Raw genomic sequence first — 72,089 nt, 5'->3', positions numbered from 1 at the left:
CTCATACTGCTTATATCTAGCCCTCTTGTTACCCCTCACTCGATCTCTCTCCCTAACCTAATCCCCCTTTATCTGTTAGGCATGTGTCATCATCCTAGCCAGATCTATATCCCTATAGAGCATCACAGTCCTACACTTTTTCAGCACCAAACCAGAAACACTTGTCATGAACTTACTCATATTAGCTTAGGTGTCAGAAATCAAAGCAGGAGCATACTTGACCAACTGGTTGAACTTCAAGCACTACTCCTTAACAGTCATGGAGCCCTGCCTCAAGTTCATAAACTCCTCAATATTTGTTTCCCTCATCTCAAATAGAAAGAACTTTTCCAAGAATGCATCTTGGAACACCTACCAAGTCCTAGGAATAGCATCCTCACCTCTACCCTTCTTCCACGATACAACCTAGTCATAAGCTAGGTCCTTCAACCTGTAAGACGCCAACTCAACACTTTCTTTCTCAAAAACACGTGTCACCTACGTGATTTTTATCACCTCCTCAAGGTACAACTGTTGTTCCTTATCTGCCTTAGACCCATAAAACTCTGGCGGATTCATTCGCATAAAATCACAAATTCTAGCCACACTACATCACCTCCCTGCTAATTAGAAATTGTGGCCTGGTTATTAGACCGAACATTAGGGGTGACTGCTTGGGATAATGCCTGAAGTCCACCTAAACTCGGCATGAGATATACTCTCATTCAAAGGATCAACAAGTGAGGGTTGCTTATCATTGTATCCATGGACATTCACTCTTTGGAGAGGCATTTTCTGAAATAGAAGAGCACGAATTATTTGATAAGAGGGACAACTGTAGGAACGATATAATCTGAAACAAAGAAACAACTTTTCCTTAAACATCTTGCAGTCTCTTGCTCATAAATGTGGTGCGCTACACACCGATGATCAAGACTCTACTAAACATGGCTTGTCAGACTCCCTAGGACGTCTTAAAAACCTTAGGCTCTAATACCAACTTTTTAACAATCCAAAATCACCTCTCGAGATGTGACACGGTGCTTAAGACTACAAGTAGCCCCAAGCTATCCCTTTGAGCCTGTTTCTACTAATAACACTCATTTTAAGATAAAATAATTCCAACCCTAGCATAGTTATATCATATGAAAGGAAATACGAAGAAAATGCTCGATCTAAATAACCAAGTAATATCAGAAAACCTCAACACAATCATAATCTAATAACTAGTTTGACAAAGCCTCTACTAATCCATGAACTAGGGAGCCATTAGGACAGGTCCCCAACTAACTCAAAATGAATGAAAAGTAATAGCACAGTCTCTCAAATACTGAAATATATAATGATAGGTCCTCAAACCATGAGGACTCACCACTGTAGGGATGTAGATAGAGGTACTCGAAAGTCACTGACGAGGCTGGGACTAAGCACCTAAACTTACATTATAAGATAATGTAGCACATAGACGTATATGTGGATTAGCACTTAGGAATGTACTGAGTATGTGGGGGTGCATGCAATTATATAAATCAACATCAATACTCTTTAATCAAATCATACATGCAATAGGTAACGACTCATATGGCTTGTATAAGTATAAAATGTAAAGCTCATGAATCATGTAGAATGGAGCATGTAACACAAATCTTGTGAGTCATTATAGTATAACTTTGAAATCAGTAATCTTCTCTTATTCTAATTACCCATAGACTAAAAGAGACTTTAAACAATGCTTTTAACTCATTCATATGACTCATGGAGAGTAAAACTTCATTAATGCTCAAGAACTAATAACTCTTTTGAATTCAAATACTTGGAATACGGAATTATATAACTCTAAAACATACTTTAAGGCATATTATTCACGTTAGTAAAATATCTCATTTCAAGCTTTAGGGAAAAATACTCATATCAGGGGAAAGTATTATAGTTTTAAAGAAAAATATCTTATCTCACTGAAAAATACTTTAGCTTAGAGAGTTTCTCTTAACCGACATAAACCATGCTAGCTACATGGATTCCAATATTTTTTCCTCCTAAGAAAGAGACCTCACATTGGGGAGGCGTCATACTCTTGCCAGGGAGTATAACCTAGGTCCAATGATCACTAAACAAACTCAGCCTTGGGTCCAATATCAACTCGGCCTTAGGCCCAATAATAATCATAAACTTGGCCTCAGGCCTAACGTACGATGGCACGTAGTTATGAGGTAAAATATCGTAGTAACTTACCCGTTCAGTGCTAAATACTACTTTATTTAGTTTATCTCGTTCATATCATGAAAATCCACTTTAGAATAATCTCATGCTTCAATAAGAACCCAATAATCAAATTTGTAATCTCATGTAGTCAAAACTCAATGACCATTAGGTCAAAACATTTCTCAACAATCTTAGAATGCTCAAATCATAGGTCTTATAGCATAAGAGTTCATAAAATTACAAATATCAAGTAGGGCTCAATAACCCATAATACATTCTCAAGTTAAAACTTATCAAAAGCATAATAGATAGCATATAGATTCATAACTCATGTAGAAATATGAAAATTTTAGCAATATGTCTCAAAATCTCAACATACTCATATACTTTAATATCTTAAACATTTCACCTATTAACTTCTCAAGGGTTAAAATTATGGGGTATAGACCCAGCTGTAATTTCTCAAGAAAACATGTAAAAATCATGCCATTAGACTCTCAATTCAAGGGAAACATCAAAACCTGCAACCAATAACAATGGGTGAAAAACCCTAATTAAATTTCAGGTAAAATCTCATAAATTGCAGAGAATTGTAGTTTAAATAATCTTTTGGGCACAAGGGTAAAAGGATTACCCTTGTTCAAAACCCCACATACCTTAGATTATGAAATTGGATGAACAATCTTTATCTAAACTCTTCATCTTACTCTTGAGAGAGGGTTCTTGCAACCTTTGAACTTAGGGAACTCAAATTTCAACTCAATTTGTAGAACCCATGTGAGTACTTGGATTTCTTGGAGAAGGGTTTCAGATTTACTCTGGAGCGAGAAATGCTAGTCTTTGGATGTTTTGGGAGATAATAAGGCTACCAAGTTTGTTTGGAATATATATGACAGTTAAAAGGGAAAAGATCCAAAAACCCTTTTTAAAAAGGACTTAAATATACTGAACGGGGTCTGCGACGGTCCATCGCAAGTCCAACGATCCATCGGGTCGTCCGTCGCACAATGACCAGACAATGGACATACTGCCTTGATGTGATGGTCAGATCGATGGTTGGTCGCAGGTCCGATGGTCCATCGGATCATCCATCGCTCGATGACCAGAATGAGACCACACTGCCTTAGTGGTGATGGTCCGTCGCAGCCTTGATGGTCCGTCATCCTGGCCATCTCACTTGCGCTAGAAAAGGGAGTTTCTACCTTTGTCGCGATGGTTCATCGCGCAGACTCGACGGTCCATCAGATCGTCCATCGCACCTGGGTGTTTCCGAGAACTCTCAATAAAACGGTTATAACTTCTCATCCCGATGTCGAATTTGGATGAAATTGGTGTTGATGGAAAGCTAATTCAATTCTCTACATGAAAAAAGTCAAATTTAAGAAAATTCTATATGGTTTAAATACCAATCACATGGGAAGTCACTTCTTAATCCTTTTAGGGCCGAAATTACACTTCAGTTGACACGCTCTAAGGCCCAGACTACAAGGGAACTTTGTAGGGTCTTACACCCTCCATCCTTAGAGTCCAAAAGACGAACTCTCAAGTTAGATAGCCGATGAATATCCCTCACCATTCCTTTCTTCTCCTCATCCACATGAGATAAACACCCCATGGACAAACTGGTAAGAGCATCAACAACTATATTAGCTTTGACTGGATGATAGTGAAGACTCATATCATAGTCCTTTAGCAACTCAAGCCATCGCCTCTATTGAAGATTCAACTCCTTCTTAGTAAACACATACAACAAGCTCCTATGATCCGAATAGATGCCTACATGAACCCCACACAAATAATGGCACTAAATCTTCAAAGAAAAAACCACAACTGCCAACTTTAAATCATTTTTCAGATAATTCTAATTATGAACGTTTAGCTGCCTAGAAGCATAGACCATAAAATTACCATGTTGTATCAAGACGCAATCCATTCCCATGCAGTATGCACTACAATATACCATAAATCTATCAGTACCTTTAGGCAGGGCCAATACTGGCACAGAAGTCAACTTATCATTTAACTTCTTGAAGCTACCCTCACAAGTATCTAATCATAAAAACTTTACATTTTTTAGACAACTTCATCAATGGAGCAACAATAGAAGAGAAACTCTCTATAAACCTCCTATAATACCCAACCAAGACCAAGAAGCTTTAAATGTTGGTTGGAATCATGGGTCTAGGACACCTCTTAACTGCCTCAACATTTTGTGGATATATCTTGATCCCCTCGCTAGAAACTACATGCCCAAGGAAAGACACATCATTCATCCAAAACTCACACTAAAAAAATTTAGCATACAACTTCTAATCCTTAAGAGTCTGCAACACAATTTGTAGGTGATTGGCATAATCCTTCTAGCACTTAGAATACATCAAATTATCATCAATTAAGACAATAACAAACCAGTCTAAAAATTGCCTGAAGACCTGATTCATAAGATCCATCAAAGCAGCTGGAGCATTAGTCAATCTAAATGACATAACCAACAAGCATCGTGACCATACTAGGTTCAAAAAGCAGTCTTGGGATATCATCCTCCTTAATTATTAATAGATGATACCCCGAGTAACGGTCAATCTTAGAAAATCATCTATCACCCAGGAGCTCTTGAAATAGAATTGAGGATACTAATTCTTCACTGTAACCTTATTCAACTATCGAGAATCTACACACTCCAAAGAGACCCATTTTTTTATGCACAAAAACCACAGGAGCACCCCACAGAGAAATACTAGGACGAATGAAGCCCTTATCTATGAAATTCTTTAACTGCTCCTTTAGCTATTTTAACTCATCCAAAGACATGTTCTATGGAGGAATAGAGTTAAGATGGTTATTCAGTAAAAGATTAATCCCAAAATCTATTTCCCTATTGGGAGGGAAAATTGAAAGATCCTCGAGAAATACTTTAGGAAACTCATTGACAACAGGGATAGATTGTAAATAGGGTCCCTTAGAATTAGAATCTTTAACCCAAATCAAATAATATAGACATCCCTTGGATATCAACTTCCAGGATCTAAGATAAGAAATAAACTTCCCTTTAGGCACTAAGAAACTTCCTTCCCATTCGATTACTAACTCATTAGGGAATTGGAAACAAACATTTTGGGTCATACAATCCAAAGAACCATAGACAAAATACACCAGTGTCTCCATACGAAAGATAAACACCACACAACCCCAATACATCCTCCTAGCTACGGTAGAATCACCCAGTGGAGTAGACATAGAGAAGGGATCAAAAATACTTTTAGGACAAAATCCAAAGTGCACAGTCACATAAGAGGTTACATAAGAGAGGGTAGACCCCAAATCAAGCAAGCAATACACATTATGAAAGAAGAGTTGTATTGTACCAGTAATAACATCAGGAGATGCCTCAGATTTCTAATGGGTGGTAAGAGCATAATGATAATTTCAGACAGTGATAGTTAAAGCACTGATTTCTCCTCTCATTATAATTACCCTGGTGAAGCTGACCACAAAATGTACAAGGAGGATATGATGGGGATGACTGAGCTCTACTAGCCTGAGACTGGGCACCTTATGCTTTAGGACTACTACAAACCTAAAAATTAATGATTACCGAACTACTTTGGATAAGGAGTACTAGTCAAAGAATATGAATCAGAATTTTCCCAAGTCTTATTTTTGCTCCACTGTCTACCATTTCTCCCACTAGCTTGCTAACCTCCACCCTGCTCTGAATACCTAAATTTCTTATTCTGTCTCTTTCCCATCTCTGCCTACTTCTTCTGTTTGTCCTCTACTTACAGCATATAAGAAACTAGCCTAGAGATATCCATATCATTGTTCAACATTGGAGCCTTGCACTCCAATACCAAATCAGGAGACAAACCAAAAGTAAACTTTCTCATTTTGGCTCTCATGCTAAATACTAACTGCGGAGCATAGAGAGACAACTGATTGAATTTCAAGGCATACTTTTTCACATTTATCTTGCCCTACTTCAGATTCATGAACTTCTCTGCCTTCATTTCCCACAACTCCTAAGGAAAGAAATAATCAAGAAAGGCACTAGAGAACTTATTCCATATAGTTGGTTCAGGATCATGACCTCTCAACTTCTCCTATTCTTTATGCCGCTGATATGACACTATCTTTCAACTGATATGCAGCAAACTCTACATCCTAAGAATTAGAAGCATTCATCACCCTAAAAAGTTTCTTTATCTCATCAATAAATCCTTAAAGATCCTCCTCAACCTTAGAACCAGTGAAGGTTAGGGGATTTAATCTTATGAACTGACCAACTCAAGTAACCACTAAAGAAAGAGCAATAAAACTATGCTGACCTGATTGGTGAGACTGGGAGGTCACCAACTGAGTCATAGATGAATAGAATGATGGAACTCCGCATTAGAGATGTCACCTTAAGGTGACTAAGCATGAGTGTCACTAACCGAAGAAGGAATAGTAGGTACTGATGAAACCCCAGGTGGAGCAGCATAATTGGGAGCAGGGACCCTAGACTAGGTCTGTACTCCATAAATGAGGCGAGTCCCCTCCATATTGACCATAGGAGGGCAGAGGTACGGGCAAAGTTTCTACGAACATCATATCTTTGAGGATGCATGATTTGAAATACGAGCAAACAAGGAGTTAAAGAAATACCGTGACACTGGACTCTATATCTCAAAATAGAACACAAGAAAGGGAACATTCCTAAATGCCATGTAGCCTCTCCCTTATAAGTATGGCATGCTACACACCCATAAAAAGGACTCTATTCAACATGGCTTTGTGGACACCCAACGACCCTAAACCTATGCTCTGATATGAAGCTTTTCATGACCCAACCTCGAGCTTAACCGTGATGAGCATCTCAAGCCCACCGATAGCTAGAGACCACCCCTATATCCTATCCACTCCAAGCATAATCCAAAGAATAACAAAGTAGAAGACAACCAGTGAATAAAGATAAAATAGTTAATATAACTCAAAAATAAGCTCTAAGAGTCAGCAACACCTTCCAACCCATATATGTCCACAAAAGCCTCTATGCTAATTCGAATGTCAAGCTAGGTAGGGACATGCCCCGACCATAAAAGTGATAATGATAATGTTAATGTAAACTGTTCAATTTTAAAATAAGGAAAGAAACTAGTGCAATGAATAATCTTTCTGGAGTATGGAAGCTCACCACTTCACCACAAAGACGATAGACGATTATACCACCTAACACTGAACAAACCAACATAAGAAACCCCTAGGACCTTAGATTATAAAAGAATGTAGCATTCGGGGACAGTTAGCAAGGTGAGGGCTATCATGTAACTCATGGTAGGGATAAAATAATGTCATTTAAAAATCAAGTTCAAACTCAATATACATGTTCACATATATGCATATTTACATATATTTAAGATGATAGGATAGAGGACATGGTTTATCATGACATTTAAAATCATTAACCTACACTGAGTAATTCTAATCGTCCTAAAAACACCCACAAGCTATATGGGTCAGGCTCCCACGATTGAAAGGGCCCCAATACATGTTAGTCGCATAAATCGAAGAAATTCAAGGGCCAAATATATCGAGGCTCCAACTATTCCAAAAGGTACATGTATAAAGTATGAACTATACACACAGACACCAAAGACCCATACTAGCAAATATGGTTTATATTATTGGTCCCTAGGACCTCCACTTTTCACGATGAGCTACAAAACCCACTTTAAGCCCAAATTAAAACCATTTACACTTATTCCTATCCATTTATCAGGGAACCATTTATTAAGGCATTCACCATTGGCATCGTCAAACCAATATGTTTGCAATCTTATAAAATCAGTCATTCCTATAATCCACCAACTTAGGGGAATCTACGACCCCTAAGCTCCAATTTAAAAACAAATCATGGTAACTAAGGCCTTTCAAAACCATTTATATTCCATTAACCTTTTATGCAATGCAATAGTTTCAAAAGTAGTTAAATTATGCATATAGCCATGTTTCAAAGCCAATTTCATAAGGTGGGTTGAGGTTATTACTATTCTAATACCAACATCCATAAGTTTGGGGTAATCCACGATCCTCATTCCATTATCCATACCCATGAAACAAATGAGTTCCAAAATCTACTAATAAAGCATAATAAATACATATAACCCATGAGAATACCATTTAAAAAATAATCATCCTAAATCCTCAACCCAAATTTAAAAATTAAACATTAAAACCATATGAATACAAATCTAGTGCATGCCAAGATAAAATAAAAGTTTAGGGAAGAGATACATGCCTGAGACACTAAGAATTTTAGAGAAGAAACCACACTTTGAGCCCTAGATGACCAACCCTTTGAAACCCTAGCTTTGTTATTGAATTAGGAATTTGAGAGAGAAGAGAATGTTTATGTTATATTTAATAGGTGGAAATAGGGCTAAGGAAATATATTATGTCGTGGGAATTGTGTAAAGAAAGGGAAGAGACCAAATTACCCTTAATGAAAAACATGTAGGAAAATAACTCCCAGTCATTGGGGGGCATGGTGATGACTCATAATATCTGGCTATGTATCATTGCCTGGACTCGTAGTCTAGGCATTAACTCAAGGTAACCTCACTGGTTCGGTCATGAGTCCTACCCTATGACTCGTGACTTCACCATATGACTCGTGGAGTCCATCCGTGACCAAGATAGTAACCAAAGCTATCTCACTGGTGGGACTACAAGTCCATCCTTGCGGATCATATTGAGTGACCATGACTCATGAGGATCTAGTCATAATCCTAATAGAAAATTAGGGAAATCTTGTTAGTTAGACTACTATAGGCACTATTTGACTTGTGGGATGTCTTCACGACTCGTCACCTGAGTCGTAACCTGAAAAATAAGCACAATCACTGAGAAAATTCATAGTCCAAAAACCTGGGGTATTAAACTGATCCTCAAAGGCCAAAGGCCTCTCCTAGGTCAAAAAAAGTTCCAAGCTACCCATACTTGTCGTTATTTGGCTTAAAGCATTCATAACCACATTAGTCTTTCCTATTTGATAGAGAATGTTAAGGTCATAATCCTTAGGTAACTGAAGCAAATGATGCTCCCTTAAATTAAGATCTTACTGGGTGAAGAAATACTGAAGGATACAATGATCCGAGAAGATCTCACAATAGACTCTATACAAATAGTGCCTCTGCTACTTTAAAGTAAATACAACTGCACAAACCTCTAAATCATGGGTAGCGTAATTCTTTTTATGTGCTTTAACCGACAAGAAACATATACAATTACCTAACCCTCCTACATCAATACGGCACCTAACCCAATACCAGAAGCATCACAGAAGATGGTAAAACTCACCCCTTCATTAGCCAAAGTCAAGATAGGAGATAAGGTTAAAAAATTCTTGAGCTTTTGAAAGATCACCTCAAAAGCATCAGACCACAAAAATAAATCTTCTTCAAAGTTAACTTAGTCAAAGAAGACACAATAAATGAACAATCCTCAACAAAGCATCAATAGTAGCCTGCCAAGCCAATAAAACTCTAAATCTCTATTGGGGAAGTAGGCCTAGACCAATCACAAATAGTTGTAATCTTGGTTGAATTAAGCATGATACCATCCTTGGTCACCACATAACCCAAGAAAGAGGCAGACTCCAATCGAAACTCACACTTGGAGAACTTATACAATTTATCAGCTCTCAATCTCTGAAGTACAATCTACAAAAAATTTTTATGATCGGCCTCACTAGTTAAGTAAACCAACAAATCATCAATAAATACAATAATAAAATATTTGAGATACAGTCAAAACACCCGGTTCATCAACTTCATGAATGCAGCTAGGGAATTAGTCAACCAGAGGACATGACCAAGAACTCATAATGACCATATCGAGTTTGTAATGCTATTTTCAAAATATCTGAAGCTCTAATCCTCAACTGGTGATATCGAACCTCAAGTCAATCTTAAAAAACACTAAAGCACCCTGAAGGTGATAGTACAAGTCACCAATATAAGGACGAGGATACCTATTCTTAACTAACACCTTATTCAACAACCAATAATCAATACACATATAAATAGACACATTCCTTCACTTTACAAACAAGACAGGCGCACCCCAAGGTGATACACTAGGTTAGATAATTGCCTATCCAAAAATTTTGCAATAGATCCTTTAATTCCTTCAACTCTACTGGAGTCATCCTATAGGGTGGAAAGATGGTCCGACTCAATATCAATAGCAAAGTGAATATCACAATCCAAATGCATACTAGGTACATTTGTAGGAAAAACATTCATGAAATCACAAACAATACAAACAGGATCCAAAAAAGGCAGTGTAGAAAACTAGTATCACGAATATGGGCCAAATATGCAAACATCTCTTCTCAATCAAGCGATGAGCATGTAGAAAGGAAATAACTCTCTTAGGACCCGAATAAAGTGCACCCTTATAAGCTATCCTTGACACACTTGGCTAATATAAATTCACGATTTTAGCATAACAACCTAGAATAGAATTATAAGGAATTAAACAATCCATACCCAAGATAGCATCAAAATCTACCACATCTAGGATAATCAGATATACCCAAGTCTCATGCCCAACAAAGAGCGCAACACGGGATCAGTACACCCAATCCACCACTACAGAGTCTCCAACAAGGTTAGATATACAAATAAGCATAGACAAAGGCTCATTAGTAAAACAAAAACTCAAAGTAAAATATACAAACACATAGGAGAAAGTCAATCCCACATCAAATAACACAAATATAGATTTAAATCAAATAGCAATAATATCAGTGATAGCGGCATCAAAGGCCTCTACCTTATGTTTGGAGGTATAGCATAACACTGTCCACATCCACCATCAGCCTTAATAGCCCTTTGACCACCACAGTACTAGTGTCTCTACCTTATGCACCTCTAGTAGTACCTTCATCTCTCTGAGGGTCACCTCTCACTATTGATATAAGAGTAGGTTTGAAAATATGATGGGAATAATCCTAGGACAAATAGCCAAACACCTCACACAAATAGCAAACTATAGCCCGACTCAATAAGATGAGGTAGAGCTAATCTAGAATGACCATTGTAGAACAATGCCTAACCACTTGAAGATGTTAGACCTACTACCTATACCCTGTATGGTTGCCTGTATTGGTCTACCATGAAAACCATGGGAACCTCTAAAATCTATACCTCAAAGAGTGTGACTACTAAACTCTCCCTAACGATGCACCCTCTTGGCGCCTCTATGAGAAGCTTAAGGAGTAGACTCAGTCATCTTCGTATGATCCACTATATTTTAAAATGATACCCCTGACACTACCATCTGGGAAGTAGACAACTAAAATTTAATGACCATGCCCTTTATGAACTTTTGAGTCTTCTCAAATTCAATGGAAATACTAGTTATAATATCTTGATAAACATGGAAATGTGCCTAATACATTATAATAGTAATGCAACCCTGCTCTAAGTGATCAAACTTGTCTCTTATTTGATCCCTCAAACTGTATCGCACAAGCCTATCCAAAAAAAGCCTCAGAAAATTAATCCCAAGTTCATATCTAGCGAATCTAAAGGTCTACAACTGACCTCTACCAATCCCTGGCTATATCTCTCAACTGATAGGTAGTGTAAGCAACCCTATACAACTCAAGTAATCCAAGTTTATGCAATTTTTTCCTGCAATCAGTCAGGAACTCATAGGCATCCTTGCCTATAACTCCACTAAACTTGGGTGGACCTAAGTGAGTGAATCTCTCAAACCTCTTCCAATCCTTAAAAGACATAACCATACCCATACTAATAGGAAGCATATTGAATCTGGATAGCTGACACCCCACCTAAGGGGGTAACATAGATGAAGGATAAACTCTTAATATCAAAGTATCATACTCAAATATTAGAACAAAATAAGGAATGACACTTGAGGTCAGAGTAATACCATAAGCAGATATTGGAACCACTAGAGGAACCATACTTGGAGTTGAAGGAACAACATAGGTAGACTCTAGCACAGATGGAGGTTTAATACTTAGAGCTGGAGGAACACCAGGCACACTCAGCGGAACACCCTCCAAGCGAGTCAGCAAATAAATCAATAACCCCTCTAAGACTAGGGTAGACAAACTCTGTGGAACCTAAGTAGGTCCTATATCTATTACATGCTCAACCTGAGGCTCAGGGGAGATCCTTCTAGTAATACCTCTGAAAAAGGAAGATCCTCGTGCCTTTCCTCTACCTCATTCTCATCCATAACCCATAACTCACCCTTTCGATCAGTCTCTCTCCTCAGATGATGCCTCAACATCCTTAGCCTCATGGGATCTAGTCCTCACCATCTATGCAGAAAAGTGTAAAACATGATTTAGAACACAAGGTATGTAAGATCCACACAATAAGGAACAAAACAAGAAAGTTTACTAAAGATATCTTAGAAAGATCCCATACAGACCACACATAGAAATTATTATCTTAAACCATCAATAACAATAATATAAGACCCCACACGGGCACACAGCAATACTAACACTATTTTAATAATACATTTCCATACCCATAGCCTGTTTTTATACAAGATATTAACTACTCAGCCCAGTCAAAAAAAAGTTAAGCCATAACCTACCACGAATGATGAAATCCTAGCCTCAAGCCTTCAATCATGGAGCCTTCCCCTCTTAAATGACCTTGAAAGAAACTAAAACATATAAATACTGAATCTGTCTGTTAAAAGAAAGCCAATGATACTCATATTTTTTATTTTTGAGTCAGTGTCAAAATTGACCCCCAAAATAGATTTTCAAAAAACAAAAGTGAAATCAAAATTTTTGTTTATGAAAACATTACCCATGATTAAGAAAGCTATACAAGAAAACCTAAGCAAAAATGGGCTGAAATTGGGATTTAAATTAAAGAAATACTAATTTAGTTCTTTCGTACAAAATCCCCAAATTTTACTTTAAAAATTATGAAATTACATATTTTAGATGACAAGAATCAAAGTAAAATTGTTGAAATAGTGATTTCAAGCATTCCCAAGCTTGAAAATGGAAGATCTTACCTAAAACTCAAAACCTCAAAAATGGGAGAAAAATTGAGAAAAGTTCTTTTTATACCACCTAAGCATGACCTCTTAAGTGGACACATGAACGCTTAAGCGGTCACCATTAAAGATGTCAAGTGTCGCTTTAGAAGCACGCGTGTGCAGCACAAAAAGCTTTAGCAGCCTCCTCTTAAGCAAAAAAGGCTCCACTTTAGTGGCCCCCAACTGGTGAGTCGGGTTACTAAAGCTACCGGCTGGCCACTTTAGCGGTTGCACCAACTAGGTAGTGCACTGACTGGGACTTGGAAAATTTTCAATTCTCCACCGACCATTTTGGATTCATCTAGAATCTCGATATCACAAACGAACTATTATACCCTACTAAATTTGATTCTCCTGACTCAATGGAGACATCAGATTTATGAAAAGAGGTTGTTTTAATAAAATTGACCTTCGAGATTCAATTTCACAATCTTTCAAAATGAGGGTCAAAATGCAATATAAAATTCATAAAATCAAACCAATCATGCTACTTATCCAAAATCGATGTTCTAGATCTACTGGTACAGTCCTTTTTGTCATTCGACACATAGAATAATAAATATTGATTGAAGTCAACTATAAAGTCTTTTTAACATCCAAAAACTACAAACTCACATGAAATATATCAAAATGCATTGAGAATCATGCCAATCATTCCCATACCCTAGAAGCATAACGTAGCAGCCATAAACAGGTATAAAATGGTAAAATTATATAAAAATAAATAATTCACAAAATCATGCCCTTACAGTTTATTCTAAATATCCAACTTAACTTTGATTTTACCATTAATGTGTTTTACTTCGGAAATATTTTCTTGGTGATCAAAGTTTTCTTTTAGAAAAAGATCTCTTTCATAATTAGTTAATTCTTTCTTGGAGGAGAAGTTTTGGACTTGTATAAATAAAATATCTTTCTTCTCAAAATATAATACAATAAAATTCATAATGTAGTCATCCAATAGCTTGGTTTAGGGATAGATTTCTCCCATAATAATTTAGGTTTTATATTTATTTATTATATGTATGTTGTTTGACCAAACCATATTAATAATTTACTTTTTTAGTATGCTTCATCTGAATTATCATCTCTATGGTATGCAAATTATAAGCTTCTGCATGATGCCGTGATAATTTCGATCCCAACATTTATCTATTTAAAAATGCCATGATTTTTCATCAATCGTTTGATGACTCAAACTCAAAATTTATCTCATATATTATCGTTTATATTTCTTTCTAAAGATTTGTCTGCTGGAAATTGAATGATAACTTGGTTCATTGATTTGTTATATTTTTGAATGATAACTTGGTTCATTGATTTGTTATATTTTTATCTTTCTTATTCAAATATGATATTTAAATTTCTATTAATTATGTATACCTATAATAACTCTTAGGAGGATTTAATTCGACAAGTGAAAAATCAAAATATTTTAGTTATTAAAAACATAAAATACCAAGGAAAAACTTCTCATTCTCACACAAGATGATCAAGATGAAAATGAAGTTGGTGTAGGAACATTTTTATATCTAAATTCTCAAGAACATAGAGCCAAATTACCTTTTAATCATGCATTTACATTGGATGCATTTTTATTTTCTCCTTTCTTATTTATTTTCATAAATCTGTTAAGTTTTTAACTTCTTCTGGTTTGAGGGATCAAAATCACACATTTATATAAATTGAAGGTTAATTGTTCTTAGTTGAATTTTATAGGACCAAAATTAGAATAAACTTATAACACAGGAACCAAAATTGTCATTTTTCCTGTGATGTACTATTAATTAGTGTCACAATTATAATTGGATTGATTTTTCTATATAATGCAACGTTTCTTTTGTCATTATTTGATATTCATGTTTTACGTTTAGCTTTGATACAATCCCAAATGCCTCTGGATCTTTGGATGGGATGATTATGAAGTTAGAGGTCCTTGACAACTCCATAGTGCTACCAAAAAGATGTCAAAGGATGAAGATTTCCTTCAAGGAGGGTCAAGGGGCCTTGTCAAGGTTAAACGGAAGCAAAGAAGATCTTGGAAAAGCATTAAGGGACATTTATTTCCACATGCGCACATCGGAGATCACCTGCAGCCGCATGTGACCTTAGCAGGTTATTCCAGTATAACCTGCATTGCCACATGAATAAGTTGGTCGGTGAGGTTTCTTGGGCATGTGCCTAATTTTCTAATATGTGTCACTTTTGGTCTCAATATTTTAATAAGTAGCCCTATTCTATAAATAGGAGTTTTTCTTTAATCTTTAGGTTAACTTTAATGCTAATGAACTATTACTCTCTTGTGAGTGTATGTGAGCTTAGATTAGCTTTCGCTGGATTATCATTTAGAAGCCTTGGTTGCATGGAAATCGATTCCTTTATGGTCAATGTATGAGTTAGATGCTCTATTTGGTTTATTGATTAGAGGATTAAGGGTTTAACACACCCTTTATTTTATTTCAATTTTATTCTTTGTGTCTATCTTTACTTGCCTTCACCTGTCCCTTTATCTTTCATTTCATGAATCATAGTTAGTATTTCATCTCCATAGTTTGTTCTATATCATTTAGTAGCAAATAATATTTATTCCTACAAGTTTAGTTTTGGGTTAGTTATCTAGAAAAATCACCAAAAGAAAAAAAATCCAAAGAAAATATTTGTAAAGAAAACCCCAAAAAGTTTTGTGTTTCTTCAGTCATTATTGTTTACACTAGATTTGTTCCATCTAGTGATATTTAGGTGAGAACTTAATTATTTAGTCTGTTTGGAAGAGTGTAGAAGGAATCCTCCATTGTTGAGCTTGTTCTTGAAGAAATAGTGAAATAGGTTCTTACATCTTGCTCATTTGGTGTTGATTTGTGGATTGAAAAGTGTTGAAAAATGTTTCCCACACCAAAAGAACCCTAGAACAAAGTTGTGGTATTATTAGGAGAATTTCAAATTTCATTATTTTTGGATTTTTGAAGCTTGAAGAAACTAGAAAGAGGGGTCTAAGATTGAAGATATTAGTTAAAAATTAAGGCTTAAGATTTTTAGGAACGTGTTTGGGAGGTTGAAAGGAGCTTGGGTTCTAAATTTCATCGCATTTTGGTCAAGGATAAATTAGTTGGAAAATTTGGTGTTCATTGTGTTCTCGTAGACTATCATATCTTCAAGTGGGTTCTTCAATCAAAATTTTTTGTTTGATCTAAGAAAGAGAAGGGAGAATGAAGAAAATTTGTTGGTCCAAAGAAATATCCAACCAAAAAAGGGAATATTCTGAAAAAGGAGTACACTAGGGCCTACGGAAGGACAAAACTCGAATTTGAAATTATGCTGGAGCTGGCCATCTGCGCTAGGCACTTGCTCATAAAGTTCATGACCTACACATGAATGTGACCCAACACAGGTCATTAGATGAAAATGGTGTCCTTAACTCTTTTATTTGGTGTCCTTAACTCTTTTATTTAGTGGCCTTAACTCTTTTATTTTCTATCTCTTTGCCAACGATGATGGCAATGTTCGTATTGAAAATGCATTTTATGTAAACATGAGTTGTCTTGAAAAGAAGGATGATGTGCATCCTAATGATTTGACTCCTTCCTTAGTTACTTCAACTTATAGTGACTTGATTACTAGCTTTCTTGAGTACCTTGCTACTCTAAAGTACAAAAATACATTGGATGGGACTCATCTTCTTCATACCTTTCTTTACTACCTGTTTAAATGTGATAATGTTCATGTTAGAATTGGATTTGTTTTGGATAAGAGGTTCGAATTCATGGATATATTCTTATGGTGAAATAAACAAACCATTGTGTCTTATGACCATAGTAGTTTTCTTATTTCATAATGTTTTTTATAGACAACACCTTTGTGTAGAGTATGATGAATTCATTTTATTGCTAACAAAGGATCGTTGGTTGTATGTCAAATGTATGCCTCCCTGGCATGGAAATATTGATGTTAACCCTTGTGCTATTAGGAAATATTGGTTGTTGTCCTTCTCTTGTGCATTCATGATTTAGATTCGTGGATAAATCTTCTTCAAGAAGGAAAGAATAATGCAATCCCAAATAACTTTGAACCTGTGGATGTTAATTCTACCAAAAGGTACCAAAGGATAGAGATTACCTTCAAGGAGGGTTAAGGGGCCTTGGAAAGGTCAAACAGAAGTACAGAAGAGCTTGGAGAAACACGAGAGGGACATGCATTTCCATATGCACACATAGGAGAGCACATGCAGCTATATGGGACCTTTACTGGTCATTCCAGTGTCATCTGCGTTACCACATACGTAAGAAGGTCACTAGGGTATGTGGGCATGTGCCCAATTTTTTGAAATGGATCAATTTTGGGCCTTATATTATAATAATTAGCCCTAGTCTATAAATAGGGGTTTCCCTTTCATTTTAAGTTAACTATGATACTAATGAGTTATTACTCTCTTGTGAGTGTCTGTGAGCTTGGTTAGCTTGCTTTGGATTATCGATTAGAAATCTTTGTTGCTTGGGAAATAATTTTCTTATGGTCAACGTACTCATTTAGTGCTTTGTTTGGTTTATTGAATAGAGGATTAAGGGTTTAACATACCCTTTGTTTTCTTTCATTTCCATTCTTTGTGTCTATCTTTACTTGCTTTCACCTATCTCTTTATCTTTCATTTCACGAATCGCAGTTAGTACTTCATTTTTTTAGTTTGTTCCGTATCAAGATTTGTAATGTTCTATGTTTGCACAACTAGTTATGAAATTTCCCTAGTACTATCCAATGGTCAAAAGGGCCCAAACTTGCAACCTCAAAATAGAAAAGAAAAAAGTAATGGTAGCTATGTAGTCAAACTTCAAAAATCAGCTTATATGAAAAAATATTTTAAAATAAAAAATATTAATTTTTGTGAGAAACAATGTATGTTTAGTCAATAAATGATAAAAGTAATTTTGAGCACCAATGAGTGTTTGACTAAGCTTTTTCAAAGCTTCTAAGTATATTTTTTCAAAAAATGCTTTTTAGAAATACCTTAGGGGGAAACTTCATTTTTAGGTTCTAAAAAACCTATTTTTGCTCTTTCAGAGAAACACTTATTTTCTACCAGAAGCTTGACCAAACACTTTGTTTTTCTAAAATAAGAAATTTTGGCCTTTCAAAAGCTTGGCCAAACAGGCTATTACTCAAGTTTCAAGGAGTCAAGTAAAATATGGAAAAAGAAAGTGTTTATTGAACTTGTAGGTTATTTTGTTTATGGGAATGGTCCATTCTAATAAAATAACGATTCAATTTTGGAATTCTGAAGCACAATTTAATTTTGAAATTTTGAAGCACATTCCGGTGTCAAGTAGCAATTCAAAAAACAAATATTAAAGATGAGAAACTTTAACAAAACAAAATACATGTCCTTAGAGCCATCTTTGTAATTTAAATCTCTCTTGAATGATAAGGGGGGTAGAGACATTGTGTTAGGGTAACTGGAGCACTTAAAGGAGTGCCGTGATTTCAGTTATTGTAGACATTTTAAGGTGGGGGAGGTCATAGAGGCTATACGTAGGATGCGAAGGGGTAGGGCAACCGGGATTGATGAGATTCTAGTGAACTTTTGGAAGTTTTCTGGTGGGGTTGGGTTAAGGTGGTGGACTGATTTTCTTAACGATATTTTCAAGACTGCGAAAATGCCCATGGCTTAGAGATGGAGTACTATGGTTCCTTTATATAAGAACAAGGGTGACATCCAGGGTTGCAATAATTATAGGGGTATTAATTTGTTGAGTCTCATTATGAAGATTTAGGAGAGAGTGGTCGAGCGGAGGTTGAGGAGGATAGCGTCTATTTCGAAGAAATAGTTTGGACTTATGCCCATTCTCTCAATAATGAAGGCAATTCACCTGGTGCGGATATTGGTGGAGCATTATTGGAAAAAAAAGAAGGACTTACATATGGTGTAAAGAAGGACTTACATATGGTGTTCATTAACTTGGAGAAAGTGTACGACAAAGTTCCTGAGGAGGTTCTTTGGAGATGCTTAGAGGTGAGTAGGGTCCCAGTGGCATACATCAGATCGGTTAAGAACATGTATGATGGAGAAAAGACTTAGGTGAGGATGGCTGGAGGAGATTCAGAGCATTTTCCTGTCTTGACAGTGTTGCATCAGGGATCGACTCTTAGCTCATTTTTGTTTGTGTTGGTGGTAGATGTGTTGATGCGGAGTATTCAAGGAGAGGTGCCTTGGTGTATGATTTTTGAAAATGATGTATTTTTTATTGATGAGACGCGTAGTAGTGTGAATGATAAATTGGAGGTTTGGAGACAAACCTTTGAGTCTATAGGGTTCAGGTTGAGTAGGAGCAAGACAGAATTTATGGAATACAAGTTTAATGACTTGAGGCAGGAGAATAAGGTGGTAGTAAGGTTGGATTCCTAGGTTGTTTATAAGAGATATAGTTGTAAGTATATCGGGTGCATGATTCAGGGGAATAGAGAGATTGATAAGGATGTCTCCCACCATATTGAGGAAGGATGGATAAAGTGGAGGCTCGCCTCGGGAGTGCTGTGTGATAGGAAGTTGCCATCCAAGCTTAAAGGAAAATTCTACAGAGTCACATTCCGTCCAGCCATGCTGTATGAAGCGGAGTGTTGGCCAGTCCAGAACTCTCACATTGAAAAATTAAAGGTGGCAAAAATACGGATATTGCGTTGAATGTGTGGGATTACTAGGGGTGATAGGGTTAGGAATGAGACTATCCAGGGGAAGGTAGGAGTGGCTTCGATGGAGGACAAGATACGGGAAGTTCTGTTGAGATGGTTTGGACATGTAAAGAGTAGGGGCACGGAAGCCCTTGTTCATAGGTGTGAGAGGCTAGCTTTGGATGGTTTCAGGCGGGGTAGGGGTAGGCCGAAGAAATACTGAAGATAGGTGATTAGACGTCATATGGATCAGTTACAACTTACTGAGGACATGACCCTAGATAGGAAGTATGGAGCACGCGGATTAGTTTAGACGACTAGTGCATATGGGTGGGTGGTAGTTAGTAGTTATGAGAGCTTTAGGGTAGCCAGGCTGGCAATCTTAAGGCTAGGTCCACAGGTCGGAGCTACTAGTAGGAGGGTATGGGGGTTGGGGATGCCTTTGGTTCGTTAGTGCAGGGGTATTACTTTGTGGTTGTCGTATTTCTGTTATTCCATCTTGTGTCATGCTTTATTACGAATCTGTATACTATTCTTTGTCTTGAGTCGGGGGTCTATCGGAAACAACCTTTCTACTTCTCCAGAGGTAGTGTATGGACTGCATACATTTCACCTTCCCCAGACCACCACTATATGGGAATACACTGTGTTTGTTGTTGTTGTTGACTAGCTTGACCCAATTTGTGCTAAATTTATAGTTATCCTTCCTCCAATAAACAACTTCTGAACTTCAATATTCCATATATTAAAGAAGAAGTAGATTTACCATGTACACATAAATTCAGGAATGAGGAAATTTTTCAAACTATACAAGCAAGTTTCCATCCTCAAAGGGGTGTGTGTATATATTAGGCCACCAAACAATCTTAGCTTTACAAATCGAGCCAGGAGGTTTCAGAGTTCTTCCCCGAAGGAAATGCTGGAAATGTATCTCCTCCTCCCAGGTCCTTTACGACTGTGGATCTCATTTGCATGACAAAAGAAGAAAAAACAACCACATAATATATACTTCTTCCGTCAGTAGTGATCAATCAGTTCAAAAGAAAAGAGGATCATGAATTTGGCCTAGTCATAATCATAACAATTCTTTTTGGTCCTTCCTTTTTCTAGACGTGCTTTTCGAACTGCTTCTTGGATTTGTTTCTCATGTTCCTTTAACATGTCTTCCATACTTCCCCCTGGTGGCACTAGTGGTCCGGAGCAAAGGAGTCTACTTTTCTTTGGCATATAAACCTGAAATAAGAAACATGCCTTAGATAAATTTGTGTACCTCAACAGATGAAGATAATTGGAAGGTAAGTAAAGATACACACTGTTGAATCCCCATAAGATGACCCGTCGGCCCTCTTTGGATGAACACTAGAAAAGTCTCCTACAACTCTAGACGTGTGAGAACCCTGTCTTAGAAACTCTCCACCATGTTGGGACACACATGAATCCTCTTTGACATTGCGAGAATATCCAGCTGCATTCGGATGGATCACTGAAGTAGAATGAGTGAATCCGTTTCCATTTTTCACTCTTGGAGGCTCAATGGGGAATCCAGTTCCACTTTCTTCTAGAGGATTATATTTAACACTAATGCTAATATTTGGTTGTCCCTGCAATATTGTGGAAACCATTTCAATTACAAGCCTTAATTTAATTTCTTTGGGAAAATAGATGAAGATCAACCTGCCCAACAATAGATTCTGTAATGCTTTCTCCCTTTGATTGCCTTGAGGACTTTCTCAATGATTCATCTCCACATCCTTTAACACTCTCAGCTTTTCGTCTGGGATAAACAAAATAAAAATTGTGACACTACAGAGTAACGCCAACGCAGAAAATGCAGTTTCTCTGAAAGTAAAAACCGTTATTTTCGGAAGTACAGTCAAATGCATGAGAAGACAAGCTTTTGGTCTTAATAGGAATCAGTATCCCAAATCACTCGAATATTCCAATGAAGAAATAAGATTGACATGAAGTTTCACTTCTAAATGAAGTTTACTCTCTCCATTCCTTTTTAATTATTTCCCTTATTTTTCGTGAGTTAATTTAACTAAATATCAAAGCTAAATTATATTAAATTAATTTAAATTTTTTAAATTAAAATTTAGATATTTAAAAACTTCATAAAAAGTACTATAAATTATAATTTTTATTTTTTATTTTAATTAAGAAATACATCTTGAAATATTGTTAAAAGTTTGTATCATATAACTTAAAAAAAGAAGTAATTATAAAGAGTTTAAGTTCTGTACACCGTCAGTGCACAAAAAATTCTAAACTATCAATTAACTTGACCTTCTATTGCAGATTATTCAATTATTTACTTAAAAATTTAAAAAAGAAAAAATTAGCTAACCTGCAATAGCAAATCAAGTTTACTTAATAGTGTAGAATATTTTCTACACTGACGATGCACAAAATTTAAATACAATTAAAAAGGAATGAATAGAGTAATTTTATATTCTCTGCAGTTAAGCAGTGTTTATCAGCAAATCTTTCAGAAATACGTGAACCTTCAATTGTAAAAGCGTCCAAGTCACTTCCATTAAGGAAATAGCAAAAAGAACACAAAAGCAAACCAGAAATTAATCATGAGCCAAGGAAGAAAGAAAGAAGAGATTACTAGTACAATAATAGAGGACAGGTTATTAGTAGCTTACTAAGACAGTCCATAGTCATGATTTTATTTAAGGATGCTTCGATTAGGGAAATTTGTTAAGCTACAAGTTTTTACTCGTAAAAGATAAAATCAGGAAATTATACCAAGTGTCCCCAAAGTGGTTGGTCTTGAATTATGTCCCTCAAAGTGTGTGATTTTGAATTTTTGTCCCGGCCAAATAAATTTTGATATTTGCATCTAAGGCGGAATATCTGATCAATTATGCAAATTTGTTATCTTGAAATGTCATAAATGTCCAGCCTAATGGACAACATACTAAGTTCTAACTTTTGCCTTTTAAGCAGAATTTCTAATCAATTATGAATGTTAATTGGCTTGAAATGTCATGAACGTTTGCATGATGGCAAGAGTTAGAACACTTGTCTTATAAGCAAAATTTATTAAACAGACCAATAAATCAAGGCCATCTTTTATGATCATTTTTGCAATACTTTTTTTATGGAGGACGAAATATTAAGACAAGCCCATTTTAGGGCCATTTCTGAACATAACCCAGTTAGAATGCTAAATACTTTGTGATAACATTCGTGGTGGGATAATTAGGAGATAATTAGGAGATCAAGTCGCTGGTGATGGACTTCAATAAAAAATCAAGAAGAAGTTTATTGCAGAAAAAAGTCTTAAGAATGAGCCTAAAATTTCATGGTCCAAGACCAAATCAAAAAGGAGAAACATTAGGTCACATGAAACCTTAAGAGGAGCCCAACAAAAGAGCTGAAATTTGGCCAAAAAGTGAGCTGCAAATCACGACAAACATAGGCTGAAATGCTAGTTAAAAGCTTGAATGGTCATTTAACTTTGATAAATTGGTTTTCATAATCACTCGATTTTATATTGCCTTTTAAAAGTCACTCAACTTCGGATACTTGACTTTCATAATCACTCAATTTTGTATTGTCTTCCAAAAGCCAGTCAACTTTGGATTATTAGCCTCCATAATCACTCAACTTAGTCAAATTAGCATTCATGATCATTATTTGAATTTTTTTTTATTTTTTGATACATATTTAATGATGTGGCTGCTATAAATTTTTAGAAAAAATATATTTTAAAACTAGTAATTCATTATTATGTTTTCAGTCAATTGTCTTATTCTTATTGTTTTAATTTGTTTTTTTTTCTTTGATATTCTTTTTTAGTTGAATTTAATATGATATTGTCTTGTCGATAAATATTTTCAATATGTTATGAGATATACTCAAATATTCAAATTCGTATTTTCTATAACTGATTATTTTATCTTATCGTAATGGTTTCATAATTTTTATTAGGTCACACATCGGCAGATCCCTTAACTTGGCATGAAATTTCATTTTGGCACTTAAAATAGATGTTGTTCATTTTAAACACCTAAATCAATAATAATGTCATTTTGGCACCTTTTCGTGACATGGCAAAGTAGGTGTTCTACACTCACATTTTGGCGTGCCAAGCCTTATTTTAGCTCATTTTTCATTTAATTTTATCTTTTTCTTTCTCATTTTTCATTCCATTATCTTTCACCATTTTTTCAAGCTCAAACGCTTTTAATGGTACTCTCATACCCCTTCTATCTCTTAAATGATAATTTCTTTAAATATTTTTTTCATATAACTTTTAACAACATACATAAGTTTTTTTCTAAAAATGTGTACGAGAAAATTAAAAAACTAATAAAATTGAGTTCCTAATCCAAACACGAAGAATAAAATACTATAACTATATGAGAATTAATTCTTAAAGAATATTCTCAAATACAATTTAGTCCGCAAAGATTCACTTCCAAGCACCCATCATGTAAAGTATCTATGTTTTCTTCCATTAATTAATTTTCTAATGGAACACTGGTCTCCTTCTCCATCATATTTTTTGAGTCATATGTGTGAAATTCGTGAAGCTATTAATGCAGATCTATCATCCTTAAAGAATGAGGAGGTATGTTTATCATCCTTGAAAATTTTAACCTTCATAAGCTAAAAGAAGGTTAGGTGGGGAAGACATTGTGGGGCAGTTTTTTTTATAATTATTTGGTCATAAAATCACGTGTCATTACTTCATTGGACACGTTTCCATGTGTTTTGATCTTTTTTATTTTTAAAGAATTATGGGGGTATATAATAATGTGACAATTTAAAATGAGTTGGCAAAAATTAATTTGTTGTTTAATCTATGTTGGAAGCGATTGCAACTCATGTGCCAAAGCTGAAGTAAAAAGGTGCCAAATGACACAATTGGTAGCTGATTTAGGCATTTAAAATGAATAATGTCAAATTTAGGTACCAAAATGAAAGTTCGTGTTAAGTTGAGAAGCCTGTCGATGTATGACATTTTTACTATATATTTTTTGTGTGTTACTCTTCATTAATTAAATTAATAATGTATTATTTTAAATATGACTCTATACATGTTAGCGGGGTATACTAAAAATCGTCAAATACATATTTTTTGTACTTGAATGGCATCATCTTATCTTATAACAACAATTTCCTAAAACTAGGTTTATATTTTTGAAGATTTTAAAATTTAATTTTCCAAATCCTGAAAAACGTAATTTTTTAAAATTAATATCTTAAAAAATTTAGGAAACCTAGTTTTTGGAAACTGCTCGTATAAGATAAGATGATGTGAATCAGTAACATAAAATAGGAATTCAATTATATGCTCTTAACATATCAAAAATTGTCATATTTAAAACAACACCTTGTTAATTTAATTATAAGCATAACGACATAGAGAAAAATATAAAATGATGAAACTTTCAAGATAAAGATGATATAATCAGTTACATGAAACATGAATTTGACTATATGAATATATCCACTAACATATCTAAAGTCATATTTTAAAGATATCTTGTTAAGATAAGATGATGCAACAACAACGACATATTCAGACTATTTTCAAAGAGGGGTTTCCGGATAAAGTATACACAGATCATACCGCTACCTCACATAAAGTGGAGAGATTATTTTTGATAAACCTCCGACTCAAGATAAATAACAATATAACAAACATAAAAACATAAAAGCAAATAACAGAATAGGATAACACACCACTAGATAATAAAAAAAGTAAGACACTCACAAAGTAATACTATAAACTAATTATCTGAAATCCCAAACATCACTAAAACACCAGGAACAAGAAAATACAAGACACATGCATAATATTACAACTAAATGCACAATTACAAATAAAGCACCCCTTCCTATTAGAAAGAGTACAATCTTACCCACTAACCCGCTATCTTACTTTACATCCTCCACACCTTTCTATCAAGGGTCATACTCTTTGTAAGTTGTAACTGCTCCATGTCATGTCTAATCACCTCCCTCCTATATTTATTGAACCCACATCTATCTCTTCTGAAATCATCCATAGTTAGCCTCTTACACCCTCCACACTGGAGCATCTGTGCACCTCCTCATCACATGTCTGAACCATTACTTCTCGCATCTTATCTTCTACTGAAGCCACTCTCATATTCTCTTGAATAATCTCATTTTTAATCCTGTATATCCTAGTAAGTCCATATATCCATCTCAACATTCTCATCTCCGCCACCTTCAACTTTTGGATGTAGGAGTTCTTGACTGGCAACACTCAGCTTCTTACAAAATAGCCAATTAAATTACCACTCTGTAGAACTTGCCTTGCTTTAGAAAACCTTCTTAGCAGACAGGACACCTGAAGCGAGCATCTATTTCAACCATCCTACACCAATACAATGTGTGACATCCTCGTCAATTTCTCTATTCACCTAAATCATAGACCCTAAATACTTGAAACAATATGTTTTCTGAATGACTTGGGCTTCCAACTTTACTACCAGGTTAGCTTCATGTGTCAAATCACTAAACTTTCACTCTAACTACTTTGTCCTTGTTTTGCTCAATCTAAACTATTTAGGCTCTAGAGTATGTCTTCAAACCTCCAATTTATCATTAACTCCTCCATAGGTCTCATCAATTAGAACTACATCATCAATAAATAACATACAATAAGGAACCTCCTCTTGAATATACTGCGTCAATACATCCATCACCAAGGAGATTAAAAAATGGACTAAGAGTCTATCCTAGGTGTAACCCTATCAAAATATAAAGGTGCTTCAAATCTCCTCCCACCATCCTTACATTAGTTGTCGCTCAATCATACATATCCTTAGTCAACCTAGTGTACGCCACAAGCACACCTCTAGCTTCCAAGCACCTCCATAGAACCTCCTTGGGACATTGTCGTATGCCTTCTCAAAATTGATGAACACCATGAGTAGTCCTTCTTTCTTTCCTTAAACTATTTCACCAATCTCCTAACTAGGTGAATGACCTCATTGGTTGAGCAAACTGGCATAAAACCAAACTAATTCTCAAAAATAGTCATAATCCTCCTTTGCCTCATTAGTTGAGTGACTTTTGAAAGACAAAACAAAGTTAAATAACTATGAAGGCCAACTATCTAAAATTGAGTGACTTTTGAGAGACAATACAAAGTTGAATGACTATGGAGGACAATTATCCTAGGTTGAGGGACCATCCAAGCTTTTAACTCACTAAATTGCACATGCAAAGTGTTAATTATGAAATGTGTGTTTTGGTAAAAACTTGAGTTCTATCCTTACTTTATCTTGAGTAGTTTTTAAAACAAGTGTGATATCAATTTTATTTGCTTTTCAGTTTTAAAGTTTTCTAGTTTTATGATTTTTAATTATGTTTTTGCTTACTATTTTCACAAAACTAGAACTCAAATTTTGTGTTTTTGAAAAAGTATTAGATGATTTTCCACTTGTATATAAGGGTGGCTTTAGCTGGGGGTCTATCAGAAACAACTTCTCTACTTTATCTGAGGTAATGGTATGGATGTGTACACTTTACCCTCTCTCCAGATCCCACTATGAAGAAATACACTAAATATGTTGTCGTTTTTTTTTTTTTGTTTATAAGGGTGGCTTTGTTCTTTTTGACTACAACAATGTTATTAATGTTACTAAAAAATTTTACTACACCATTGTGTATTAGTTACTTGACATGTAACTTACAGCCTTACAAAAATGACTTATTTTAAGAGATAATATTAATGTTATGGTTGAAATCTATGGTTCTTAACCGAATTAACTGGAGAAGGTAATTAGTTTGTTACTAATTATTGTCTTTAATTATTCAAATAAGGGTCTAGATCACTTTCACAAAAGTTCTTGAATTAAATTTGCTAGTAAATACGATTAGTCCTAATCCATTAATTAGGCCAACTATAATCAATTCTTAACCATTGATTTCAAAGTTTAGGGATTTATTTCTCGAATTTTGTCTCTTTGATTTCTCATCTTTAATCTTCATAATTTTTTGATAGTACTTTATTGTTTTTCTTTCAAGTAAATCAATTATTATCACTTAATCTTCCCCAAGTAAAGTTTGGCAACTCGAATTCAAGAAAGAAATACTCGTGAACTCAAGAATGTATCAGTAGTGCAGCTTGAACTCAAAAACATATTTAAAAAAAGAAACAAATGCAGAGTCCAGAATGTAGAATAATGTAGCAATGGAATGAATGCAGATTTTAGATAAGAGAAAAAGGGTATAAAGAGCTAATATTAGATACCTTCTTGTTTCCTCTTCTCGAATCTTAGCATCATATTCCTTACGTGGAGGATATTTTGGTAAGATAGATGGATCACAAGGTAAGGGCTTTGTATTGAAGAACTGAAAGCAAAAAACCAAAGCAGAGTAACCCTCCCAAGGTACTTACAAAAATATATACAACACTTTTGGTAATTTATGAAAGATGAGCTAGTTATGATATGCCAAAGAAGATGAAAAAATCAATCTAGAAATGAAAGAAAAAAAAACTGAAATCATATCAATGTCGGCAGGCGGCAAAATGCGAATGTTGTAGAATAAATAGGCTAACAAACAAACATTAACAAGATTGGAACATTCTGAGTTAATGAAGTTTTCAAATGACTATTTTGAAAAAAAGGCATCGAGAAATCCCTCTAAGTAAGTGCATAACCATATTAATTCAAAAAGAAACAACAAGATTGATTCTAAAGCATTTATGATCACTTAAATTATAATTGAGTAAAAATCTCCAAATGTTCACAAGATAGAAAAAATGTAATTTTTAGTTGTTGATAATATAATCATACTTGCTTAAATGTTCATGGGAAAGAAATGCTTTCAATCATTATATAAGGAATCTGGATAACTATTATAAGCAAAGAAATACCCTTAATAACTGTAGATTGTATTTGTCACTCACTCTATGGAAAAGAAACTAATGAAATCTTATTCAAGAAACACGGTTTCATTACCTCACTGTTGAGTGCAGAAGAAGCAGTACCACGCTTTTCAGGTTCTATTGAAAGTAGGATGTCAACCAGAGTCAAAGCTGAAAGGGGAAAGTCCTTGAATGTATCAGTGACACATCGCTTATATGGGTGTTGTGGCTTAAAGCTAGTAGCATGAGGCAGTTTTGATTTCTTCCAGTATTCTTCAGAAGGTGAACCACAAAATTTAAAAATCTTATGCATTTGCTCCACCTGTGAAATGTTTCAATTTACAATTACAGGAACAAACAATGAAGTTGAAAGAATTGAGAACATATAAACATCACTATGTACCAAAAGAAATGTTATACAACTAAAATTTAGTGTGTTAAAATGTGTCAAATAAATTTAAAATTGAAATCAGAGAATAGCTTTAAACTCTTTCGGTAATGGAATAATTGTAAAGTCTCATTTCCAAAGAGATCAGAAATGTTTTAGGAGGAGATAATAAATCATTTAAGTGAATGATATTTAGAGTGAAGAGTTAATTCAAATCTCAAAGTTCATGGACGTACCTCTGTTCTTCCGGGCATGATAGGTTTTCCAGAAAATAATTCAGCCAGGATGCAGCCAGCACTCCACATATCTATGGCCACTCCATATTCTGTTGCACCAAGCAAAAGCTCGGGAGCTCTATACCATAAAGTTACAACACGACTTGTTAATGGATGTGCTTGTTTAGGGTCAATGGTTGTAGCCAAGCCAAAGTCTCCAATCTTCAAAACACCATTATCATCAATGAGAAGGTTTGAACCCTTAATGTCTCGATGAAGTACACCCCGAATATGACAATGTTCAAGTCCACGAAGCAGTTGTTGCATATAACATTTAATCTGTAAACCACCATTCAAAATGTTCCATGTAAAATTGTGGAGATTATAGAAATATATCTTGTAAATCAAATGCAGCTACTGGAAGGTGATGGTAAGATGAGTTCAATGAACAAATAATTTTTTCTGGCTTTGGGCATCATTTTCTTGCTTTCACTTAGGTCTCAATATTCTCTAGGTTTTATAAGAGAACCTAAGAGATAACTTTAGGAGAGATAGGTCCACTCCATGATGGAGTCATTAAACAAGTAGAAAGATTTTTATTCTGAGTGGATTGCATTTAGTTGGGTGTGATAATTACGAACATTCTGAAGTTTTTCAGATAAGAAAAGGAAGATGTACCTGTGCTTCAGAAAACTTTACCCGAGGTGCTGCTGCAAGTCCAGCAAGATCATGCTCCATGTATTCAAATACAAGATATAAGCTACCTGATATCCTAGATGTGACCAAAGATTCAAGTTTCATAACATTTGGATGGTCCAATTTACGCAAAATACATATTTCTCTTGCCATAAAGCGAACGCTCTCCGGATCCATATTAACAAATCTCACTTTCTTCATTGCGACAATTTTATTGGTTTTAAGGTCACGGGCCTTGTACACACTACTGTATGTTCCTTGACCAATCTGCACAAAATTTAAACATATACATACTTAATTACTAGAATATTTAAAACTTGAATTCCTTGTGAGTCCTAAAGTATCTGAAAAACTAAGTGACACTATATTTGAATGAAAAGAAATTTAATGATACTGGTTTCATAGTTCTTCGAACAAGCACTAGGTGATTAAACACTCTCAGCTAATGTTAAGAAAGTTCATATTTGGAACTCAAAGTAAACCAAGAAAAAAAAAATTGTAGTCGGGTCCAAAATCACTTTATTTACAATTAGAGTCGATAATCCATTTCCCAGTGGTACTCCGAAGCAACTCAAGAAAAAAAGAAAAACTCTAATGGATCATATTTAAAGAAACTTCAAGAAAAATCAATTTTGGATGAAAAATGAGTTAACTGCTTTTGTCAAAGAGAAATGATCTCTGTGAAAGAAGCAAATTCAATATCTTGAGTACAACATGAGATTTTCATAAAGTTTAGAAGGTCCTCAAAGACAGGCATAAGACAAACAACATTATATGAGTGACTAAGTAAAGATAATAACATTATATAAGTGATAGTTTCCGTGGAATTAAAAGATACAGACATCAAAGTTCAACAAATTATGGTTGTTTAACTATAATGATCTTGAACAAACTGCTATTAGGCATGGTTTATATTAAATGAATAAATAGAGAGAAGAAGTTGTAGAACTGACTTTGTTTAATTTTTCAAATGACTCTGCACTACGAGGAACCCACCCTTGAATAGCCTCAGCTGCCACAGCAGTTAGCCAGGATGGCCATCCCGCCGCTCCTAATTCACTCCTTGCACCATTAGGCATGCTTAAAACTCTAGACATCGATTGTTGCACACCAAAATCTACAGTGGACCGCCTCTTGTGATGGCCTTCCTTAGGCCTCTCTATAATTCTTGTTTTTCCATCATCCTCACCTTTTGTTGGAGGAATATGAAGAACACTCATTTCAAATGTCTGCTTTGATTTAGATTTCATAGGTATTTCAATCTTAGGATTAATTAAGTCTACTTTTATCTCCTCTCGTTGTAAGGGAGAAACCATATGTACAAAAGATTTATCAACTTTTTTTTCTTTCTCCTTGTCATGTTGGATAACATAATCATCATCGGAAGAACCCTTTGAGCAAATACAGCCCATACTATTATGACAAATATGTTCTGCCACTCAAGACAAATTCGAGACCCGCATAATAAACCTGCATCAATTTAAATTCAATAAAAAATTATTTTAATTAATAAACTTATGGGTTTCTAGTTCTCTCCCCAACTTACCAACCAATGCAGGCCTCCAAATCCTCTTTGACAATTCAATGTAGGATATAATAGCAAATCCTTTGAAGAAGCCAAAATATCAAAAATGTCAATCACAAAAGCCTTTTAATAGACTGAAATTGAAAACTAGTGTCCAGGATCTAGGAGGATATATATATATATATATATATATATATATATATATATATATATAGGTTCTTTCTTCAATATCACCCCATAATTAAACGTCCAGTAACATAACAATTTTATAAAGAAGAGAAATTGTATCACATTCGAATATGTCTTAACGTATCTTACAAGGTAAAAAAAGAAAATCTAAAAAAGAGAAAATCTAAAGGAAACCCAACAAAATTTAGGAAGTCAAAAACCAAGACCAGAAAAATCCAGCATTACAACCAAACATGAGAAATCAAGATTCTAGCATATAAATGATATACACAAAGAAGAACAATTAGTTGGTGCACCAAAAACATTCAATATGGATTCTATGCTTTCTCTTTAAAAGGATTGATGCAGGAATTCTGGTCAAGGAGGTAATGATACCTAATGGAGGATGGAAGAAAAATTAACTTTTTTCAGTAAAATCAGCTATTTTTATTAATTGCCATTTTTTTTAATTTTCAAAAAAAAGGTTTAAAGAATGAAAAAAGCCAACATTTTACCCATATATTTTAGGATATTCAACATAATTCATCATCATTGAAGAGAATAGAAATAGAAAGGGTAGTCTAGAGTCTTGAAATCGGTGAAAAACACGAACCATCACTTAATTTTCAATGTTATATTTTCATAGTAGTAACTTTTTTGCTTAAATGGTCTTGTTATTATACTTTTGCTCTCTTTCTTAATTCATATTTTCAGATATAGATCTCCATGCTATTTCGACGAGTCATGACACCAATTATCTTAAATAGAAAAAATATTTTCTTTTCTCTTTTTAAGGAAAAACGTCAGAAAGTAGCAACATGGAGATTTCAATTCTGACGTGCACTCCAGTAAGGGATGAGACTCAAATGACTTTTCCTTTGCCACGTGGAATTACCGGCGGACCCAGATTTAAAGGTTGTAAATACTTTATTTTTTTTAAACATAATTTGCTAATGATGATATAGTATAAATATATAACTATTTAAATGCAACATTAAAATAAAAGTACAATTAATATTATCATTGCCAAAAAAGGTTTCCAGTCACAAGTTTCATACAAAGTAGACTTCACGTCATAAGTTTGAATTTAGAAAAAAGACTTTTAATCACAATTATGCTCTATGATTTTTTATATTTTCAAAACGATGAATAATAACATAATTACTTACAGCTGCAAATATTTTACGCTCTACATAGCAAACTAAATAACCATTTAAAAATTCATCATCCATGCTGTTGCGAAGTTCATTTTTGATGTACGTAGTTCATAGAAAAGAAAGCTCGTCCACAGAAGCAGTAACAACGGAGAAAAAAAATAAAAGATTGACAATAGAAAATTGGAGAAAAAAACTTTTGTAAGTATGAGTTAGTTTTCTTCATCAAAGAACATAATCATCACTGAAAAGAGATGCAAAACATGATTGACATATAATGTTTCTTTTTCAGCTACTTTATTGTCTCTTCTTTTTATGGTTAGTTGCATCCTAATAGTAAAAAAAATTATAGAAATAATTTAATTGGTTAAACTTAGGTGAATTGTTGACTTGCTGGAAGGGGATAACAAGTGCATGGAATCCTAAATAAGTTTGTTATCATCATATAGGCATTCACAAGAACAACAATACCAAATAAGCAGTCAAATTTTTGCACAGTCGAGCTAACTCTGATATTTTTTTATAGCAATTGTAATGGATAAGAAATAGATAAATATCATATAAAATTCAAATTCAAAATCATATTTTAAATTTTTAACTCTAAAAATAATTAAAGTACCTGAATTAGTGAATGGAGATTATGAAAATCAAAAATAAAATTGAAAGTGTTGGGTTCAAAATCGAGAGGGCGTCATGCGGAAGCTATTAGTTGCAAACTATTTAGACAGTAAATTAGACAAAAAGAAAAACATACTAAAAACATGATGATTATATGGTTTGGTCAATTGGCCTACATATAAAAACCTAATATAAAAGAAAACATAAAACTATTAGAGAGAAAATCTCCCCCTAAACAAAACTCTTTAAACGACTACATTGTGGATGCAATTGTGTTATGGTATGAGAAGGAGGTCTTCTATTTATAAATATCCAAAATTTTTCCTCCAAGAAAGAGGTTAGCCAAATATGGAAAAGAATTATATTTTTTTCTTTCATAAAAAGTAAAAGTAATTATGATAACTTTTATTTTCCTTCTAAGGAAAAATAAAACTTAAATATAGTAAGAAAATCAGGGCAAAAATCCTAACAAATCTCCCCTTTTTGGCTTGATTTTCTTCACTTGATCTGTCTTTTCTTCATATCACATGCATGAATTTCGTTCTTGATATACTTCATAATTACTGCTTGTCATGGTTAAAAATAAGATTTAAAATATCATGATTAAAAATTGGTTTAAAAGTAATATTTTATTTTCATTTTTTAAGATGCAGCAACAGACGTGTTGAAAATATGGTTGAAACTTGTTTTCCACATGTAGTTCGACAAAAATCTTCATTATCGCCCAAATTGTTGCATCTTGATTTTGAAACGGCTTTGAACCTGTTTAATCTCATCTCACCACACCATTGGACCATTGAATCGTAAGCTTTGATATCACTTGTTGGGTTCAAAATCGAGAGTGGGTTCAAAATCGAGAGGACATCATGCGGAAGCTATTAGTTGCAAACTATTGAGACGATAAATCAAACGAAAAGAAAAACATACTAAAAACATGATAATTATATAGTTTGGCCAATTGGCCTACATAAAAAAACCTAATATAAAAGAAAATATAAAACTGTTAGAGAGAAAATCTCCCCTTAAAAAAAACTCTTTAAACAACTACATTATGGATGTTATTGTGTTATGGTATGAGAAGGGGGGTCTTCTATTTATAGATGTCCAAAATCTTTCCTCCAAAAAAGAAGTTAGCCAAATATGAAAAAGAATTATAGTTTTTTCTTTCAGAAAAAGTAAAAGTAATTATGGTAACTTTTATTTTCCTTCTAAGAAAAAGTAAAACTTAAATATAGTAAGAAAATCAGAGTAAAAACCTTAACAGAAAGAATACAAGAGAAGTAATTAGTCTGGGTTTGTGCGTGTTTGAGTAATTAAATTAATAAGTAAAAAAATAATTAAAATAATTAAATTACCTTGGATTTTGTGTTTGTTTAATAAATTAATAAGTAAAAAAAATATAAAAATAAATAAGAAAAAGTCAAACCTTTTGGCAGTGCGTGTGTACAGGTGTGTGTACTATTTATACCCTATGCATTAAATGTAATTAAAGTTACAAAAAATTTTATAAAAAAAAGTAGCGTAGCTGCAGGGATTCGATCCCAGGATACAAGACATGCAAGTTCGGCCTAAAGCCAAAGCACCCAACAATGTTTTTGTTCTCTGGGTACTTTTTATATATTATACAATTTTTCACTGTTTCTTATATAATTATATCTATTCTACGATGAGTTTACTAGGTACCGGAGCATCCCAAAAAAGCACGTGGGTCCGCCCCTGTGTGGAAGTTATCAAAAGTGGGAGAAATTTTGCGGGGCTCCACTTATTTTGTTAGCTAAAGCACCAGATCAATATATATATATATATATATATATATATATATATATATATATATATATATATATATAAACAAAACTAAAAGAAAGACAAGAAGCGGCATGGCAGAAGAATAGAAAGCCATGTGGCAGTTTTTAGGAAAAAAGTTGATAGTATTGTAATAAAATTTTTAAATTAAAAATATTAAATTTGAACGGTTTAAAAGATTAGAAAATATTTGAATTTGAAAATACATCACTCTTTTGAAGAGTTTTAAAGACTTTTACTCTTTTATAAACTTATCCATCTTAAAATTTCGAAAGTTGTAAAATATATTTGAATGAAATTTAATTAAATTCTAAATGAATAATAATAATAATAATAATAATAATAATAATAATAATAATAATAATAATAATAATAATAATAATAATCTTCTATATTCAATATATATATGAAAGAAAAACTAAAAGCAAGAGAAGAAGCCGCGTGATAGAAGAATAGAAAGCCATGTGACAGTTTTTAAGACAAAAGTTGATAGTATTGTAATAAAATTTTTGAATTAAAAAAAAATTAAATTTAAAAGGTTTAAAAGATTACAAAATATTTGAATTAGAAAATAGATCATCCTTTTGAAGAGTTTTAAATAGACTTTTACTCTTTTATAAACTTATCCATTTTAAAATTTTTAAAGTTATAAAATATATTTGAATGAAATTTAATTAAATCCTAAGTAAATAATAATAATAATAATAATAATAATAATAATAATTAATGGTAATAGTAGTAGCATTGAGGCATAACTAATCTTAACTTCAAAAAAAGAGGCGTAATTAATCCAAAAAACTACCACGTGAATATAGTAACTTTGAAAAAAGAGGCGTGAGTCAGTAACTTTCAATTGAAAAAAGAGGCGTAAGTTAGTAACTTTCAACAACTTCTAATCAGTTTTTCAAATCAAATAATCCTAACTTTCATCAACTAAAACATATTTTAACCACATAATAATTTTAAATTTTTACTGATTATAACTATTTCTATGAGTTTTAATTTTATCTTAACTCTTAGTGATTATCATGACTTAATTTGAATTTGAATTTAAGATAATATTATCCCAACTCTTTATCACTATCTCTCTGAAATTCAAAAACTACATCATTACTATAAATATATATCGTGTATTTCAAATTCAAAAAAAATCGATGTATTTCAAATTCAGAAAAAATACTATCCAATGTCTGCTAAAATTGACTCTATACATGAGCTGTCAAATACGCAATGAAATTTAAAGATTTGTATAGTGTGTTTGTGGCATGTTTCAGAACATGAAAATTCCAACAAGATATCATAATTAGATATGCTATTATGGGATGACAAGGTATACAAATACATACTTCACTATATATTTTTTACTTCATTATTTTATTCCACTGCTTTTACTTCAGCAGCATGATCAAGATCTGAGAAGAAGTAAGAACAGTAGTGTAGCATCCTGGAAAAAGTCAGCAGGGAAATCAAGAGGCAGCCATTAAGTTCACAATATGTAACACTTAACTATTACTTCTAATTGTCTCCACTGTGAATTATCAGTGTTTCTTTATCATTCATGATTCATTTTAGTTGCTTCCTATTAAATAGAAGAACAAAATCCAATCTTGCGTTGTGCTTTATCATTGTAGGCAATCGTCAGTGAATACCCATTATAACTAACCTTATAACAACTATTACCAACTAACAACAATAATATAGTCAGTGTAATCTCACAAGTGAGGTTTGAAAAATGTAATGTGTACACAAACATAACCCTAGAAAAGTTGTTTTCGATAGACTCCCTCAAGTAAAAACACAAACAGTTAAAAAATGAAACATGATAATGCATACTGCAAGTGGAGCAGCCCAACCACAATATGATAAATAAATTGGTAGAAATCATAACTAAAGTAAAATAACTCCTGCATAATTTTTGCCTGAAAGTGAATGATTTGGAGACATCTATCTAATTGAAAAATGAATTTTATCATTCATCACATTTTTTATGATCCTTAAAAGTACGATACATCAAGATAAAGTCAAACGTCTACAAAAATAGTTACTTTTAATTTAATTAATCATATTTGATAACATGTGACATTATATTTAATCAAATAATTTATATGAATGTCATTTAATCCCACACTTAAGAAGTAAAATTAAATTTATTAGTATAATTTTTCATAACCTTATATATTGATATATATTTTTTGGGTCTCAGAGAATATCTATCATGGATAAAAAAGTTATAGATAATGTTATAGTTATTCATATAACTATTAAGCTATGTTGTTCATATTAAACCTAATTTTTACATTATTTTATTGTTATTTGTTATAAATATTACGTTTATTCTTTCCCGCAATTATACTTATTATGGATATAAAAATTATAAGCAATGCTCATCATATTTCTCAAAATAACTATCAAGGTATATTGTTGTACTTAATATAATTTTTTATATAATTTATTATTATTTATGATTGACTTTGTATTTATAATATATATAGCTAAGGAAGCTGAAGTTCCCACAAATTTGATGTATGAAGATATCTCAAAAATGTAAAATGAATATTAGAGAAATCAATAAATATAATGGAGAATGAAAATATACAAAGAAGACTTACTAGATCATATAAAAATGAGTGTGGATATATTTTTATATATCTACCATCTTCTACATGGTTTATAAAATAGAACTATATGTATTTAAATATTTTGATTAAGTTATTATTTTCATGATTTAACTTGCGACTTTATGTTTATCTGATTTAAATTATTTTGCTTATTTTGCGAGTTGTTTATATCAAATCAGTGGTATTTTTCCGCTCATTCTTAAGTAATTTCATGCACTTATAAATTCTTTTTAATTCTAAATACAAATTTAACTAATATTTTTTAATTTTTAATTAAAAAAATTGAAAACGAGTATGAGATAAAATTAAATATATAGATGTAGAAGAAATTTGATAAAAAAATTGATTAATTAATTCACATTTAAGTGTATTTAGATATTTCTTTCTTGATCGTATTTCAATTTGTTCGGTATGAAAAAATACGTTTTCTAAAAAAATAATATTTGAAAAAATAAGTTGTTTCTTATTTTTTGTATTAGGTGCACAAATAAAAATATTTTCCTAAATCATTTGTATATTTATATTATAAAAATAATAAAATGAATTGGGATAGAGTGATGAATATTGTGGTTGGAAATAGGAGGATATGAGGACTGTGGTGGGTAGGGCTGGGTAGGGTAGGGGTGGGGGTATGAATATTTTTTAATTTTTTTTAATGAGCAATATAATAAATTGTGTGTGCTTAATTGGTTTTTAATTGAAAGGTAAATTTTAAACTTCGGACTACGAGGTTTTGAAATTTGACACAATCAAGTATTTTTAGCGTAATTGTTAATTTTGATTAGCAAACCTAAAAAGGTAAAATTTAAAATGAAAGATAAAAAAATGTAATCACATATCTTAGTTGGTTATAAATATAAAAAATAATAATTATTTAATATTTTACATTTATTATTTTTGATAATCATCAACAAAATTTAATAAAATTACTAATTTCATTCTTTACATATCGAAACATCTAAAATAATTGTAACTCTGACTCTATATTAACGATTAATTACAATTTCACTATTAAATAATTTTTTTAAATTTTTTTATAATTAATTTAAAATATGTTAATTATTTTAATAATAAAAAAATAAGCAACTAATATATTATTCAAATTGTAACTGGGTACATCCTAAATCAAAGATGGAGATGCACAATCCACTCCATAGCATCGAGCACAGAAGATAAATATTCTTTTTACAAAAAATTAATTTTATTATTTCAAATAAATAAGATAATATATATTTTTAATGATACTTTTATATAAAAGTATTCAGCACATCACGCGGGTACCTATACTAGTTCCTTCTAATACCATATTCCATATTTTTTTAAGAAAAGAGGGAGAGATAGAGAATGTTTTACGTGAAAAAACTTTTTTTAAAGTTAGTCACAATATTACTTTTCACATATTAAAATAATTAAATTTTATCTACTATAATACAAGTAACTATGAAAATATTTTTGTGGCATTAAAATGTCTAAAATTACATGTTGTAATACTAAAGTAATATTGTTGCTAGAATAAGTTACATTGACATGTTGGTTTATCGTTCTAATGAGTAAAGTTAGTGAATTTTCTTATAAGGTCTATTTGGAAAGCCACCTTGTAATTGGAATTGTTGTAATTACTAATGATGTAAGCCAAACCACGAAAATAAGAATTGAACTACGGAAACTAAGAATAATCGATTCAAGATAAAAGATTCAACATTGACGCAAGATACTACTAAGAAATTAAGAATAATTGAGTGTTACAATCCTAAAAACCCTTAATCTACTATAATCAAACACCAAATATCTATGTGCACCAAGAGGGATTAAACGGCCCCAAAACCCCAATTTCTAAATAAGCATTCAATACAAGTTTCACCAATACTCTCTCAAGAGTAATATTCATTCAATAATTAACAAAAACTAATGAAAATAATACAAAAGTTTCTATTTATAGTCTAACCAAGGCCCAAAGAAGAAAAAATCATGAACTGCACATGCTGTCTCCCAGTGATGGCCACAGGGACGGTCAATCACTAGGTTGACAGTCAGTCAACTTTGTCGTCAACTTGAACCAGTGGGCTACTACCCTGGGGCTTTCTGGGATGGACACAATGACAACCAATCATCTTGGTGATGGTCCGTAGCGCCTTTAATCATGTAAAACTAGAGATTCTCACTCTTTTCCATGTCATCATACCCTCCTAAATTAATTCTCTACACACGACATTCCTTGGCCGGCATCAACATGAGCTCCAACACATCTCTTTTGGCGAACATAGCTTGCAATTCTTGTAGTTCTTTGGATTGGCTCTGAGTGAATGGCCTTGAGGGATTTTGGATTGCACTAACTAGGGTAGTAATAGATATACTAGCAGTTACACAACCTACTAATTATGATGACCTATTTATTTTATACAATGTAGTTACAGTGTAATTATAAGTGTAATATTTGGTTGCACAAGCTTAATTACATGGTTATATTATATTCTTAAAATAAAAATAAATTATCAAAACCTAAAATTTTACTCAAACAAATAAGGGCAATGCCCTCTAAAAACCCTATTTTCAAATCCTAAATTGCCTAAGACAACTGGAAGCATGACTATGATAGCTGTTGGCCAACCTCCATCGGTGGACATTAGACCAACGACACCTATAGTGACTAAAGAAGCATAAAAAGAATTCTATCATAATAAATCCTAGTAAACCTCAACCAAGTTTAAACCCATTCCACTTAAGCAGATAGTATAACTTGGGGATTCATGAGTTGTGTAAAAAGAAGAGGAGGCACATCAGATGATTATCAATGAGTATTTATAATATGCAGTGATAGGGAAGTTCTCATATGGATGGCAAGAGATTAAAGATCTAAAGAGGTTAATTCATAAACAATGCAAATTGAAAGGGGAAATTAACATAGGTTTACTAAGTAATAAACATATTTTTATTAGGGCTACATGGCTAGATGATCATGTGAGTCTACTATAAATAGCTATAGCATGGATATATTTTCTATCACTAAATGTGGATTAACTTCTATTGATGCTTTACTTAGAAATGTGGGTTTCTTGGGAATTGATTCCCTTGATGTCTACGTAAGATTTAGGTGTTTTATGTGATATTGAATAGAGGATTAGGGGTTTGATACAACCTTAGTTTGCTATCCATTCATTCATTAAGTCTATCTTATTACTTCTTTAGCTATCTTTATCGTTTGTTTCTTTGTTTCTTAGTTCGGTTTCCATTTTTTAGATTGTTCTCATATTATTTGGTATCAGAAGTGATCTTGATTTCATTCCCATGAAGTCAATCTTGGGTCTAGTTGTCTTGAAAAATTAAAATTTCAAAAAAAAAAATTGTTCAAATTTTTTGTCCTTGGTCAAATTTTGATTTTTTGATTTTTTGATTTTTTGTCTTCTTGTGTTTCTAGTGCCAGAATAGTGTGCCCTAGTGAAATTTGAGTCATTATCTTTGATTTGAGTTTAATCCAACTGGTTTTAAAAAACCCACAATTGTTGAAGCTTAAATTCGAAGAAATTTCAAGTGGGTTTCAAAATCTGAATTTATTGGTTGAGTTTTGAGGCATGAAAACTATAGGGGTTTGTTTGGGAGCTTGAAAGGATCTTGGGTTTTAAATTTTATTGAATTCCAAGTTTGTTTGATTAAGGATCAAATTTTGAGTGTTCTTGTGTTCATCATAAGCTTCATATATTGTTGGAGAAAAAGATTCAAAAAGGTTGTGTTTGATCCAAAAGGGGTGAAAGAAAGGTTGTGTACTTGTTTATTCCAAAGAATATTCCAAATCTTCCAAGAAAAGAAAGGATCAATTTGGTATCAAGAAGGAATATTCCAAAGGAAGAGAACAAACGAGAATAAAGGGGAAGGGGGGACCACAAGTAATTCAAGCCTATCAAGAGTTGAAGGATCCCTTGTTGAAGCATTCAAAGCCTTGAATAATCTCCAAGGAATCTATCAAGATCATCCAAAGAAGGAGAAAATATTTGAAGACCCTCTACACCTCTTCCTTCACACGTTAAAGACATGGATGCACATTGGTTAAGGGTGATGACTTCGTTGACAAGCCATCAACTTAATGATACAAGAATAACCTATAAAAGAAGAAAAGAACCAAAAATAACACAAAGAGAAGATAGATGAAGAAGAGAAAGTCACGTATTTAACAACACAACACAACACACAGACTGAACTATAAAACAACAGAAAAGTGCATAAATGAAAAGGATGGATAGTAAGACATACACTCACACCAATGAATAACACCAAGGTATGTATCAAACACCCAGACACACAACACCAATGAAGGATAACACCACACTCTTAGGTGGACATAAAGGGATTCAATATCCTCAAACACCCACCTTTCTTGCCAAAGTATCAACAAGAGTGATTCAACACTTAAAGATGACCCTAGGCCCAATGTCTTTTTTGAGACCTACCCTAAGATAGCTTTTCCAAGCCCTACACTATGGAAAGAAAATACAGTTTGAGTAATACTCAATCAATTCTTCAAAACTTCTGAAAAATAGAAGCCTAACTGTCTATTTATACTTATTACAAATAGAGACTAAAATACCCTTAATGAAGGGTTCTCCTTTGGAGTGTAAGGAGAGAACTATCAAAATACAATATTTCCCTTAATGAGTCCAAGTATAGGAGGCCTTGTAGTGTAAGAGCCTTTTCTTCTCTCTTCAACTTGAACAAGGCTATGAAATGGTTCCAAAAGGTCTTTAACCGCCTTGCAAATCCAAGCTTGGTCTTTTGAGAAGGACATGTAATCCTTATGCTCTTCATGCTTGTATCATCCCTCTATCTTAAAAGGAATTTGACCTCTAATTCATGCCTTGCAAAACCAAAGAGAGGGAAAATAAGTGCACAATCCTCATGGCATGAGGGTTAGCATTAGTACCACAAATTATATAACCATGCCAAGGGGGTACAAATTTGGAATACAACCAACAATCCTTTTTTATGATCATGAAAAACTTACTACAAGCATCACAAAGGACATGGCTAATATAGACATCAAGGAGTAAGGAATACAATCCAATACTATCACATATATCATCAAGCCAAGGTTGTTCACATTTGAAATATATCCATGGGTCCTTTGTGTGTGACATAAAAATCTTAGCATGAATGGCACAAAGGAAGTGGATTTGGTAAATATCAAGAGATAAGGAAACTACAATGGTTTTAATGGCTTTACTATACCCAAAAGGTAAGACTACCTTTATCTTAGAAACCATAAGATACATTTGTTTTATTACCTCTACAAAGGACCTCATGAAATATGGTGCCACTATTGATCTCAAGGTACAACTCACCCACATATCATTATTATTCAAAAAAGGAAACCAGCAACCAAACGTCCTACCTTTACATAACAAAAATTCAAAATTAACATGGTTATCATCATAGGTAAAAAGGTTATATAGAAAGAAATCATGTGTGAAAACATCATGCTGAGGGGGTACACTTATACAATACAACCATAAATCCATTATTTTAACCATGAAATACTTATTATGATAAGTACAAAGGATAAGGCTAAGGTAATTATCAAGAAAAAATGAAGACACGCTAAGACAATCCCTTCCCTACCCCACTAGTGCATCGGGATCAAATGGATGAAATAGCCATGGATATAAGCCAAGGTTACTAATTCCTTTTACTATGGAATAATACTCACAATCACCCAAAGTATTTGATTTTAAGGGAAGACTAACATTCAAGAATAAGGATATACAGCCTAGAAGACTTCCCTCAACAAGATGCATTCCATCTTTCACATCTTCACTAGTTGTTGGCAACTACAAACCAATATAGACTCACCTTGATTTTCAAAAGGATAAAGTAGTGTGTAAATACTCTTGTCACTTGGTAATGGAACCTTATTCAAGTTATAATTGCTAGCACTAGATGGACACAAATTATTCTTACGAAAAAAATTAATTTTGTCATCTAATGGATCAACTAGTTCTTGCGTACATAAAATAAGAGTTTGGTCCTTATGCAACCTAACAACACCAAGAGTATCACAAAAGTAAGATTCAGGCACTTCTAAACTAAGCAAATCCGAAACAATACCAATTTGGCCACTACTAGCCATATGACAACAATTCAAGTTTCTAGGAGTATAGAAGATAACTTTGTTACCTTGTAGATCATGGGAAGTGTGTTCTTCACTATGTTTTGAACCAAGGAATCCCTCATTTTCCATATAACAATGGAAAGTATCAAGATTTCCCCTTGGATCCATTCTTCATCACTTTTCTCAAGATTCAAAATTTCGGCCAAGGGTTCCATTAACTCATCAACCATGGGTACGTGTGGAACTCCTTTTGGATTCTTCTTTGAGAATATATGATCTTGAACCTTCCCATAAGAAGAATCAATGCTAGGAAAAATGCTAGCACTTGGGTTAGTGAGTAACAAAGGTTATTTGTGGACAAGACGCGCAATCAAGAATTTCTTTTCCTTTCCAACTTTACTACCCATGGCTTCCCTTCTCCATTCCCTTTTTTCTTCACATTCTTCTTGTACCTCACCATCAAATTTCTCTCCATCTTGAGGCTTAGCCACATTTTCCTGAGATTCTACTCTCCTTCTTCTTCTACTTAGATGGGGTGATTTTGGTTTAGTAAAGCTTGGAGAGGAGGTATTGGATTTTATGGAGTGTAGGGTCTTTGCACTTGAGTTGTTTGGACTTGTGAAGGGTAAGGCCTTTGGTCAAGTGGCTTTGGAACTTAGTAGTTTGGGTTTTATGGAGGTTTTGGTGGACATAGTCTACTAACACCCTCTTTTATTCTAATCATGTCATCTTTCATTGATCCCAAATCACCCTTAATTAATGCCATATCATCTTTCATTGTTCTAATATTCGATTGCATCATCTTTATTTCACGGTCAAGGAAGTCAAGTTGAGCCAAAATTGCATTACCAACATCATTTCCTAAAGTTTTAGAAGTAGTACCCTCGAATTCCATAACTCAAATACCTAAAATCAGCAAATAACAAAATCCTACAAAACAAACAAACACGTTAGTTCAAAAAGAAAGACTCACCACTCTTACACTCTGTTCTTACCTCACACTTGGTCTGACAAATGTTGAAACTTTGGCCCGTACTTAGTGAGTGATTGAGGGATGAATCAGCTTTAGTCCTGAATGGATTTTTGTTTGATATGACTTAAATAAAAGTGCTTACGGACTCGAACCAACAAACTACAATGAATCACAAATGAGAAAAGCACAAAAAGAAACGATGACACGAAACAAAAGGACTCTAAACTAATTATTAACTTAGTAGGTAGTTTCTAGTTTGATAATTAGTGATAGAATCAACACAAAAGAAACTAGAAAAAAAACTAAAACTTAGAAATCTAAATTAGAGCTCAATTTTGTTGTTCATACAAGTGATGATGTGGCACTATGTGATTGGTTGTTGATTTTGCAAATTTTCCAATTTTCAAACTTTGTGTTTCGGCCAAGGATCCACTTAAGAGAGTGTTTTTGAATGAAATTGGGGAAAAATGGAGGGTTTGGAACCTTTTTTTCAAGTTCAAATGGATTTGAAACCAATTGGTCCTCCCATTTGTACTTTCAATTGTTCTTTGATGTTCCCTTATCCCCTCTTCCTTTTGGAAGACTTAGAATATGCTAGGAAATATTCTTTGTACAAATAAATTGTACACTCTTTTTTTTATTTTCTTGGATCTAACATCGTTTTTGAATATTCTTCTTCAACAAGATATGAAGATGGTGAAGAACAATATGAATATTCAAGAGTTGACCAAAGTTTGACCACAAGGCAAATGAACCCAAACTTAAAATTATCTTTTAGTTCTAGGTTCTCTTTGTCAATCCAAGCACAACCAACAACAAATTAGTAATAACACGCCACAAACAAGATGTTCAAAATGATATCCCACCACAAAAAGCTTCAAACACACCTAAACAATGGTGAAATGGCTCAAAATCAACCAAATCTTGCTTTAAACTTGGATATAGACTCCTTGAGTGTTAGGGAGAAAGGATATAGCACTAGAAACTATCAAAAAAATATAAAAATTAGTATATCTAAGTTTTAATTTTTGGATCTACCACTACCAAAAATGAGATTCATGTTTTTTGTGATTTTTTGACTCTAGACTTTTTTTGTGAAGATTTTCTTGGATCCAAGACTTAGAGTTGTGGAAACAACTCTAATACATGACTCTTAATACCAAATGATACAAGAATAACCTATAAAAGAAGCTAAGAACCAAAAATAACACAAAGAGAAGATAGATGAAGAAGAGAAAGTCACGGATTCAATAATACAGCACACAGATTGAATTAGAAAACAAGAGAAAAGTGCATAAATGAAAAGGATAGATAGTGAGACATAGCACCAAGGTATGTATCAAACACCAAGACACACAATTCCAATGAAGGATAACACCACCCTTTAGGTGGACATTAAGGGATTCAATTTCCTCAAACACCTACCTATGACCCCAGTTGGAAGGGTGTTAGTACCGTACCATGGGTACTAACAATGGATGTGGAGTCTGTCCTAATCTAGCGGGTGGCCTATAAGATTAGTCCTAAATTGGCGGGTGATCCCAGAGAGTGTCAGTCCTAAACTGGTGGGTGATATCTCATAATCTACACTAGCTATGTAGTTTTGGAACTTAGGGATTTCTCCTAAGGACCCAGTCCTAACTGAAGGGTGATCCTCTATCCCTAGGTTCGCTCGGTGCTAAATCCTACTCCCAACTAAATTGACTCAGAATACTGAACTGATCTAAGTTTAACTGATTATGATAACTGACTGAACTGATAAACTCATAACATATCTGAAAGCCATTCTGAAGATGCTGAGACTAAATAAACAACTAAGTTTTTGGGTATTCATAACCCCTAAGACTCGATAGCAATAATAATAGGACCACATAAAATCTTTAAAACCATGGAAGGAAATCATTGTTCTCGATTATTCACTTAAGCATATCATCAAACACATGGGGACGAAGACTTTAACATGGGGGTACTTTTTAAACATGAAAAGATTGCACAATCACATAACCAAATCATAAACTAAGGGTTTTATTCTGTATTCATAAGAACATTATATGGAAATCACAATATTTAAAACATACTATAATGCATTCCACATGAAAATCAATTGACAACATAACTTGAAAATTGAATTACCAAGATATAGCTTATCATAGTTCAACTTTCAACGTGTAAGGACTCTTTCTATTAAAAACTCTTGGAAACATAATAAGGGGTCATTATTCAAACACCAATCATTTAGGCATTTAATCAAACACTTGAAATTCATAGACTTGAGTATGAGAATATTAAAAACATGAGATGCTAACATAATTTAAATACTACAAATCATTGATTTAGGGAGTTAACATGTGAATAGCACCATTCAAACGTGTAAGGTTTAATTTCAACAACAATTACTTGTAAACATCATGTAAATGAAATATTCATGGGAGTCCATGGATAAAGTTCATAATAACATATAAAGATCATTCTTTTAAACTTAAAATTAGATTCTTGGACTCCATGGGTGAAAAGGGCCTATGGATGAACATCTAACCAACCTTAAAATCTTAAATCTTAAAGGAAAATAAATTTTCTTAAAAGTTCTTGAATGGTGACACTTGGATTTTTGTTCTTGGGAATAGAGGAGGGTTTTTACGTGAGTTGATATGAGGAAGATGGTCAAATAATGCCCTTTTAGGTGTTATAATTTTGCTTTTGATGTTTAGGGTTGAGGGGAAAGGACCAAACTAACCCCTGATCCTTAAGAAGCTAAAATTATGGGGGAATAGCCCCCGTGGTGCAACCCTTAGTTGGGTTAAGAAACCCTTGCAATGAGACCCCCAGTTGGGTTGAATAGCCATCGGGGCGTGGGGCTATCCCGACCCCTTATCGTCTCTCACAAAACATACCATAACATTTCACTTGGGTATCGTATTAAGGCAAAATTGGTATCGTTGGATATCTAACTCGATTATCTACAATTTTATGGGCCTTAAACTACAAATTTCAATGTATATCAAAAGTTATACACGCTCAAAGTAGACCCTTGTAGAATCAAATACTAAACTTTGGACGAATGATAGCCTCTTAGCTCAACTTTGTTCTAAGTGATTCCTATGAATATTTTTCACCTCAAAAACACATAAAACATGAGGATAAATTTAATGAAAATTATATTCATATGGGAATCATTTGGATTATATCTTATACATGTAGGAATAATAGTTCAAAGATTAGCCCAGAAATACGGGGCGTTACAATAGTTCTAGAGTTAGCTTGATTACCTGGAGGTTCATTTGGAGAATATCCACTCAAGGCATCTTGAAAATTTGGTGGCTTTGGAAGGGTGGAGTTAGGGAGGCTTAGATGATCTTTCATGTTATCCATCCTTCTTGAGAGAGAGTTTTCCATGCCTTTCATTCCTTGATTTAGGTCGTATTTTATACTCAATATGGCTGCTATTATATCTACCCAGGTTATCTTTAACGACGCCAAAGTAGCTAATAAAAGAAATACTAAACAAAAATAACAAATAAGTTAAACTTAGGAAATCAACCTCACAAGCTCTCAAAGTTCAAACCCTTTGGTTTGTCACTCAATTAGCATCGCAACCATTGATAGATTGTTTGTACTCCAATGAGAATTCTTGGTACCAATTATGTCTTGAGGTAGGAATGAATTCTTGTTTGAAAGACTCAACTAACAATTGCATACAGACTTGGATTAATAATTAACAATGAATTGAAAAATAGAATAACAAAGAGTGCTGGGTTTTCCGAGGCTACCACTTCCCAAACTTTGGGAAATGATGTTGCTAATCAATCTTGGCTCAACTTGAGTCCCTTAATCATGAAATAAAGATGATGCAAATGAATATTGGATTAATGAAAGGGGACATGACATCCATAAAAGGAGATATGGCAATATTGAGTGGTTGAATGGATCATGTTGAGAGTCAAAGGAGCTCCCGACCCTCTACTCCTCAACCTTACCATGTGTTTTCTAGTGTACAAGCCAAAATTGTTTGCATTATCTATTTATTATTATTTTACATCTATTTTTTCATTTAGCATAATTTTTTTAGTATTTTAATTTTTAAATTGAAGTGGAATTCATTGTTGAATAAGGATATAAGCTTAGTTTTTTCTTTTATTTTGAATCATATTTCTGTACGTTATATTGAAATTTGACATAAGGGTATTATGTCAACTTTCTTGTTTTGAATTCTGAACTTATGTTATATTTTCAGTTTCGATTTATTTATTTTACTCGTATTGACTTGGTATTTCACATTGCAAGTCATTCATTTTATAGGTAGAATTGATAGATTATTTTTTTATTAAATATTTTAATAATTTTATAATATTATATTTTTAATAATATTTTTGACATGTATTTCGTGATTTTCTTACAAATTATGTACCTATAGTTTTTATGATTAATTTAATCAAATAAACTAAATTGAAAAATATAAATAAATTACTTTTTATAATACTAGTTAAGAACACAATATATATATATATATATATATATATAGTATTTAAATTTAGTATCATTTATAAAGGCCTATTTTTTAAGTTAAATTTTAGGTCCATTATTAGATCATTTTATTGATAATCAAAAATAAAAAATAAAAGGCCTAAGCACAGTTTGTACAATAAAGGAACTGGGCCTAAAGCAAAAACCTGGTCCAAAAAGAATGAATATGAAATGTTTCCTAAAACGTACAAATATATGTTTATTTTCAATATATGTTTATTTTCCAAGGGTTCTTAGTACTCTTCATCTTCTTCATTTACTGCGTCTTCAAAATGTTTTCTTTAAGCTGGGGTTGACACTTCATCTTGTACCTTCTCTAGGTAACTTTCAAACTCGATCCTCTTCTAGTGGTGGTCATGCTCTGTATATCATCATCACTTGTATAAATGAGCTATGACACCTCTATTTCCATTTATTTCTGACTCTTAGATTTGATCTTTCCTAAATTTTTCTAAGTGGTTGGGCTTTATACCCAAGAGACTAAAGTTTCGAAATATGGTTGCTCAAATTCTTGATGTTCCATAAGTGTTTCTTAGCTTTCTCCTCTTTTTTTCCATCTTTTGTTTCCATATGTTCTAGATACTCTACTTACAATTGTTTAGATATTGGCTACTTAACTTCTTGCTATAAAGCTATTGAGACTGAGTTGTTGTAGTGAAAGGCTCCATGTACTACTCTTTTTGGTGAAGCTTTTTTGTAGCTAGGGCATATAACTAGTTTTAGCACAGATTCATTGTCATTTTCCTAGCAAAAAGTGTGCATATTATTTATGTTTGATCCCATGGGAATGTAACTAATGGGATCCATTATTGTCCCTGCTCTGTTATTTGACTGCTTCTCCTCTCTTTGCATGTTTCCCCTTTTCTTCATTGGGTGTTTATTTTCCATCTCTTGATCCTCAAATTTGAGATTTGAGATTTATCGATGTTTATGTATTTCTTTATTATTGTTGGTATCTCATTAAAGTTGTGGCACTCCTTTTGACTTATTTATCTATTACCTCATTTGTTAAAGCATCTACTACTTAATTTCATTTCCTGATTGGATGGATGATTTTTTCTTGAATTATATGTATTTTGCACCGTATATCCTCTATTTTCTTAATCATTTCCTAAGGTAATTTCCACTATTTCAGTTATCACTCTCTTTAACTTTTTCTCCAGGAAAAACTCCAAAGTCTTCTAAATAGCTTTACTATCTGCTTTAGTTTTATGGCTATCTCTGTTCCCTTTGCCTTAACAAAGATCTAATCCCCTTTCTCATCTCAAAATTGGAAGGCTAATGCACTAACTCCTAGGTTTACTCGACATGAACCATCAATGTTGCATTTCATTTTATATTTCTTAGAGAATTTCCAAGTAATACTATGATAATGTCATCTCGACTTGTACTCCCTTAACCTTTGCATTTTTTGAGGCCAATTCCCATTTCCTATCTTGATCCAAGGATAAAGCATTTTTAGTAGCTTTCTTATTAATCTGACTTTTGTGCTATAATAATTTGCTACAAATGCATCTCTCAATGTGTATACCTGTAAAAATTAAAAACTGCCTCCATAGCCTAGTAGTTATGGATGCTATTATATATAAGTGGGCTATTGTCTCAACCTCCTTTTATTCATAACACCATCTTGAGATAATGCTTGTCCTCATTCTCTTCAAGTTCACAGTAGTAATCCTCCTTTTCTAGGCTTTCTAGATGAAAAAATTAACCTTAGAAGGCAATCCCTTTAACCAGATTTGTGTTTACTTCTCTTTTATCTCATTTTTATTCCTTGGAATTTCCCATGTTGATTTGACTGTAAAATTTCCTTCAGCACTCCCCATCCACCAAGAAATATCATCTATTTACAAATCTGTGAGTGGCTTAATTCTTTTAACAATGTGCACTATCATTTCATCTGATAACTTGCTTCTCAGCTTCTGTATATCCTATTCTCCATCTTTGATAAAGTCCCATACCAATAATTTTTATTCAACTGCATTGTCTCTCTCTATATGATACAGACCCCCTCTTAGTCCAATTGTCAACCAAAAGCTTGAATTTCCTACCTTTACTTGCCACTATATGTTATGTTCTACCTCCTCCATTAGTTATATTATTTTTCTCCATACATGAGAAGCACCATATCCTCTTGCTATGATAGGGTGAAACTTTTTATAGTATTTATTCCACATGAATTTACTCTATAATGAGAAATAGAGATTCTAAAGTTCCACCATAAATTAGCAAATAGGCCCTTTGAGACAATATGCAATGATCTGAATCCAACTCACTTTATCACTAAGATAGCTTATGTTCTCCCATGATACCCAATGTTTATTCCTTGATCCTGTTTCATTTTCCCAAAATTATCTAGCAAAGATTTTGTGCAGCTTGACTGATAACACTCACTGGATGGTTCATTGCTGACAACAAATATACAAGCATGGACTGCAACATGTGCTATCACCTTATTCTTTCTTCCATAGAAAATAGGACACCTAAGATATGTGAAAGGAAAGGATCCTTCTCTAACTCCATTCTCTTAATATGAGTGCATACTCCCACTAGTACTTTCTTATGTAAGTAGATAGGGATTTTCTCCAAATTAATCAACTGCCCTGATACTATCTGATAATCCCTCATTACCTTTGTTATTTTTTTCATTTATCTAGGATGGGCAAAGGAAAATAAAATAGTATCATCTACATAGGATAGGTGATTTATTGTTGTACTTAACTTAGGAATACCATACCTTTTGTAATTAGGATATTCAAATAAACTATTCTAATTCCTTGCTAACACCTCAAAAGTAAAGATAAAAAGTGTTGGTGATATTGGGTCACCTTATTTAAAACCTCTAGAAGATTCAAAGAATCCAAAAATTAGCCATTCATCAAAACTGAATACTAGTTACATCTCATAAGCCTCACAATCATAGCAATGATTCTTTCGGAGAATCTAAAGGTTCTCATTACTATTACCAAAAACATCCAATGCAAACTATTAAATGCCTTGTCCATGGCAAGCTTAACCACCACATTATGCGATTTATTTCTCCTGTTAATGTCTTTTATAATCTCTTATGCTAGTAGCATATTTTTAGTGATACTCCTTCTTATCTCAAAAACCAGTCTGATTAGGAGATATTAGTTTGGGTAGCACCTTAACCATGCTATCATGAAGCACTTTTGAAATGCTTTTATTTGTAAAAGTGCTTAAACTAATAAGGCTCAAATCTCTTAAATTCTTGAATACTTCCTTCTTAAGAATTAGAAATAAATTTTTGTGAGTCACATACCTAGGTAGCTCCTATCTACATAAAAATGCCTTCAAAATATTAGGCATATCATTATGAATGATCTCCTACCTAGATTGAAAGAATTATCCTGAGAATCCATCTGGTCCACTATTATTATCTTGAATTCTGTGAAAAGCCCAACTGCTTTACCTCTTCTATACTAGGCATCTTTTTTATCTCTTCATATTCCTGTATAGTGATTATGTGAGGGATATTGGTAATCATTTCAATACTTCCACCCTATATAGGTTCTTTGAACTGATCTTTAAATATATTTATTGCCTTTTTCCCTATGTTTTGAGTAGTAGTAATCAAGTCACCCTACCTTGTTTGTATTTTATTTATCTGTATATTTCCGCTCTTTCCTTTTACATAAGCATGAAAGAATTTAGTATTCCCATCTCTATTTGTAAACCATCTCATTCATACTTTTTGCCTCTAGTATTCCTCCTTAATATATAGATATCTTTTCAGGTTTGCTTCTATTTTATTAAGCTTACTTCTATTCTCCTGAGTAGGTATTATTTCTTACTACACTTTATTTGCTTTCACTATATCTACCAAAGTGGATATATTTTGGAAAATATTCCTAATTATTTTCTTGATCCATTGTGCTAGGGCGGTTTTCACCTTTTTTATTTTAGCATGAACAATGAAAAAAAGATTGTGTCACCTCTTCATTTGATCTTTCCCATCTCTTCATTTTCCTACTTAGTAATTAAGTGAGGGATACTAATCATTTCAATACTACAACCTTGTATAGGTTATTTGAATTGTTCTTTAAACATATTTACTACCTTCTCCCCAATGTTTTGAGTAATAATAATTTTGTCACTTTGCCTTGTTTGTACTTTATTCATTCGTGTCTTTCTCCTATTTCCTTTTACATAAGCATGGAAGAATTTGGTATTCCTATCTTGATTTGTAAATTATCTCATTCCAACTTTTTGCCTCCAGTATTCCTCCTCAATGTGTAGATATCTTTTCAACTTTGATTATGCTTTATTGATCTCACTTATATTCTCCTTAGTAGGTGGTATTTCTAATTGCACTTCATTTTCTTTCATTATATCTTCCTAATTTTGGAAAATATTCCCAAATCTCTTTTTGCTTCACTATGCTAGAGAAGTTTTCATCTTCTTTATTTTAGTATGAACAATGGAAAGAGGAGACCTTGTCACCTCTTCATTCCACCTTTCATCCACCACTTTAGTGAAATCTTTATGTTTTCCCAAAAAATTCAAAAATCTAAATAGCTTGACCAGCTGTTCTTGTAATGCGTTATATAATATATATAGAGGTTCATGATCTGATGTCTGGTCATGTGGTTAACCTTACTATTGGAAATTAACTCAATAAACTAATTACTCCCAAAAACTCTATCTAATCTATTGAATATATTATCCTCTTTAATTCTTCATGTATAACAACTGCCTACAAACTTTAACTCATTTAGTGCACAAGCATTGATGCAATAAGAAAATTATTGTTTACTGTTCTGTTACCGAAAACCCTCAAAATTTCTTGAAGTAATCTATAAGTGTTTAAATCTCCACCTACCAACCAAGAAGTATTGGTTTGAACTTCAATATTCTCCAAATCTTCGCAAAGCTCCAGTCTTTCTAACGCACTACGCCTAGCATAAACTGTTGTCATATTAAACATCTTTTATCTAGCACCTAGTTGATTGTTCATGGTTATCTATTGTATAGTAGCTATAGAACCTTCCTCCTCCAAACCATCATCCCAAAAAATCCATATTTTTGATGAACTATTGGCCTTAGCATTAGAAAGTCCTAATATGCTTTTATATGTCTCTATCTTAGAAGGGTTTGGAAAGGTTCTACTAATGAAATGTATGAGTAATGATTTCTTATATGCAAGTCCACTAGTATCTGTAATATGAGAACAAACTATAAAATGGAAACTAAACTAAGAAACAAAGATAATGTTGAGAGTCTACCTAAGATTCAACTCCCTCTGAGTAAACACATACTGTAGGCTCTTATGATCAGTAAATACATCAACATGAACACCATAAATATAGTATCTCCAGATTTTCAAAGCAAAGACCACAGCGACTAACTCAAGATCAAGGGTTGGGTAATTCTTCTCATGCAACTTTAACTGTCTAGAGGCATAGGCTATAACCTTACCTCTTTGCATCAACACACAATCCAAACCAATTCTAGAGGCATCACAATACACCACAAAACCATCTGTACCATCAGGCAAAGTCAACATAGGGGCTGAAGTAAGTCGAGTCTTCAACTCTTGAAAACTCTTCTCACAGGAATCTAACCACTGGAACTTAACTTTCTTTTGGATAAACCAGGTCATGGGAGACACAATAGAAGAGAAACCTTCAACAAAACGGAGGTAGTAGCTTGCTAGACCCAAGAGACTTTTAATGTCAGACAGAGAGATAGGTCTGGGCCAATTTTTCACAGTTTTTGTCTTTTGGGGATTAACTCTAATACCTTCGGCTGAAACGATATGACCCAGAAAAGCTACAACCTTAGAAAAAATTCATACTTACTGAATTTGGCAAAAAAATGGTGATCTCTAAGAGTTTGCAAGACAACTCTAAGGTGATTTGCATGGTCATTCTCATTACGGAAGTATACAAGGATGTCATCTATGAAGACAATGACAAACATATCAAGATATGACTTGAACACTCGATTCATGAGCTCCATGAAGGCTGCTGGGGCATTGTTAGCCCGAAGGATATTACTAGAAACTCAAAGTGACCATAACGGGTTTGAAAGGCTGTCTTTGGAATATCACATTCCCTCACTTTAAGTTGATAATAGATGGATCTAAGGTCTATCTTGGAGAAATAACTTGCACCTTGCAACTGATCAAACAGGTCATCAATTCTCAGAAGATAGTCAATGCACATACGCAAAGAACCATCTTTCTTTCACACAATTAAGCCAGTCGCGCCCCAAGGAGAAATACTGGGCCGAATGAAACCTTCTTATAAAAGATCCCTGAGTTTTTTTTTCAACTCCCTAAGCTCCATAGGTGCCACACGGTATGGCAGAATAGAAATAGGCCGAGTATCAAGAAGAAGGTCAATCCCAAATTCTATCTCTCTATTGAGAGGTACCCTTGGGAGATCTTCCGAAAAAATATCAGGAAACTCATTAACAATATCAACTAACTGAATAGTTGGAGCCTCAAGCTTAATGTCTTTGAATCTAACTAGGTGATAGATGAAACCTACGAATATTAGCTTTCTGGCTATGAGATAGGAGATAAAATGACTCTTGGGAGATACTAAACTCTTGGACCACTCAAAAGCTGGTTCATCAAGAAACTGAAACTTGACCACATGGGTACGATAGTCTATAGACGCATAACAAGAATAAAGCCAATCCATACATAGAATAAGGTCAAAATCCACCATGTCTAACTCTATCGGATCAGCAAGTATGACTCTATGAAGAACAGTAATTGGACAATCTCTATACACTTGTTTAGCAACAACTGAATACCCTTGAGCAAAAGACCTATACACTTGTTTAGCGAAAAGCACGAAGCATACTGGTAACAACATCGAGAGAGTCATCCTGCTCCTGATGGGAGGCATAGAATTTATTCTGGCTCTGACCGCCAACAGTGCTAGATGAAGTGCCCTGAGCAGGGGCGAGATAGGGTATTGGAGCTGGTGCACTAGTAACCTGTGCCTGAGGTCGGGCATCTCTGTTCCCCTGTCTAGCATGAGGATAATCTCTAAGTCTGTGGCCCTTCTTGCCATAACCAAAACAACCCTGTACATTTACAAAACACTCCCCGAGATGACTCCTACCTGACTTAGCACAAGAAGGATAGCGGGGACTGTTACCAACACTATTCTATGACCTAGACATAAAAGATCTACCCTCTTTCTCCTGCCTGCTTTTAGGCATGGGAGCACTAGCTGATGAAGGTGCTGAAATAGATGGATGCCTAAAAAATTGAGGGCGTTTTTCTCCATAGAACCTAGGTATGCTAAACTCATGCTGCACAGATCTATCCCTCTTGTTACCCCTCACTCGATCTCTCTCCCTAATCCTATCTGCCTATATCTGTTGGGCATACATCATCAACCTAGCCAGATCCATATCCCTATGCAGCATCGCAGTCCTACACTCCTTTAGTACTAACCCAGAAACATAAGTCATAAACTTGCTCATACTAGCCTGGGTATCAAAAATCAAATTAGGAGCATACTTGGCCAACTGATTGAACTTCAAGTAGTATTCCTTAACAGTCTTGGAGCCCTGCCTCAAGTTTATAAACTCCTCAATCTTTGCTTCCCTCATATCAAGTAGAAAGAACTTGTCTAAGAATGCATCTTGTAACACCTACCAAGTTATAGGATTAGCATCCTCACCTCTACCCTTCCTCTATGATACAAACCAGTCTTAAGCTATGTCCTTCAACCTATAAAATGCCAACTCAATATTTTTTTCCTCAAAAACATGCATCACCTGCGTGATCTTTCTCAAGGTACAATTGTGGGTCCTCATCTGCCTTAGACCCATAAAACTCTAGCAGATTCATCCGTATAAAATCATGGATTCTAGCTGCGGCTATATAACCTCCCTACTTATTAGCAACTGCGGCCTGGTTATTGGCCCGAACATTGGCGGTGACTACTTGGTCTAACGCCTGAAAGGCTGCTCGAAACTCAATATGAGACACTGTCTCATTCAAAGGGTCAGCAAGTGGGGGTTGCTCATCATTATTCCAGCGGGCATTCGCTATTCAGAGGGCATTTTCTAAAATAAAAGAGCACACATTATTAGATGAGAGGGACAGCTGCAGGTATGATGGAATGTAAAAGAGAGAAACAACTTTTTCCTAAAACATCTTATAGCCTCTTGCTCTTAGATATGGCGTGCTACACACCAATGATCAAGACTCTGCTCAACGTGGCTTGTCAAACTCCCTAGGACTCCTTTAAAACCTTAGGCTCTGATACCAAGTTTTTAATGATCCAAAATCACTTCCCGGGATGTCACATGGTGCTTAAGGCTATAAGTAGCCCTAAGTTAACCCTTTGAGCCCGTTTCTATTAATAACACTCATTTGAAGATAAAATAATTCAAGCGCTAGCATAGTCATATCATATGAAAGGAAATATGGAGAAAATGCTCGGTTTAAACGACCACAATACTAGAAACCTCAACACAACCACAATTTGATAACTAGTCTGACAAATCCTCCACTAATCCATGAACTAGAGAGCCATTGGGACAAGTCCCCAATTGACTCAAAATGAACTGGAAATAACAACATATTATCTCAAAATATGGATATGTCTGAATATAGGTCCTCAAACCATGAGGACTCACCACTATAGAAATGTAGATAGAGGTGCTCGAAAGTCACTGACGAGGTTGGAACTGAGCACCTAAACCTACTTTATAAGACAATGTAGCACATAGATGTATATGTGGATCAATACTTAGGAATGTACTGAGTATGTGTAGGTGAATGAATTTATATAAAACAACATCAATACTATTTGATCAAATCATGCATGTAATAAGTAATGACTCATATGGCTTGAATAAGTATAAAATGCGAAGCTCATGAATCATGTAAAATGGAATATGTAACACAATCTCGTAAGTCATTATACTTTCAGCTTTGAAATTTGTACTCTTCTCTTATTCTCATTACTCAAGGATAAAGTAAACTTTAAGCAATACTTTTAACTCATGCATATGTCTCATGGAGAGTAAAACTTCTTTAATGCTCAAGAACTCATAACTCTTTTGAAGTCAAATACTTGGAATTCAAAATCATATAAATTTGGAACATACTTGAAGGCATTTCATTCACGTTAGAAAAATATCTCATTTCAAGCTTTAGGGAAAAATACTCATATCAAGGGAAAGTATTTTAGCTTTAAAGGAAAATATCTTATCTCAATGGAAAATACTTTAGTTTAGGAGTTTCTCTTAACCGACATAAACCATGCGAGCTACATGGAGTCCAACATTTTGTCCTCCTAAGAAAGAGACTTCACATTGGGTAGAGGCGTCATACTTTTGCCAAGGAGTATAACCTAGGTCCAGTGATCACTAAACAAACTCGACCTCGGACCCAATATCAACTCGGCCTTAGGCCCAATAATAATCATAAACTTGATCTCAGGCCCAACTACGGTGGCACGTAGTTTTGGGTATGAAACCATAATAACTTACCCCCTCGGTGCTAAATACTACTCCCTTTAGTTTATCTTTTATCTCATGAAAATCCACTTTAGAATAATCTCATGGTTCAATAAAAACCCAATAACCAAATCTGTAATCTCATGTAGTAGAGTGGATTTCAAAACTCAATGACCATTAGGTCAAAATATTTATCAACAATCTCAAAATACTCAAATGATGGGTGCTTATAGTACAAGAGTTTATAAAATGTCAAGTCTCAAGTAGGGCTTAATAATTCATAATTCAATCTCAAGTTAAAACTCATCAAAGGCATAATAGATAGCATATAGATTCATAACTCATGTGGAAATCTAGATATTTTAGCAATTTATTTCAAAATCTCAACATATTCATATACTTCAGTGTTTCAAAAATTTCAAATATTAACTTCTCAAGGATTAAAATCATGGGGTATAGACCCAGCCATAATTTCTCAAGAAAACATGTAAAAAACCATTCCATTAGACTCTCAATTCAAGGGAAACATCAAAAGCTTAGAACTAATAATAATGGGTGAAAAACCCCAATTCAATTTTATGTAAAATCTCATAAATTGCAGAGAATTATAGTTTAAATAAGCTTTTGGGCACAAGGGTGAAAGGATTACCGTTGTTTAAAACCCCACATACCTTGAATTAGAAGATTTGGGTGAGCTCTCACTTTCGGAACTCTATTCGTACTCTTGAATGAGGGTTCTTGAAGCCCTTGACTTAAGAACCTTGAATCTTGACTCAATTTAGAAAGTCTATTATGGATTCTTGAGATTCTTGGAAGAGGGTTTGGATGCTTAGGGTTTTTGTTGAGAGAAAACTTGAGAAAAACTTCTTAAAATGCTTTTAAATGACTTTGATTTGGTATTTGCACGATTTAAAAGTCTTGGAAAAAGTCCAAAGTGTCCTTTTTAACTTCTGAACGAACCTGGAAAAAAATTAAATTGGGAACCCAATTTCATGGGCCACTGCGATGCGCCACTATCACGGTGGCTAACTGGAAATTGACAAATGGGAAATTGATAGGCACCACGACGCGGAGCCATCATGTTGTCCCACTAGTTGAGACCTGGAACTTCAGCGCAATGCGTCACAATTGATCCAGGCCATTGGAAATTGACTATTGGGAAATTGGGGTCCTCCACGATGTGCCAGTATAATGGAGTTCCACTGGAAATTGACAATTGTCAAATACACCCTCTCTGCGATGCGTTAAGTACCAAAATGACGCTGTTTTATGACTAGGACATAAATTAACCATAAATTCTTACCCGAGTATCAGATTTTGGGCAAATCTTATATCGAAGGAAAGCTTATCAAATTTCCCATGTAATAAAAAGTCAAAATTGGGGAAATTCCAAATGGTTAACATGATACTCACTTAGGAAGTTACTTGTCAATCTTTCAGGGATAGAATTACAGTTCACTTGACATGCTCTAAGGCTCAGACTATGAGGAAACTTTAAGGGGTCTTACATTAAAGCTCCCTTGACTAGTTTATTATGTCAAGCACACTACCACTTACTTGATTTAATTCTGGCCTAATTTCAAAGAGAGAAAGATTGGAGAATGAGCAGCCAAGGCCCAATGGTTTTAGATCCACAAAGGCCCAATATAATGGGCAAGTTGCTGCATCACCTAGTTGATAAATTATGTCCCAAAAATAGCCAAGAAAGTCGGACAAAAGCAGATCCTGTTAAAGGGGCTGAAACAAGCTCTCTTAGCTCATTTTAACTAGCCAAAAAAACAACTTTCAAGATTTTCTCTTATGTTCTCTCATAGCTATCAGTAGCCCTATAATTCCACTAGGGTTCTTGGGATTTACCTTCCTTCCAAGTCTAAGGTAATTGAACAAATCATGAGCACATCTTAAGAATACTTTGAGAATTATGATCTCTATGATTAAACCATTAGACATCCATTTTTAAGTTTGGCAGTCCTTTTATTCTTAATTATTAATAGATTTTTCTCTTCACTTTTGGTTTGGGAGTAAAAGGATCAAGCTATTTAAGAGATATACATTAAGGTAATAAACTATCACCGAAATTAAGGTATGGCTACTGTTCATTTTTACCCTTTTTCAATACATGTATTGGTATAGTCGTATATATGTTGTTGTTAATAACTCAAGGGATGGTAAGTTCAATATTTGGTTTCTATATTGATATTTGGTGTTGTTTTAGAATGGTTTTATATATATATGTTAGGGGATTCTTGGTATATATTGGGGGCTGATGTTGAGAAAAGGTGTGAATGGTTTCCAATGAAAGGTAGAAGGAGGGTATTATAGCACATCACCAAATTGAACGTCGCATATGCTTACTTCCCACACCACTTGGTATACTATTTTGAGAGCACAATAAATACAAAACTATTAAGGGGATCATATAAGAAGTTACATTGTATGTGAATGTAATTGTAGAAGAACAAGGTTTAAAGAACACCCTTGGATTAGTTAATTATGGGTTACTACCCACTTACTATTTTGGTAAGTTTAAATGGCATGAATGTGTCAATTAGATGCTAATATTAGTTTTATGCTATTGGTTATTTCCTTAATTTAATATTATCTTATCTTGTTATATGCTCAGAATTCACTCAACATAGGGTGTCGGATGATTAACGATTGGGTATTAGGGGTGGTCTCCAGTTCTGGTTAGACCAGAGGTACCCGACATGACTAGGCCCTAGTTCAGGTTGTGTCATGGGATGTTTTTCATGGTTCCTAACGTATTTTGGCAATTCATATGAGGAATTATGGTTTTGGATGGCTTGAAAAACCTTATAGTTGACTTTGGTCAATATTTCTTGATCTGTGCATCATATAACAAAATGGACTGCACTCGAAGGTCTAGAATGTCAATTTTAGGTTGGAAACATCATTGGTTTTATGGATTTTATATCTAATTTTGATCCTTAGTTTGGGCATTTGTAAAATTGGGTTTCGAGGGCAACTCCATATATGATATCACCATTAAGCCTGGAGTATTAAATTTTATAGGGTAGCATAGTTCATTTGTATTCTTAGAATTCAAGATAAATCCTAAGTGCCTGCAGATACTTGGTATCCTAAGTCTCCAGCTGGTGTAGTCGCTAAAGTTCCATTTTTGTTGCCGTAGTGATGAGCGCTAAAGCAAAAATTATTCACTTTAGTGGCTATCTACCAAATATGTAAGGGCGCTTTATCGACCCTTGTCCACTTTAATGGAGGGCTTTAAAATGTCCCTTTCCCACTTTAGTGGATTGACAGTCTTGTTAGATACCGCTAAAGTAGCACTTAACCGCATTAGCAGTCACTTGCCCGCTTTAGTGACACCTATAGTGATATAGGTGTAAAGACCTCAAGGCCATTAACAAAGAGTCAAGCAAAAGAGTTGCAAGGTCTACAAGCCATGGTTATAAAGATTGAAGCTTGTGCATGTGCCATGAATTCACCCAAAGGAGTGCATATGCTAAAGTGTGAAGAGAGTCCTTGAAAACACTCTAAGGCTGCCCCTTTCCTACTCTCATTAAGGGCATTGTGGTATTTTGATGCCTTTTTCTTACACTCAGTAGGAGCCCTTTCTTTTAAGGGTAATTTAGCCTTTTATATAATAACTATAAATAGACTTTTATGTTTCTATTTTCATTAGTTTTTGATGAATATTGAATGAAATCTCTTGTGAGGAATGTTTATAGTGTAGGATTTGGAAAATTTATTGAAACTAAGGCATCATTTAGTGTGGAATCACTTGTCCTGCAAATTGACTTAGAAACGTTGGTGCTTTAGGGAGGTTTGAGTCCCTTTTGTGTCAATGTAAGAGTGTGGTTTTTCCATTGCAATATTTGGTGTTTGATACACACCATGGTTCTTATTGTATTGTAATGGTTATGTCTCACTAACTTTCTTTCTTTTATTACATTTTAGTTTGTTGTTATGCCTCTAGGTCCATTGGTATTTGCTTCTTATGTTACTAGTCTCATCTTCATCTCCCTTCGTTAGGTTTATTTCGGGTTTATAGCTTTAGTCCTATATCATTTGGACGGTTGTTCCTACAACTCCAAGTCTTGGATTGTTGTTACCTTAAAGAAAATCTTCACAAAAAAAGAGTGAAAAATTCAAAAATCACAAAAAAAGCTTTGAGTCTTATTGTTGGTAGTAGATCCGAATCTAAAACCTTAGATTAACATAGTTTTTGTGTGTTTTGATAGTTTCTATTGCTAGATCCTTGATCACTAGAACTAATAGAGTCTAGATCTAAGTTTTGAGCAAGATTCAGGTTGTTTTGAGCATTCCACCATTGTTAGACTTGAGTTTGAAGCTTTTGGAGGGTGGATCTCGTATGATGTATTGTGGTTGTGATGTTTTGTAAGTGATTTTGTGATATTTGTTCTTGGCTTGGCAAAGGGACCTTAGATCTACAAGAAAATTTGAATTTGGAGGTTATTTGCCTTGTGGTCAAACTTGGTCAACTCATGAATGTTCTCATTGTTCTTCCTCATCTTCATATATTGTTGAAGAAGAATATTAAAAAGTGCTTGTTTGATCTATAAAAAGGAAGAAATAGAGTATGGAAGTTGTTTGTACAAAGAATATTCCTAGCATACTCTATGTCATCCAAAAGAAGAAGGGAACAACGGGAATATTCAAGTAAATTGAAAATAAACGGGGGAGGGGGGGGGGACCAATTCAATTCAAATCCATTTTGAAGTTTGAAAATACTCCAAAACATGGATTTCCCCGCTCAAAATCATCACTCTCTCTCTTAGTTAAAGTTCATGGTCGAGACACAAAAATTAAAGAACAAAAAAGAAATTTAAAAGTTAACATCCAATCATAAGGTGCCACATCATCATTTTGTGGACAACCGAATTTTAGCTCAAACTTGGATTTCTTAGTTTCTATTCTTGTCTCCTTAGCTACATTTCGTTGATTCTATCACTAATTAGGAAAATAGTAACTATCTACTAGGTTGTGAATTAGTTTAGAGTCCTTTCTTTCGTGTTTTTGTTCTTGTTGTGCTTTTTAGTTTTGAATTAATTTTGTTTTGTTGGTTCAACTCTGAAAACAAGTTTTCTTTGAGTCAAATCAAATGAAAATCTATTGCGGCAAAAAGTGGACTCATCCCTCAATCACTCACAAAGTACAAGCCGATTTTCAACGCTTGTGAAACCAAGTCTGAGGTAAATCCAAGAGTGAGAGTCCTCTATTCAATGTCAAGCAAAGCATCTAACTCCTACATAGACCTCAAGGCAATTAGATTCCTGACTCACGTTTCTAAATAATAAATCAATAGAAGCTATTCTATGCTTGTCACAAGCTAATCTAAGATTCCCTCACACCAAGTGGTGTGAATAAGAACCACCATATTTTAAATAGTCATCGGGGTCAAATGAGCAGAGTGGCCATAGACATAGGTTTAGGCAACACTCTTCTCCCCCTAGAGTACCATAAATACAAAGAGTTAAACCCTCTACACTACTAGTATAAGCATCATCAAAGGCAAATAGAGGGTCATCCCTATTCAATTAACCAATAATTTTAACATCATAAATCACTTGAGGTTTATTAACCACATCACAAACATCCTAAAGTGGTGGACTAGATTTATACACAAGTTGGTCCATATAATTTTCATAAGATAATGTACTATTTTTCAACACAATGGATTCAACACTAGGTGGACACAAAACAATCTAATTAGAAGAGTTAATTTGGTCATCACTAGGATCAACTAGTGTATCCACGCTCTCAACTTATACATTATCATCACGAAGTTAAGGGAGATTAGGCTCATCTAAATATAAGATATAACTCATACTTAGTTGGCTATTAACCTTATTTACTATAGTTGTAATACCTCAGGAGTATACCCTAGATGCCACACGGTGCCTATGGCCCTGAGAGACCACAAGCTAACCTATGAGCTGGTACCTACTGTGAGCACTGAATAAAACTTATAAACAACATGTGTGGAATTTCAACTGAAACGCCAAAAGGTTTTAACAAATGAAATCAATACTGAATCATAGTTTTAAACGTCTAAAACATACTTTCAATACTAATAAAACAACTAATAATAATGAATGATATTGACTATCTGTCTGTACTAGTATAAAAGTCTCTAAATTGTCTAACTGTGGAGTTGATGGAATCAGTAGAGTCTTTGTCAGACTAGTTATCAAATTGTGGTGTTGTAGAGGTTTTTCGGTATTACTTGGTCGTTTGGACCAAGAATTTTCTTCGTATTTCCTTTCATATTATATGACTATGCTAGTGTTTGAATTATTTCATCTTGAAATAAGTTTTATTGGTAAAAACAGGCTCAAAGGGTTAGCTTGGGGCTACTTATATCCTTAAGCACCGTGTGACATCCCGGGAGGTGATTTTGGGTCGTTACAAACTTACTATCAAAGACTAAGGTTTTTAAGGAGTCCTAGGGAGTCTGACAAGCTGCATTAAGTAGAGTCTTGATCATTGATGTGTAGTGCGCCACATCTATGAGCAAGATACTATAAGAAGTTTTAACAAAAAGTTATTTCTTCTTTCAGATTTTATTATGCCTACAGTTATCCCTCTCATCTAATAATCCGTGCTCTTCTATTTTGAGAAAATGCTTCTTTGAAGAGCGAATATCTATAGAAACAATGATGAGCAACTCCCACCTATTGATCCTTTGAATGATAATGTGTCTCATGCCGAGTTTCAGGCCGCCTTTTAGGCGTTAGCCCAAGCAGTCCCCATTAATGTTCTGGCCAATAACCAAGCATCAGTTAATAATCAGCAGGGAGGTGATGTAGCCACGTCTATAATCCATGATATCATGCTGATGAATCCATCAGAGATTTATGGGTCTAAGGCAGATGAGGACCCACAGTTATACCTTGAGAAGGTGAGAAAGATCACGCAGGTGATGTATATTTTTGAGGAAGAAACTGTTGAGTTGGCATCCTACAGGCTGAAGGACATTGCTTATGACTGGTTGTATCGTGGAGGAAGGGTAGAGGCAAGAATGCCGCTGCTATGACTTGACAGGTGTTCCAAGATGCATTTTTAGACAAGTTCTTCCATTTAAGATGAGGGAGGCGAAGATTGAGGAGTTTATGAACTTGAGGCAGGGCTCTATGATTGTTAAAGAGTACTGCTTGGAGTTCTACCAATTGGCCAAGCGTGCTTCTAATTTGATTTCTGACACCCGGGTTAGTATGAGCAAGTTCGTGATCGGTGTTTCTGGGTTAGTACTAAAAAGAGTGTAGGACTGTGATGCTGCCTAGGAATATGGATTTAGATAGGTTGATGATTCATGCCCAGCAGATAAGATTAGGGAGAGAGATCGAGTGATGGGTAATAAGAGGGCTAGATTTGATCAGCATGAGTTTAGCCAGCCTAGGTTCCATGGAGGGAACCGACCTCAGTTTCAGAGGCATCGGTCTATGCTAGCACCTTCATCAGATAGTGCTCCCGCATCAAGAAGTAGGCAGGAGCAAGGGGACAAATCTTTTATGTCTAGGTCGCAGAACAGTGTTGGTAACAGGCCCCGTTATCCTCCTTGTGCTAAATGTGGTAGGGATAATCTCGGTGAGTGTTTTGTAGATCTGAGGGGTTGTTTTGGTTGTGGCAAGTAGGTCCATAGCCTTAGAGATTATCCTCATACTAGACAGGGGAACAGAGATTTCCGACCTCAGGCACAGGTTACTAGTGCACCAGCTCCTATACCCCATCCCGCCCCTGCTCAGGGCACTTTATCCAACACAGCTGGCTGCTAGTGCCAGAACAGATTATATGCCTTACTATCCAGTCCAGAGAAAGAGGGCTCAGCCAATATTGTTACTGGTATGCTCCGTGTCTTTTGCCTTGATGTCTATTTGTTGTTGGACCCCGAGTCAAGTCTCTCTTGTATGACCCCACTTATATCTGTGAATTTCAAAATGAGTCCTAAAAGAATTCTTGAGCCTTTCCTAGTCTCCAGCCCTGTTGGGGCATCAGTCGTTGTTAAACAAGTGTATAGAGATTGTCTTGTTACTATATAGAGTCATACTTGCTAATTTGATAGAGTTATACATGGTGGATTTTGACCTTATTCTGGGTATGGATTGGCTTCATTCTTGTTATGCATCTATAGACTGTCATGCATGTGAGGTAGCCTGAATGCAAAGGTTCACATGCATGAACTATACTAACTAACTGGGTAACATGAATGTGAAAATGCATGCATGAATACATAATAACTATAACTGAGTTTGTGACAACCTGATTACTGAACCTAAGTACTGATAACATGAGATAATGATAACTGTATAACTAAAATAACTGATACTTAGCGACTGTATCTGATAGTCTAGATTCTGATGAAACTAGCTGAGTTCTGTATTGTTCAGAGTTGACTTTATATGATAGTCCTAAATTTTATAACTGAAACTGTAGGAAGTAGTTATCTAACCAACATGCCCCAAATAATGCAGTATATTTGAGTTGGGGTCCAATCTGTAACCCCAATTGGAATGGTGTCAATATCACGCCACTGGTAAGGACAAGCTGTGGGTGACCCTCTTATGACAGTGTCCCCAAAAGAGAATGGTGAGACCCTCATCTGACAGTGTTTATCCACTTCATCAACCCTCATCTGACAGTGTTAATGTCTCAACCTATGCTAGATACATAGTTCTGGAATGCAAGTCTCACTTCTAAGAATCACACCCTCATCTGACAGTGTTTGTTCCCATCCTTGGGTTCACTCAGTGCTAATTCCTACTCCCATCTGAATAGACACTAAACATGGATTACTGAACTGAACTCTACTGAATTAACTGAGTTCCGTTGACTGATGGTATAGTACTGAGATTACTGTATTACTGAGCTTTTCTAAGTCACATGGCTGACTGAGTTCTATAGATCATGGCTTGACTGAGGATATCATCAAAACATGACACTAAATCTAGGTACAAAGCTATATTTTTCGGGTATAAGTACCCCCAGGACTCGATGGAAAGAAACTGGCAAAGCATGACTTTCTTGAATACATGACCAACATCACAATCCATAATATAATAAGTTGGAGATTTCATAAAGTACAAGTTCTAAAGCACAACAATGGCTACACATGTATCCATAATTCATTGATTAAGACATTTCATCAAACACTTGACTTGCATAAACTTCTACGTGAATGAGGATTTCATATTATCATACTAGTATGTCACTTTTCCTTCACATAGGCATTTAATCAAACACATGGGGAGCATGCTTTGGTTATATAATCATCAACAAATCTAATAATCATGGATACATCAATCAACTTGTAAATTGAAGGGGTTTATCATGATTATTATGTAAATCACCACATTCTAGGGTCAACCATTGGAATATGTAATTTATAATATGAATCAAACCCCACAACAACATGGACATGAATTTCAATTCAATTTAAATCATGAACATTCATAAATACACAAATCTTATATTTTGAAAAGAGATTCTTGAGCTTCATAGGTGAAAGGGACCCATGAATCAACACATGACATACCTGGGTTTTGAGTTCCTTGAAGTCCTTGGACTTGAAGAACTTGAATATCTTAGTTTCTGTAAGAAGGATTTGGATCTTGTTATTGGGATTATCTTTGAGAGAAAACACTAAATTTATGTTGTAGATGGATAATGAACTTATGAGCCTTGGTCTGATATAATTAGTGGTTAAAAAGGGTGGAAAAGACACAAATACCCATTTAAAAATGGCTTAGACTTCGTTGAACTGGATCTGCAATGGCTCGTGCGACAGTCCGTCGCTTGCTCGATGGTCCTTCATTCTAACTGTCACACCTAGGCCAGAATAGGGACTCATTGCCTTAGAAACGATGGCTTGGGCGATGGTCCATCACTAGCTCGACGATTCGTCGGTCCTGTCCGTCACACTTGACTAGAAGTCGAGATCACTGCCTTAGTCGCCATGGCTTGGGTGACGGTCCATCGCTGGCTCGATGGTCCGTCAGCCTGACCGTCGCTTCTGGGCAGTTTCGACAGTTCTCTGTAAGAAGTCCATAACCTTTTACTCCTATATCGGATTTGGACGAAATTGGTATCGTTGGAAAGCTAATTCAATTTCCCACATGTATGAAAATGAATTCATCTTTCAAAATAAGTTTCTAACATTCTTGATATGATTTCAAGCTAGATAGAAGTACGAGGTATTACAACTGGCCCATGGAAAGGGTGAAGAAATCTTCAGTCTAGGAATGATGATAGGGTCTGGTTAAGGCTCCCTATCCTGGTCTCTTAATGTGGTTGAATCTCTCATCTTCCCTCAATATTTAGTAATCCACATCCCCCGGTAGGATCCCTAGTCATGGACTTAGGGTCCTTGTCTATAGTAGTAGTAACTCGCATCCTAGCGATCTGCCAAAGAGTGAAACCAAATAATTCTTCGAATCCAACACAAACTCTTGGTATAAAATGAGTGAAGGATGTGAAGATCTCCTAGAAATGTACTATAGCCTCCAGAAGATAGGAAATGGACTTCATCATTCTGATTTGTGGGACTCTACTAGAACCTTGCTCTTGTACCAACAATACTGGTGAACCTAAGCTCTGATTATAATATGTCACAACCTGATTTCTTCAATCATGATGGCATCTACTTTACCCCACTAGTATGTAAGCTAAACCATAGCCTAGAACTATATGTAATGGGTTAATTGGTGGAAAATGGTATAAATTTCAGAAATATGAAGGTTATATGAATTACAAGTAATAAGTCATAAGAACAACATAATGGAAGAGAAATAAAAGACGAGTAATATCATCCCAGAACCTAGTAAGGTCGTACAAGAGCCTCCAAACCAAAGAATACGTGTACTATAAAGTCAATAATACAAAAATATCAAAAATAGAAAGAATATCAAAAAATAAAATATAGAGAAAAGGTAAACTCTAGCTTTAAGAGCTTACCCTATCTCCTAACTCTAACGAGCACAATCACGACATCAATGGTGACAGCTAGTACTTATATTTGAACCAAAAAGATAGAAAAGTGTAGTATGTGTTCCATAGCCATAGGTACTCAACAGGCATCATCGATCGACTAATCTAAATCATAATATAAATACAATAGAATGCAAGATAAATAAGCTAAGTCAAAGGGGAAAGGGTAAACCTAGAATAATGCTCCAATGACTAAAAGCAAAAGATTGAAAATATAATAATAATAATTAGGTAAACATAGCAATCTCTACATAACTGGGACCCCATAAGCCTAGAAGATAGAACAAAAGTAAATAATCTATTGCAGGCTCCCATAAGCCTGGTGGATGCAATCAAGAAGAAGATACAGTGATTACACCAACTATCTATATCTTAAAATCATAACCATGGATTTTTCCATACCATAACTACTGAAGTTAAACCAGTTTTATAATCATCATAAATAGCTTATTAATGCCAAACTTAAACCCTAACTAGCATCTTATATGACAAACTTGAACTAAAACCTATATCATGAATACCGTACTTGAATAGGAAGCACAAAATTCAAGGTTTACAAAAATAAAATAGGTCTTAATATCATAAGTTGCTGGACATGAACCAGTCTTATCATCTCCCAAACACAATTCTAGAATAAACTGTCATATATACAAAACCTCCTCGGGCTGAATAATTTAATCAAAAGAATGTACAAGGTCTATTAAGTCTACAAGGAGCTAATAGAAAATGTTGGCCTAAGGTGGACCATCTTGAGACCTGGAGAATTCCATGTCTCCGCAGGCCCCCTTGGGATTCAACAAAAATCCTAAGAACACAAAAGAACTATGCTACCCTATCAAATTCAACTGTCCGAACTCAATGGCGCTATTAAATTTTGAAAATACGTTGTTTTCACAGAGTTGACCCCCTAAGCCAAATTTTACAACATTCCAAACTGAGGGTTAAAATGAGATATAAAATCCATAAAACTAAACCAACAATGTTACCAACCTAAAATCAACATTTTAAAACTATTGGAGCAGTCCATTTTGCGATCCAATCCACAGATCAATAAATGTTGATCGAAATCAACTATAAGGCTTTTCAAGCTATTGAAAATGACAATTCCACATATTTCACAATGAAATACATTGAGAAACTTGCCAAACATTCCCTCACCATAGAAATACCACAAGGCAACCATGGGGAGGGGTGAAATGGTCAGGTCACATTGAAACACGTACTTCAAATAAAACTCCTATTTAGGTCAATACATCATCTACCACTAAGAATCTAGTTCGTCCTCAAACTAAAGGCAGTAGAAAATACCCAAATTAGTGAAAAGTTGAGGATAAGTACTACACATATAATACTCGGCCTCCCAAGTAGACTCATCTATAGATTGATGTCGCTACTGGACCTTAACTGCAAGAATAAATCAAGAATGCAACGTTTAACATCACTGGCGATAATGGATATATTCTCCTGACTCACCTAGAATATAATGCCTAAGTATAGAAACATGAAAAACACGATGAGCAACTGATAAATCTGGAAGAAAATCTAACTCATAGGACACATCACCAATAGTCCGAAAGATCTCAAAAGGTCCAATATACCTAGGGTTAAGCTTAACCTTCTTCTCAAATCTCAATATACCCTTTATGGGAAATACAGAAAGTATTAAATAATCACTAATATTGAACCTCTGGACATAAATCCTAAGATTCGTATAGTACTTTTACCTACTCTGAGCCACTCAAAGGCTATCCTGAATAATCTGAACTTTATCCAAAGAGTCACAAAGTAAGTTTGTTCATTGAGGTTTAACCTTAGAAACATCGAACTAACCAACTAAATTGCAATAATGCCAACCATACAAATCCTCAAAAGGATCCAGCTCAATACTAGAATGGTAGATATTATTATGCTCAAACTCCTCCAAGGCTAGATGTTGCTTCCACTAGCCTCCAAAGTCTATCACACAATAACGAAGCATATCCTCCAATGCCTGAATAGTCTACTTTGACTAACCGTCAGTCTTGTGGTGAAACTTCATGCAAAGATCAACCTAAGTACCTAACTTCTTATAAAAAGTCTTCCAAA

The 72,089-nt window shown here is 34.3% G+C and overlaps 1 protein-coding gene across 1 annotated transcript; it reads right to left on the bottom strand.

The window, feature by feature from the left end:
• Window positions 1-20,635: 20,635 nt before the first annotated feature.
• On the bottom strand, window positions 20,636-31,773 carry LOC107867973 (probable serine/threonine-protein kinase At1g09600). Its single transcript, XM_016714498.2, has 9 exons — window positions 31,632-31,773; window positions 31,039-31,555; window positions 30,068-30,352; window positions 29,411-29,728; window positions 28,881-29,108; window positions 28,169-28,269; window positions 21,595-21,694; window positions 21,234-21,521; window positions 20,636-21,153 (listed from the first exon to the last, which is right to left on the bottom strand). The coding sequence occupies exons 2-9, from the start codon at window positions 31,495-31,497 to the stop codon at window positions 20,986-20,988; spliced, it is 1,947 nt and encodes a 648-aa protein (XP_016569984.1). The 5' UTR covers window positions 31,498-31,555; window positions 31,632-31,773; the 3' UTR covers window positions 20,636-20,985.
• Window positions 31,774-72,089: the final 40,316 nt, after the last annotated feature.

This window comes from Capsicum annuum, chromosome 4 (assembly GCF_002878395.1).
Source record: "Capsicum annuum cultivar UCD-10X-F1 chromosome 4, UCD10Xv1.1, whole genome shotgun sequence".
Classification (NCBI taxonomy): domain Eukaryota; kingdom Viridiplantae; phylum Streptophyta; class Magnoliopsida; order Solanales; family Solanaceae; genus Capsicum; species Capsicum annuum.
The sequence above is the reverse complement of the archived record's forward strand: the minus strand, read 5'-3'. Positions and strand labels throughout refer to the sequence as shown.

Excerpts from the sequence above, each read along its gene's own strand:
- LOC107867973 (XM_016714498.2), bottom strand. The coding sequence starts at position 31,497 with ATGGGCTGTATTTGCTCAAAGGGTTCTTCCGATGATGATTATGTTATC. Across the intron at positions 21,522-21,594 it reads CAGAATCTATTGTTGGGCAG|GGACAACCAAATATTAGCAT; the intron begins GTTGATCTTCAT and ends ACAATATTGCAG. Across the intron at positions 21,154-21,233 it reads CATCTTATGGGGATTCAACA|GTTTATATGCCAAAGAAAAG; the intron begins GTGTGTATCTTT and ends TTCTTATTTCAG.